This window comes from Nicotiana attenuata, chromosome 9 (assembly GCF_001879085.1).
Source record: "Nicotiana attenuata strain UT chromosome 9, NIATTr2, whole genome shotgun sequence".
Classification (NCBI taxonomy): domain Eukaryota; kingdom Viridiplantae; phylum Streptophyta; class Magnoliopsida; order Solanales; family Solanaceae; genus Nicotiana; species Nicotiana attenuata.
The window spans coordinates 21,395,330-21,465,374 of NC_031997.1; the positions used below are offsets into that span (position 1 = coordinate 21,395,330).

At 40.4% G+C, this 70,045-nt stretch overlaps 1 protein-coding gene across 1 annotated transcript; it reads left to right on the forward strand.

The window, feature by feature from the left end:
• On the forward strand, positions 34,717–43,194 carry LOC109232144 (phytochrome B). The gene is made up of 4 exons (XM_019397818.1): positions 34,717–36,982; positions 38,236–39,043; positions 41,576–41,869; positions 42,339–43,194. The coding sequence occupies exons 1-4, from the start codon at positions 34,903–34,905 to the stop codon at positions 42,556–42,558; spliced, it is 3,402 nt and encodes a 1,133-aa protein (XP_019253363.1). The 5' UTR covers positions 34,717–34,902; the 3' UTR covers positions 42,559–43,194.

The following is a 70,045-nucleotide window of genomic DNA, read 5'->3' on the forward strand; positions in this document are numbered from 1 at the left end:
AAACATGTCTATATCTAACGATAACAAGCTCAAATATTACAACAATGTTAATTTCTAAATTAACTAGTTTGTTACACAAATAAAATGCCGAAATCCAATCATCGTTTGTCTTGAGACTTAAACTTCAAACATTTCAAAATCCACTATTGCTAACTAACTACAGCTAATGAGTTTTGATTCCAGCTATAACTAGTGAACCAAATATGTATGTTATTGCTTCTTACAACTCCCATTCGAACACTAATCCTTATTCAACATGCTCCTGGGATGCGTATTGTCCATTTCTCCAATCAATCCCTATGATTTACAAGGAAAAAAGCCACTGGACTTTCCTTGTGCATCAGATTGGTCGTGAGCAACACCAAATGAGTGAAACAAAAGACCATGACCAGTTATTACTACAGAATCATCGTTTAACATGGATTGTCAAATTTTGAAATATAAATTACTCCTCAATAGATACCATATTAATCCTAGTTTATACTTTTAATCTAAGATGAACAAACAAAATCACTAGTGAACATAGAAGGAAGCTGTAAGCAGATATGGTAATCAAACCACCAAGAACACAGAGAATTTAAGCATGGTCATATATTCAGTGATTCAAACTCTCATTTTTATATTCTAAAAGGAGTTACATGGGAGTTTCACATACCTGATTGCAGAAACAACAATTAAAAGAACCAGCTAAAGGTCAGAAAACAGGAGAATGAATCTCAGCATTGATGAACGAACAAAAGCAGCCCAGGAAAATAGCAGTATATATCAAATAACTTCAGTATCAACCCATAACTTGACTCCAAAAACCCAGAACTCAAAGAAAATTCCTTCCAAATTTTGTAAAGAAAGAAAAATAGGAAAGTTGGGACTGGATTTTTTGTTTCAGAGAATTTTTCAGATCTGTATGCTGATGAGTGTATTTTTAGGGTTCTAAAATCTGATCCGTGTATGAGAGTGAGTGAGTGCTTTTATTTATATAGTGTATATCCAAAATAGCATCTAAGGAATATTCTACCCTAAATTCCTTAGATAGTACATCATATTTGACAGAGAATAATGGACAACTGTCCATTTTTCAGCATCTTTTAAATAATTCTGGACAGCTGTATACTTCTAGAACCTTCCTTTTTCCTAGATATTTTTTCTGAAAATCATCCTAAGTTTTCTTTTAGTTCAAATAAACCCTTACAAGTTTATAATGATGTACAAATCAGACAAATAGGGACTAGGCCAGCAATTAACAAAAATAATGATCAAAACAATAATCAAGCAATAAAGAAAATGCAATTGAATCCTACAACAGAAAACCTAGATTAAACTAATCCCTACATTAATCGGATTACGATGGAATCAACAGGAATTTCATGTAATGCAACTACTAAAACATGCTAATTTGTACTAATATAAGCAAGATGAACAAACACCCAAAACTGGAGCACTGAAAACCCTAAATCATGCAAATTGAACAAAGAAGAGAAGAAAAAGTAACAAAAGAAAGAATAGGAAATACCACAAAGACTCGTCCGAGACAAACACGAACTCGGAACAAATTTGCTGGGGGGTAAAAATGAACCTAAACTAACATCAATCGGTTGCTCTTATCAAAAGCAATCGACTGATGTAAGTCATGGGTCCAAAAGACCAATTACGCATGCTCAAATCAGAAGCCAAAATGAAGCTAGGGTTCCGAAAATAGGATACAAAATTAATAAAGCTAGGGCAGGGCTTTTGGGAAATCGACTGTAGTTTAGGGTTCAGAGGGGTGTGAGGAGTGTGGGGTGTGATTTTGGGTGGTTTTGGAGACTTAGGTTTTTTTGTAGATTTGGATCTCAGATCTGAAATTACGGAATTGGGTAGGGATTTTGGGGAAACTGATAGTGGGATGGTGAAGAGGGGAGGCTAAGGATCATCTGGTATAGGTTTGGGGTGGTTTGGAGCGTCGCCGCCGCCGTGAGGCGATTTCCAGTCGACGGCTGATGGTGGGGTTTTCAGAGATGATAGAGATGAGAGATAGGGGGGAAGTGAGGTCCGTCTCTAGGGTTTGTATGATGACCCAAAAGGTCATCACTTGCTTTAAATTAAAATCTGTGTTTCCGAGGCCTTGAAAATCTCGTTTAGAGTCACCTCAATTTGCATGCATAGTCCGGGCGCGTAGCCGGAAAGCTTAAATATGAAAATCTGTGAAAAATGGTAAAATTTGGCTATAAAATGAGTTAATTTGACTTCGGTCAACGTTTTGGGTAAACGGACCCGGACTCGTGATTTGACGGTCCCGGAGGGTCCGTAGGAAAATATGGGACTTGGGCGTATGCCCGGAATCGAATTCCGAGGTCCCGAGCCCGAGAAATGAATTTTTAAAGAAAATTATTTTCTGAAATTGTTTAAGGAAATTTGAAATGAAATTTGATTAGAACATGATGGTATCGGGCCCGTATTTTGGTTCCGGCGCCCGGTACAGGTCTTATATATGATTTAAGATGTTTCTGTGAAATTTGATGAAAAACGGATATCATTTGACGTGATTCGGACCTTAAATGCAAATTTGATGTTTAAAGAAGTTTTGAGAAATTTCATTGATCTTGAGGTTTAATTCGATGTTCATGATGTTATTTTGGTGATTTGAGTACACGAATAAGTCTGTAGGATATTTTTGAGGTTGTGTGTATATTTGGTTTGGAGCCCCGAGGGCTCGGGTGAGTTTTGGATAGGCCACGGTGAAATTTTGGACTTAAGGAATTGCAGGCCTGCAGACTTCGCATTTCCCAAACTTTCTTCGCAATTCCCAGGTTTGTATTTCCCAAATATTTTTCGCAATTACCAGGCTTGTTCGCATTTCCCAAACTTTCTTCGCAATTCCCATGTTCGCATTTCCCAAACATTTTTTGCAATTGCCAGGCTTGTTCGCATTTCCCAAACTTATTTCGCAATTCCCGGGTTAGGATTTCCCAAACTTTTTTTCGCAATTCCCAAGCCAGCTGAGGTTGGTTCACAATTGCGAACCCCTGTTCGCAATTCCCACATCTGAGACCTACAATTTTATACTTAGCCGATTTTAAACCCCATTTTTCATATTCTCTCAAACACAAACACACTTAGGCGATTTTTCAAGAATTCCTTCTTCTCCAAATCAATTGTAAGTCATTTTTAACTAACTTTCTTCAATTCTTAGCATCTTTTAACATGATTTCAACTTAAAATCAAGGATTTTCATGGGAGAAATTGGGTGTTTGGGTAGAACCTAGGTTTTTCAAAAATTGGGGATTTGGACCTCGATTTGAGGTCTGATTTCAAAATAAATTATATATTTGAGTTCGTGGGGGAATGGGTAATCGGGTTTTGGTTCGAACCTCGGGTTTTGACCATGTGGGCCCGGGGGCGATTTTTGACTTTTTGGGTAAACCTTTGGAAAATTCATTTTCATGCATTCAAATTGATTCATTTAGCGTTTATTAATGTAATTAAGTAACTTGTGACTAGATACGAGCGAATTGGTGGTGGAATCAAGGGGTAAAGCTATAATTGAATCGTGAATTATGTTCGAGGCATCGAGGTAAGTGTTTGGTCTAACCTTAGCTTGAGGGATTAGGAGTTGTGTCCTATTTGCTATTTGTTTCTTGTTGAGTATGACGTATAGGCATGGTGACGAGTATCTATACGTTGGTGTCGAGCATGACCGTGAGTCTTATATTGTGATTTCCATGATTTCGTTGTATTATTCATGCCTTGGTGAAAATTTCTATTTGTTGTGTAAAGTTGTGAAAAGAATTGTGACCTATGAACATTGAGGAGCGTTGGCACCAGTTGTATAACGAATTGTGAAAGTATAAGTGATAATTGAACCTCTAGAGCAGTGGATCGAGTTGTGAAGTGAATTGTGAAGTAAAAGTGAGAAAGGGAAGAGATCATTATGTCGCCCCCTTGCCGGGCTATTGTTGAGTTGTGGTTCCCTTGTATTGTGTTGATATTACGGATACGTAGGTTGATGATTCTTTGTGTTAGGTAAGGATTATGGTTATAGCTGAGGTTGTTAGATGTTGGAACAGGTTTGGGTATAGCTGAGGTAGTTAGGTGTTGTAACAAGTTTGGGGTATAGCTGAGGTAGTTAGGTGTTGTAACAAGTTTGGGTATAGCTGAGGTAGTTAGGTGTTGTAACAAGTTTGGTTATAGCTGTTTTTCCCTTGACGAGATAGTGTAGACCTTTTGATCCCTTGTCGGGACTCTCGTTATGATTGTAAATATTATATATGGATCGGGTTGCACGCCGCAATAATATTATATATGGATCGGGTTGCACGCCGCAACAATATTATATATGGATCGGGTTGCACGCCGCAACAATATTATATATGGATCGGGTTGCACGCCGCAACAATATTATATATGGAATCGGGATGCACGCCGCAACAATATTATATATGGATCGGGTTGCATGCCGCAACAATATTATATGGGAGCGGGTGTTACGCCTACCACAAGATAAAATGAAATGGGAGCGGGTGGTACGCTTACCACAGGATATAATAAAATGGGAGCGGGTGGTACGCCTACCACGAGGTATAATGAAATGGGAGCGGGTGGCACGCCTGCCACGAGATACAGGAAATGGGATCGGGTTGCACGCCTGCAACAAGATGTGAAAAGAATGTGAAATCTGCCTTTGTTTTTCTTATTCTTGTTAGTGGTTGGATTTTGATTCCTTTATAGTTCTCTTGATATTCTGTTGTTACCTGTTATTCCCCGAAGCATGTTTCCCCCTTCCATCTTTACTTGTTTATTCGTGCTTTACTTTCTGCTGTATATTATATAACTGCACAGGTTTATTTGGTGGTCTGGTCCTAGCCTCGTCACTACTTCGCTGAGGTTAGGCTAGGCACTTACCAGCACATGGGGTCGGTTGTGTTGATACTACACTCTGCACTCTTTTGTGCAGACCCCAGTGTTGTAGACTTTGCACCGCAATGGGATTGCTGACTCTTATTCATCAGGCGACCCGAGAAGTCCTACAAGCGTCCGTAGGCCTTGGCGTCTCCTTCCATCTACTATTCCTGTTTCTTTCATGTATTTCCAGAGACAGTATTGTATTTATTTCTTTCAGACCTTTATTTGTAGTATTCTTAGACCGTCTGTGAAACTGCGGACACCAGTTCTGGGTAGTCGAGACTCAAACAGTTGTACTAGATATTCATGTTTAGATAGTTTATTGTTTTCTTCCGCTTATGTTAAATCCCGCTGTTTAAATGTTATTACTTCGAAATTGTTAATGAAGATAAAATGGGTATAAAGGTTAAATTGTGTAATTAATTATCTTTCCTAGCTCATATTAGTAGGAGCCATCATGACTCCCGAGGGTGGGAAATCGGGGTCGTGACAAGTTGGTATCAGAGCTCTAGGTTACATGGGTCTCACAGTTCACAGACAAGCTTAGTGGAGTCTGAGGGATCGGTATGGAGACGTCTGTATTTATCCCCCAGAGGCTACAGAGTTAGGAAAAGTTTCACTTCTATTCTTCCCTGTCGTGCGATTTTGTTCTCTCAATTCTAAATTGAAACCTCTACTCTTGTCCTTTCACAAATGGCGAGGTCATGTACCGCTTCTTCAGCTGAGCAGCAGCACAGACCGATGATAGATCAGCTACGTCTTCGGAGGCCTTGTGGAGGTTGGATAGGTTTCACCAAGCTCTTCACTACTACTTTCAGCGGTGCATCTTCTGAGGATCCCCGACATTATCTAGATAGCTGTCATGAGGTTTTCAGGAACATGGGGATCGTGGAGACCAATGGGGTCGATTTTGCTACTTTTCGCTTTTCTGGATCCACCAAGACCTGTTGGAGAGATTATTGATTGGCTATACTAGTTAGGTCATCAGCTTTGACTTGAGAACAGTTCACGCAGATATTTCTGGAGAAGTTTCTCCCCATCACTCAGAGAGAGGTATTAGAGGGGGAGGTAGAGGTATTCGAGGTGGAGGTAGAGATGCTAGAGGTGGAGGTGAAGGTATTAGAGGTGGAGGTGCAGGTATTGTTCTGGTTTGTGGTAGAGAAGTTTCGATTTTATTTTGTGCCGTATCTGGTCATGCCTAGTGATTATTTGAGTGCCCCTGTTTATGTGTCTACGCCGGCAGGTGATTCTATTGTGGTGGATCGCGTCCATTGTTCATGTATAGTGGTTATTGGAGGTCTTGAGACTCGTGTAGATTTACTTCTTCTGGACATGGATGATTTCAATGTTATATTGGGGATGGACCGGTTATCACTTTACCACGCTATCTTGGACTGTCATGCCAAAACTGTGACCTTAGCGTTGTCGGGTTTACCTCGTTTAGAGTGGAGAGGGACTCCTGGTCATTCTACTCGTAGTGTTATCTCTTGTGTGAAGGCTCGGCATATGGTCGAGAAGGGGTGTTTGGCCTATTTGGCTTATGTTCGCGATTCCAGTGCTGAGGTCCCTTCTATTGATTCTGTGCCTGTTGTTCGGGAGTTACCTGAGGTATTTCCTTCAGACCTGCTGGGTATGCCACCCGATAGGGATATTGATTTCTGCATTGATTTGGCTTCGGGCACTCAGCCCATTTCTATTCCGCTGTATCGTATGGCCCCGCCTGAGATGAAAGAGTTGAAGGAGCAGTTGCAAGAATTGCTTGAGAAGGGTTTCACTAGACCCAGTGTTTGGCCTTGGGGTGCGCCGGTGTTATTTGTTAAGAAGAAGGATGGGTCAATGAGAATGTGTATTGATTACCGGCAATTGAATAAGGTTACAATCAAGAATAAGTATCCGCTGCCGGGGATTAATGATTTGTTCGATCAGCTTCAGGGTGCCAAGGTATTTTCCAAGATTGACTTGAGATCTGGCTACCATCAGTTGAGGATTCGGGCATCCGGTATCCCTAAGACAGCTTTCCGCACTCGGTACGGGCATTATGAGTTCTTGGTGATGTCATTCGGGTTGACAAATGCCCCAGCAGCTCTTATGGATTTGATGAACCGAGTGTTCAGGCCTTATTTGGATTCGTTCGTGATAATCTTCATGATGATATTTTGATATATTCCCGCAGCATGGAGGAGCACGAGTAGCATCTTAGAGTGGTTCTTCAGACTTTGAGGGATAGTCAGTTGTACGCCAAGTTTTTGAAGTGTGAATTCTGGTTGAGTTCAGTTGCATTCCTGGTTCATGTTGTGTCAGCAGAGGGTATTCAGGTTGATCCGAAGGAGATTGAGGCAGTCAAGAACTGGCCTAGACCAGATCAGCTACAGAGATTCGGAGTGTCTTGGGATTGGCAGGCTACTATCGTCGGTTCGTGGAGGGGCTTTCATCTATCGCAGCCCCGATAACCAGGTTGACCCAGAGGTTGTCCAGTTCAGGTGGTCGGGCGAGTGTGAGGCGAGCTTTCAGAAGCTCAAAGACAGCTCTGACTACGGCACCGGTGTTGGTTTTGCCCACAGGTTCCGGGCCTTATACAGTTTACTATGATGCATCTCGTATTGGACTTGGTGCGGTGTTGATGCAGGATGGCAAGGTCATTGCCTACGCTTCGCGGCAGTTGAAAATCCATGAGAAGAACTATCCTGTTCATGATTTGGAGTTAGCAGCCATTGTCCACGCGTTAAAGATCTGGAGGCATTATCTGTATGGCGTGGCATGTGAGATGTTCACGGATCACAAGAGTTTTCAGTATTGGTTCGAGCAAAAGGAGTTGAATTTGAGGCAGAGGAGGTGGTTGGAGTTGTTGAAATATTATGATATCACTATCTTATATCATCCGGGAAAGGCCAATGTGGTGGCCGATGCTTGGAGTAGGAGGTCAGCCGGTATGGGCAGTCTTGCTTATATTCCGGTCGGTGAGAGACCGCTTGCTTTGGATGTTCAGTCTTTGGCCAATCAGTTGTGAGGTTGGATGTTTCTGAGCCCAGCCGTGTGTTAGCTTGCACAGTCGCTCGTTCATCATTGTTGGAGCATATCCGAGATCGGCAGTATGATGATCCTCATTTGTGTGTCCTTAGAGACACGGTGCAGCACAGAGGTGCCAAGCAGATTACCTTGGGTGATGATGGAGTTTTGAGATTGCAGGGTCGAGTTTGTGTGCCTAATGTGGATGGACTCCGAGAGTTGATTTTATCAGGATTTGCGGCAGCATTATTGATAGAGGAGAATGAAGAAGGATATCATTGCGCATGTGGCTCGATGTTTGAATTGTCAGCAGGTTAAGTACGAGCATCAGAGGCCCGGTGGTTCATTTCAGAGGATTGAGCTTCCCGAGTGGAAGTGGGAGCGGATCACTATGGATTTCGTTGTTGGACTCCCACAGACTCGCAGAAAGTTCGACGCAGTATGGGTCATTGTTGATAGGCTGACCAAGTCAGCACATTTCATTCCTGTGGCAGTCTCCTATTCTTCAGAGAGGTTAGCTGAGATCTATATCCGGGAGATTGTTCGCCCTCATGGTGTGCCCATGTCTATCATTTCGGACCGAGGTACACAGTTTACCTCGCGTATCCGGAGAGCAGTTCAGCGAGAGTTGGGCACACGGGTTGAGTTGAGCACAACATTTCATCCCCAGACGGATGGGCAGTCCGAGCGGACTATTCAGATTTTGGAGGATATTCTCCGAGCTTGTGTCATTGACTTTGGAGGCTCGTGGGATCAGTTTTTGCCTTTAGTAGAGTTTGCCTACAACAACAGCTACCAGTCGAGTATCCAGATGGCTCCTTATGAGGCTTTATATGGTAGGCAGTGTCGGTCTCCGGTTGGATGGTTTGACGTGGGAGAGGCACGATTGTTGGGTACGGATCTGGTTCAGGATGCTTTGACAAGGTCGGGATTATTCAGGATAGGCTTCGTGTAGCTCAGTATAGGCAAAAGAGTTATGCAGACCGCAAGGTTCGAGATGTGGCTTTTATGGTCGGTGAGCGGGTATTGCTTCGAGTGTCGCCCATGAAGGGCGTGATGAGATTTGGGAAGAAGGGCAAGCTCAGCCCTAGGTTCATTGGCCCGTTTGAGACTCTTGATCGAGTGGGAGAGGTGGCTCATAGACTTGCATTGCCGCCGAGCTTATCAGCCGTGCATCCAGTATTTCATGTGTCCATGCTTCGGAAATATCACGGAGATCCATCCCACGTGTTAGATTTCAGCACTGTCCAGTTGGACAAGGACTTGTCTTATGAGGAAGAGCGGGTAGCTATTCTAGACCGGCAGATTCGTCAGTTGAGATCGAAGAGTTTTCCATCTGTTCGTGTTCAGTGGAGAGGTCAGCCTTCTGAGGCATCGACCTGAGAGTCCGAGTCTGATATGCGGAGCCGTTATCCCCATCTTTTCCCCGACTCAGGTACTTCCTTCTTTCTTCTGTCCATTCGAGGATGAACGGTTATTCTAGAGGTGGAGAATGTGATGACCCAAAAGGTCATCACTTGCTTTAAATTAAAATCTGTGTTCCCGAGGCCTTGAAAATCTCGTTTAGAGTCACCTCGATTTGCATGCGCAGTCCGAGCGCGTAGCCGGAAAGCTTAAATATGAAAATCTGTGAAAAATGGTAAAATTTTGCTATAAAATGAGTTAATTTGACTTCAGTCAACGTTTTGGGTAGACGGACCCGGACTCGTGATTTGACGGTCCCGGAGGGTCCGTAGGAAAATATGGGACTTCGTCGTATGCCCGGAATCGAATTCCGAGGTCCCGAGCCCGAGAAATGAATTATTAAAGAAAATTGTTTTCTGAAATTATTTAAGGAAATTTGAAATGAAATTTCATTATAACATGATGGTATCGGGCCCGTATTTTGGTTCTGGCGCCCGGTACAGGTCTTATATATGATTTAAGATATTTCTATGAAATTTGATGAAAAACGAATATCATTTGACGTGATTCGGACCTTAAATGCAAATTTGATGTTTAAAGAAGTTTTGAGAAATTTCATTGATCTTGAGTTTTAATTCGATGTTCATGAAGTTATTTTGGTGATTTGAGTACACGAATAAGTCCGTAAGATGTTTTTGAGGTTGTGTGTATATTTGGTTTGGAGCCCCAAGGGCTCGCGTGAGTTTTGGATAGGCCACGGTGAAATTTTGGACTTAAGGAATTGCAGGCCTGCAGACTTCGCATTTCCCAAACTTTCTTCGCAATTCCCAGGTTCGCATTTCCCAAACATTTTTCGCAATTACCAGGCTTGTTCGCATTTCCCAAACTTTCTTCGCAATTCCCATGTTTGCATTTCCCAAATATTTTTCGCAATTGCCAGGCTTGTTCGCATTTCCCAAACTTTTTTCGCAATTCCCGAGTTCGCATTTCCCAAACTTTTTTTCGCAATTCCCAAGCCAGCAGAGGTTGGTTCGCAACTGCGAACCCCTGTTCGCAATTCCCACATCTGAAACCTGCAATTTTATACTTAGCCGATTTTAAACCCCATTTTTCATATTCTCTCAAACACAAACACACTTAGGCGATTTTTCAAGAATTCCTTCTTCTCCAAATCAATTGTAAGTCATTTTTAACTAACTTTCTTCAATTCTTAGCATCTTTTAACATGATTTCAACTTAAAATCAAGGATTTTCATGGGGGAAATTGGGTGTTTTGGGTAGAACCTAGGTTTTTCAAAAATTGGGGATTTGGACCTCGATTTGAGGTCCGATTTCAAAACAAATTATATATTTGGGTTCGTGGGGGAATGGGTAATCAGGTTTTGGTTCGAACCTCGGGTTTTGACCATGTGGGCCCGGGGGCGATTTTTGACTTTTTGGGTAAAACTTTGGAAAATTCATTTTCATGCATTCAAATTGATTCATTTAGCGTTTATTGATGTAATTAAGTAACTTGTGACTGGATACGAGCGAATTGGTGGTAGAATCAAGGGGTAAAGCTATAATTGAATCGTGAATTATGTTCGAGGCATCGAGGTAAGTGTTTGGTCTAACCTTAGCTTGAGGGATTAGGAGTTGTGTCCTATTTGCTATTTGTTTCTTGTTGAGTACGACGTATAGGCATGGTGACGAGTATCTATACGTTGGTGTCGAGCATGACCGTGAGTCTTATATTGTGATTTCCATGATTTCGTTGTATTATTCATGCCTTGGTGAAAATTTCTATTTGTTGTGTAAAGTTGTGAAAAGAATTGTGACCTATGAACATTGAGGAGCGTTGGCTCCAGTTGTATAACGAATTGTGAAAGTATAAGTGATAATTGAACCTCTAGAGCAGTGGCTCGAGTTGTGAAGTGAATTGTGAAGTAAAAGTGAGAAAGGGAAGAGATCATTATGTCGCCCCCTTGCCGGGCTATTGTTGAGTTGTGGTTCCCTTGTATTGTGTTGATATTACGGATACGTAGGTTGATGATTCTTTGTGTTAGGTAAGGATTATGGTTATAGCTGAGGTTGTTAGATGTTGGAACAGGTTTGGGTATAGCTGAGGTAGTTAGGTGTTGTAACAAGTTTGGGGTATAGCTGAGGTAGTTAGGTGTTGTAACAAGTTTGGTTATAGCTGTTTGTCCCTTGATGAGATAGTGTAGACCTTTTGATCCCTTGTCGGGACTCTCGTTATGATTGTAGATATTATATATGGATCGGGTTGCACGCCGCAATAATATCATATATGGATCGGGTTGCACGCCGCAACAATATCATATATGGATCGGGTTGCACGCCGCAACAATATTATATATGGATCGGGTTGCACGCCGCAACAATATTATATATGGATCGGGTTGCACGCCGTAACAATATTATATATAGATCGGGTTGCATGCCGCAACAATATTATATGGGAGCAGGTGGTACGCCTACCACGGGATATAATGAAATGGGAGCGGGTGGTACGCCTACCACGGGATATAATGAAATGGGAGCGGGTGGTATGCCTACCACGAGGTATAATGAAATGGGAGCGGGTGGCACGCCTGCCACGAGATACAGAAAATGGTATCGGGTTGCACGCCTGCAACAAGATGTGAAAAGAAAGTGAAATCTTCCCTTGTTTTTCTTATTCTTGTTATTGGTTGGATTTTGATTCCTTTATAGTTCCCTTGATATTCTGTTGTTACCTGTTATTCCGCGAAGCATGTTCCCCCCTCCCATCTTTACTTGTTTATTCCTGCTTTACTTTCTGCTGTATATTATATAACTGCACAGGTTTATTTGGTGGTCTTGTCCTAGCCTCGTCACTACTTCGCCGAGGTTAGGCTATACCAGCACATGGGGTCGGTTGTGCTGATACTACACTCTGCACTCTTTTGTGCAGACCCCAGTGTTGTAGACTTTGCACCGCAATGGGATTGCTGACTCTTATTCATTAGGCGACCCGAGATAGTCCTACAGGCGTCCGTAGGCCTTGCCGTCTCCTTCCATCTACTATTCCTGTTTCTTTCATGTATTTCCAGAGACAGTATTGTATTTATTTCTTTCAGACCTTTATTTGTAGTATTCTTAGACCGTCTGTGAAACTGCGGACACCAGTTCTGGGTAGTCGAGACTCAAACAGTTGTACTAGATATTCATGTTCAGATAGTTTGTTGTTTTTCTTCCGCTTATGTTAAATTCCGCTATTTAAATGTTATTACTTCGAAATTGTTAATGAAGATAAAATGGGTATAAAAGGTAAATTGTGCAATTAATTGGCTTCCCTAGCTCCTATTAGTAGGCGCCATCACTACTCCTGAGGGTGGGAAATCCGGGTCGTGACAGTTTGGGGGTCTGGTTAGGATAGTTTTAACGGGATGGGGTAATCAGTTCCGAGCTGTTGGATCAAATTAATCCAACGCCTGTGATGAAAGGGCGTGAAACAGGGTCGTTTTTGGACCTGGGGCATTGAACCGGATTTTGAAGGGTTTTGGGCTTGGGTCTGGGCTGATTTGGGTATAAAGTTTGGACTGATTTGGGTATAAGGTTTAGCCCAATTTCAAATTAAACCCCCTTTTCTTTTCCAAATTCTTTTCTTATATCTTTTCTTTGTTTTCTTTTTCTTTTTCTTTAATTAAAATCCTAAGTTAACCTAATTTGCAAAAGTTAAGCTAATTATCTAATTATAACATTTACAAAAGTTAGTTGATCCTAAATTAAAAGAGAAAATTACTAATTAAAAATTAAAAGCTAAAAAATATAAAAAATGAGAAATATTTTTTTATTTTTATTTTTTCATTTTGATAAAGTAATTAATCCTAAAATATGAACACAAAATCTAATATGCAATGCATGATGTTTTTGATATTTTTGACAAAATTAAACGTGCACAAAAATGCAACAATTAATAAAAATCCTACAAAAATCCTATAAAATTGTAAATAATTGGAAAAAATATATTTTCTTTAATTTTGTAGGAGTATTTCTAATAGGGCAAAAATCGCGTTCTCACAAGGAGCCGGAGGGAGGTGCCTCTAGCCAGCCACTGGACCCCTTGCCAGATGATCCAGGCACCCAGCCACAGGACCCCATGCAGACGCAATAGGGAGTTTTCTTTACTCTCTACCTTTCTTTTTGAGCTTATTTTTGGTTAGTTAGCATTGAGGGCAATGCTAGCTTTCATTTGAGGGAGTGGCCCTACTTTGATGATTTGGTAGTTAGTAGTTGGTTTGTAATTATGATACTATTTCCTTTCTTTATGCTTATTTTGCACTTTTGGTCTGTACATAACTTTGTTTCACTTTTCGCTACTTTCTAATTTTGGTATGTATATAAGTTACTTTCTCATGTATATATTCATCCCTCTTATGTATATTCGGCTAAATCCCCTATTGTACATATTTAGTTTACTTTCCACATTTTACTTCATAGCTTCTTTTGCAATTTTCCTTAATAGCATAGCTTCTTATTTCATTTAGTAGCTTCTTTTTCGGTTCGTAGCTTCATATTTTACGAGTTTTTGTGTTCAATAAGCCTTTGGTTTTCTTAATGCCACGGTTCTTTCCAAAGGTGGAGTTTGTGTGAAACGGGTGGCTCTTCCCGATGATGGATGGCATGACAACCTTCTTAAGGGTTTGAGTCTGTTTCTTTTCACTTTTTGGTGTAAATAGTAGCTAGTAAGTAATAGTGCCTCAGGCAAAGCTTCACTTGGGCCTATCACATTCGCCATTGACCTAATGGTTAGAAACAAATGGGTGTGTATAGGATGGTGATAGTTGTGACCTTGAGACTCTTGTGTTGACTAAAAAATCATCAAGTGGTTTTTTGGAACCACTTGCTTTGCTCAAATCTTAGCTAAGGTTGTTGTGGGCCCCCGAATCTGTCTCTTTAGCAATCTTATAGCTTGTGTGGTGAGGTATTGATTTGCAAGTCCAAGTCCCGTGCCAATGAGTCTAGAACTTACCCTGAATGTTTGTTGAGGCGAAATCCTAAGTGTAGCTCGACTTGGGAAGTGATTATAGGCTCTCCTTGATCCTAATTGAGACTTGAGAACATCCATAGCCCACCAATGATGATATCCCTAGTTAACCCCATTGAGCCATAGACCTTATTCTTTCAAAAACCATGATACAAACCTTTATCCGTTCTAAAATGATCCTCTCTTGGTACCCGATCTTTCCTTAGCACAAGGCAAAAGCATAAGTTTGGGGGGAGAGACGAGGAATGAAAAAGTGATAAAAGGTACAAAATGAAGAAAAGGAAAGGCAAAAAAAAAAAGCCAAAAAAGTCAAAAAGAAAGTGAACAATGAAGAAAAATGAAGGGAGTCAATAAAAGCAAAAATGAAAAGCTTGGAAAGACTAGAAAGGAGAAAAAGAATTGAAACAAGAAAGAGTGAGAGTGTGTCTCTCTAGCCCCTAAAGAGTAGTAAATGACTCAAAGAGTCAAGAAAATGTGTGCCAAAATGAAGCAAATGAAGTGCTTAAGGGAAGATGAAACCTTCTTAGACCAATATATATATATATATATATATATATATATATATATATATATATATATATATATACCCACCCTGAACCAAAAGCCTTCATTACATCCCCATAAACGTCCTACATGATCTTGAGTTGAGTGAGCTTACATTAGTGGTGACTCACATGAGGGGCAAGCTTATGGTACTTAGAGCCGGACTTGTGACCTTCCTTTGAGAGAGATGAGTGTGTTTTCCACAATCCTCGTTCTAAGTTCTACAATCTAAAAGTTAGGTTTTGCTTAAAGAGAGTTGAGGAGTATGAGTTTGGGTTCCACAATGACCAAAGTAGTAGAAAGAGTTTCCTTGATGAGTTGAGTCAACTCTTGATGCTTTTGTGTCACACTAAATCCATGGTGCTTAAAACAGGTTGAGTGTTGTTAATGATGCATTTGAGTTGAGGAAAATTGTTAGTCCCAATTGATGCTAGATGAGGTCACTTTAGGACAGCTGAATTTTCTGTTCTCTTATCTTAAGGAGGTAGGATTTGCTTTGTTTGCTTGAGGACAAGCAAAAGCTTAAATTTGGGGGAGTTGATAACTAGGGATTCTAGTCTATTTTACACTCCTTTTTGCTTAAGTTTTGGATTAAAAGTGTATACAAGTAATCCCGAAAGCGAACATGTTATGCTTGTTTCCAGTGTTTGGTCAAAAAGGGACAAAGAAGTCAAAAACCAGCTCAAAAAGGAGCGAAACCTGCACAAGTGCAAAGCTGAGTCAACTGAGCACTGCAGCAGAAAATCAACCGCTGACGCGGAGGGTCCACCGCTGAGGCGGTCTTGATCTCGCGGTTCGCGGTGGCAAAGTGCAGAGAGATGCACTTTTGAGATTGCAAGTCACCGCTGACCGCGGTGCTTTTATGCGGCAGCGGTTCCTTTACAGCGACAGCGGAGAATTTACCGCGGTCCGCGGTAACAAGATTCAGAGAGATGCAAATTTGGGCTTTACAAGTCACCGCTGACCGCGGTGATTTTCTGGGGCAGCAGCGGATCCATTGCGGCTGCGGTGCATTTACCGCCCTCAGCGGATGAGAGATTCAGAGATCCAAAATTGAAGCTAAAATTAGAAGACCGCGGTCCGCGGTGGATTTTATGCGGCCGTGGTAGCCTCACCGCTGCAGCGGTCCATTTTCCGCTGTCAGCGGTACCTCCGTAGGGGCATTTTTGTCCGGAAAATTTAGCTGTGTATAGATACTTCTTTTTCAGATTATTAGGTCATCTGTTGTTTAGCTGAGCACGTGAACCGCCTACTTTTGCCTTTTTGAGTAATTTTATAGCTAGTTTAGCGATTAATCTTAGACTTTTATCTTGTAATTAATTTTTATGGGCTATTATTCATCTCAATATTTGATTTCTTCAGTTATTATGAGTAGCTAGACCCATTAGCTAGGGTTGTGGCTCAACCCTAGTGTGGGTATTTAATGGGTCTTCTATTTTAGGGCTTTAAGGTTTATGGGTGAATGATATTTGGCCTGATTTGTGCTTTTAATGTTGAATTGGTGGTTGCAAACACTAATTTGTGCCTTTTTAACTTAGGCTGTTCTTGAAGAAGAGAGCCCAAGTTTAGGAAATACAGGCTAACAAGGAATTGGGGTGCATTCAATCTCATTCAAGAGATTGATAGCCCCAATTAAAGGGTTAAACCTAGAGATAGTAATACCCGACTTGAGCCAACTTTGCTTGCACAAATTTGAACACCCAATTGGACTTGAGAAAGCCAATTAGGGCAAAGTCACTCGAACTACCGAGAGGCATAGAGTGAGTAGTTTCGTGCATTGGCTATATCACGATCCCATCTATAACAATTTTGCCCTAAGTTTTAGATCCTGTTAGGTACTCACCTAGGAGTAAGTCACTTCCCTAGTGCCTTTCCATCAATTAAGAAAACCTTACTAAATATTATACTTAGTCTAATTACTTGCATCATTAGTATAAAAATTAGAATAGTGAACAAACAAGAATGATTGGAAGTGCAATTGAAAACATAGCACATTGCTAGATTAGATAGGAATCCAATTCCAAACCTTTCTTAGCTCTCCGTGGATTCGATCCCGACTTACCGAGTAAAATCTACAACGACTGCTCTTGCCACTCTATAGTGGTGTAGGGTTGGCCTCGATCACTCGAACTCAACTGTCATCGGCCGAACGTTAGCTCCAAAGCATGAAGAAGGAAAACTCGGCCCGAACCAAGAAAATTGGGGAGCTCGAGGCTCGATTAGCCGTCGAGCTTGTAAAGGCCACATCTGAGTAGTGGCCGTCTACCGAGCTGATGCTGAAGCTGCTTACGCTCAAGCAAAGGAAATTTCTGATGCTGCTCAGGAGCATTTTGTATAGCCGAGCATGCCAAATGCCAATTTCAGAGAGAGACTCTCGAGGAGATACATGCTCGTGGCTTTGACCTTGCCGTCGAGATCGAAAGTGCGAAAGTGCTTGATACTGAAGCTAAAAGTTGCTCTCTTCCGACGATGATGATTCTGGGAGCGTGAGTGGTTCTGAGGCCGGTGAAGATGAAGATGAAGATGAGGCTCCCGGGGAGGATTAGGCACTTAGAACTTTTCTTTTTTGACCTTTTTGTGTAAGACCCTGAGTGGTCCTTGTAAATATTTTTGCATATATGAAAGAGCCCTTTTCTTTCCGACTCGTCTCCAATTTCTGTTTTGTGAAAACTCTATTTTGATTTTCTCCTTATGATAATTTTGATATACTTTATATCTTGTGAGAATTTTGACTTACTTCGTTGCCTTGCGAAAATTTTGTCGAAGTCAGATTAGTATAGTCTCTATAATCGAGTGAGTACTTGCTCGAACTTGGAGTAAAAAGAAACCCTTAGGTTTCCATTGAGCGAGGGCGGATTCTCGAACTCAACAATATAATGGCCCTTAGGCTCTTGAATTGGGCCGATATGGCCTTAAAATAGTGGCTTTTCCCTTTTCGGCTTAAAAAGTTTAATCATATAAGAATTTGTTATGCCTTAGCACGAGATAAATCTGTATCCATTAGGATTCAGTGTAATCGAAAACCTTTTACTTTGTTATTCCTTAGCATAAGTTTGTTCGATAGTTCGAACAATTTGGTACCCATAAGGTTTTTGAGGGTTGACGTTATCGAAACCCTTTGCAACTTTGTCGAGGGTAGCCTTTTTTTAACCGATTTTATAAAAATATTTGAAGGCCTGTTTCATTACGGAATTCGAACGTCTCCGAACCATGTTAGTTTGGCCGTAGCCTTTAACTCGAGATTTTCCCTTTGGGCTTGTTTCTTGATTATACTTCGAATTTGTTCGAAGTGTCAATCCCCGAGTTGGGTGGCCGTGACCTATAAAACCGAGGATTGCCTTTTCAAGGTCTTATGGTCTCGAAGTTTAATAATTCGAATATGTCGATTTTTGGACGGCAGTCCCCGAGTATGGGGTTGGCAGCTCGATCCTTAGTTGCGATCGGCACTTGAGCCAGCTTCCGCAATAGATCATAAGTAAAGTAAAAATTGTAAAGTAGAAATTTCACTAAGGCATGGAACATCTGGTAAGGAAAAATACTTTTTTCCATAAATCATTCATGCCTACATGTTTTGCCATCGGGGCTCGAGTAATCTACAAAGATACGGTTAATTTGACCATTTGGCCCTTTACAAAATTTTACCTATCGAGACTTGTTGATACGGAGTATTTTCCTTGAGAACATAACATCCGAGAGTGATTACATCCGAGGGTGATGCCCCCAGTATTCGAGGTAGATTGTAAAGAAGCCTCGGATATTGTTGAATTGTCCCCAGGTAGCACAAATAATTGTTTCCTCGTTAAAAACCTCACCGAAAAAATCCATTTGGGACAAAAACCGATCTAAGGGAAAAAGAGTGCAACGCATGCTTTAAAACCTGAGGTCTTTGTGTTGAAGAATTTCTCGATGACTTCGATCGAACACCTACAATAAGTTAGTATCAAATACAAATGAAAAAAAGAGAGAGTCATACCTTAGCAATAATATCATTTGAGGAATGATATGTTCCAATTATTTGGCAACTGTTCGCCATTCACCGTGCCAAGTTTGTAAGATCCATTTCCAATGACACCGAGGACCTGATACGGTCCTTCCCAATTTGGGCTGAGTTTCTCCTCGTTTAGGTCTTGAGTGTTGAGGGTGACTTTTCTCAGAACTAAGTCCCCGATTCAAAAGTGGCGAAGATTGGCTCTTCGGTTGTAGTATCTTTCGATGCACTGCTTCTGTGCTGCCATTCTGACGAGGGCGGCTTCTCATTTTTCATCTAGCAATTCGAGGCTTGTGTTCATAGCCTCGTGATTCGATTCTTCCGTTGTGTATCGAAACTTGATGCTGGGTTTTCCGACCTCGACCGGGATCAGGGCTTCGGTGCCATATACTAAGGAGAACGGTGTTGCCCCCGTACTAGATTTTGACATTGTTCGATACGCCCAAAGGACTTCGGGCAAAATTTCTCTCCATTTTCCCTTAGCATCGTTCAATCTTTTCTTTAGATTCTGAATGATGGTCTTGTTTGTTAATTCGGCCTGTCCGTTCCCACTAGGATGATACGGCGTCAATAATATCCTTTTTATGTTGTGATCCTCGAGGAACTTCGTTATTTTGCTGCAAATAAATTATTTTCCATTGTCGCATACTATCTCGGCAGGTATCCCGAATCGGCATATGATGCGATCCCAGATGAAGTCTTCTTTTTCTTTGACTTTCTCAAAAGCCTGTGCTTCAACCCACTTAGAGAAATAGTCAGTCATAAATAAAATGAATTTAGCTTTACCTGGAGCCGATGGTAGAGGGCCGACGATATCCATTCCTCATTTCATGAACGTCCATGGGGATATGACTGAATAAAGTCGTTCCCCGGGCTGGTGGATCATTGGTGCATGTCTTTGGCATTTGTCGCATTTTCGAACGAACTCCTTAGTATCTTTTTCCATATTGACCCAATAGTACCCTGCTCTGATGACTTTGTGAACCAGTGATTCGGCACCGAAATGGTTCCCGCAAGTACCCTCATGAAGTTCTCGTAAGACGTAGTCTGTGTCTCCCGGACCCAAACATATTGCCAACGGTCCATCGAACATCCTTCTGTACAATATTCCATCTTCGGCCAATGTGAATCGTGCAGCTTTCGTTCGCAGAGTCCTCGATTCCGTAGGGTCTGACGGAAGCTTCCCTTTCTTTAGATAATCGATATATTTGTTCCTCCAATCCCAAGTTAGGCTTGTGGAGTTTATTTCGGTGTGGCCATCTTCGACTACCGACTTTGAAAGTTGTACGACAGTCCCCGAGCTAATTTTGTCGTCTTCGACTGACGACCCAAATTTGCAAGGGCATCAGCCTCATTGTTTAACTCTCGAGGTACATGTTATAGGGTCCATTCTTTAAACCAGTGTAGGGTTACCTGTAGTTTGTCCAAGTACCTCTGCATTCGATCTTCTCGAACCTCGAAGGTCTTGTTGACTTGGTTAACCACAAGTAGGGAATCGCACTTGGCCTCGATGACCTCTGCTCCCAAACTTTTAGCCAGCTTGAGACCTGCAATCATGGCCTCATACTCGGCCTCATTTTTTTTCAAAGCCACTAAGCATTGTGCCTAGGGTTGATTTTCATATAAATAACAAAAAATTACAACAATGGAGGGGGGCATGGACCTGACCTCTAGAAATGTGATGTTAGAGCATTTAGTTGTCCAAACATGACAACTAAATGAGCCCTGAATGCTGTGATGATTAAGACCTATAGAGATGTACCAATTATCTATCCAATGATGGTAGATAACTGAATGTACAAAATCAGAGTGATGTAAACCTAGGTCAACTTTACTGAAATGCACAAGTGATCCTAACTCTACTCAAGTAGTGAGATGGAAGATCATCTTCCCTATGTTACAAATCCTACACATAGAAAAAATGTAGAAAGGCCCGTGGAGGGGTGACAAAAAACATGTGGTAGTGGAATGTGCTATCTTCAATCCTGCTTTGGCATTTGAGACAAAGAAAGAGCAAGATTGGAGATAAATTTCTAAAGGATCCAATAAATTGGACTGGATAGCTGCTGCTTGCTATTGTTGAAAGAAGAGAGTGAACACTGTCTTTCTTCAAATGTCCACCAAGGCTTATGGTTGGCGACTAGCTGCTGACTGCTAGGTAAGAGGTTTCCATGGGTAGACTCTTGTTGTTGAGAGCTGCTGACTGAACAATGCATGGTAGCTAAAGCTGGTGACTGAAAAGTAGAATTGGTGGAAGGTTTCTGTAAATGGACCTGTTGCATAGAGACAGTATAATGAGAAGTCTCCTGTTGGTGTTTTCTTTGTGGAAGCATAAGGCAGCAAAGTTTGACAGGTTGTTGTGATTGTTGCTGCTTCATGCGATCAGTAGAAACAGGGATCTCCTGGAAGTGTTTGCTTTGGAGCTACTGTTGACATAGTGATGAAGGTAAGCAATGGTAGGTGTGTGTGGAGATGAGTTGCGAGTTGGATTGGCTGACTTGGTGGAATTGATGCACTTTTAGCAGAATGAGCATCTGAGATACTGATACCACTGACTGAAAGTGCAGCAACTGACCAAGCCAGTTCCATGTACCTGCAAAAAATAGCAAACATGTTAGTGAAAGAAGACCTTGTTTCCAGGTTCTTGTGGGGTCTGGAAAAAGGGATGGTATCTCTGCTTTTGAGTGAGCAACTGTTTACAGGTTCTTGTGTTGGCTGCATACAGTTTGATGGATGTTTCTGTGGTTGAGAAGGTGAACAATAGGTGGGAAGGTACAGGTCTTATGAAGGACTGAAGTTGGAGCTGTTGCTTTTTGGCATTGGTGGTGTGCTTCAGCCAGTTGATATATTTCCATAGGAATGAACATCATGGTTGTTTCTACCACACTCTGAAGATATATCAACTGGTTGAGCTTGAGGAAGAGGATGGAAACTGCAGAACGGAGAGCAGTATTAGGTATAAATTGAGCATTTTTGCCCAGAATTCTGGATTTGATGTTTTCTGCAATCAGGTTCTTGTGTAAACTAATGCAGCATGGATGAGGGTGGGTGATTCTTGACTGATGTCTGTAGGTGTTTGGTTGGTTATGTGAGTGTTTCTATGGGTTGAGGTAAAGAAAGAGGGTGTTGTTGTGTTCTTGTATGGATAATGAAAAGAGCATGTATCTAAGGGATCCAATTCTATGTCTTTTAGGGTGAACCTCCTTCTCTCTATAACCTATATCCTTCCTTTGTTGAGATTCCAGGAGAATGAGCACAAAGGCTAATACCACACCCTGAAATAACAACAAAAAGTTGGATAGGTCATAGAATAGTAAAACCTGCAAAAGAGCAAGCATAATTAGTAAAAAACTCATAACTGTACAGTTCCACAGGAGGGAGGAACTGTTGTTATTGGTGCTGCCATAGTAAGTGGTACTTTGGAATATTGTGACCGCCCCACTATGTTGATCATGGTCGACCATAAGCATTAGAATTGTCAAGAGGCATCTGTGGTAGCAATACCAATCTGCTTCAGGTGTAGTAGCCTGTTGTGATAGAAACCTGATTTTGCTTATCTTCTTAAGCCTGAATGCTGGGGTACCTGAGTCCTGCAGGATCTGACCTCTTATTGGATTTGGCAATGAGGAGAGTAAGGTATAATTGGTAAGAGCTGAAAATTGATGGCTGAGCTTTGACAGAGAGTCAGCAGGATAGTTGGCTTCGCTATATGTGTGTGAGCATGTGAACTCCTCACACTGATGACAGAGGTTTGAGAGCTGTTGAAGTTTCATCTTCATGGTCCATGGAAACCCTTTGCCATTGTTTAACCATTGAACTAGGAGAGCAAAATCTAATTCCAGGTGAATCTTAGAGTATCCATTACTCAAACACCATTGGATACCTAAGAAAGCTGCTTCAATTTTTGCAAGGTTATTGGTACCTTCCCCTAATGGTGAAGCAATGGCGTGTATGAAGTCACAGTTATGATCCCTAATAATCACCCCTGCACCAATCTTTCCTGGGTTTGTGAGTGCACTCCCATCACTGTTGATCTTTACAAAGCCATGGCTTGGTTTCTTCCAAATTACTTGGGTGGAGATGGTTTGATGATGGAGGTTCTCAATGGAGTATAAATCCTGCCATCTAATGGGCCATTTTATTTCTGGATAGTTGGCTCGAAGCAAGAGGTTGATGTCAGAGTTAATGGAAAATAAAACTTTGGTCAAAGAGGATGGTTTGGCTCCATTTTGGCACTGCACCTATTCTTCCATAGATTCCAACATATTATGATAGGAAATGTGTTTAAGATGAGTCTTTGTACTTCATTGTGACTGCTGAGAAGCCACCACTTTATCAAAGTATTCTGAGTGGCATGTCTTCAGTTTGAATTCCGACTGGCCCTCCAAATTTCCTCCACACAATTTTGGCAAAGTTACCCATGCTAAAAGGTGGTCAACTGTTTCACTGGAGTGAACAGAGCAACAAACACACCTAGAAATAGTAGGATTGCTAAAAACTAGCACCTTGTCATTAGAGGGGAGTTTATTTTTGAGAGCTCTCCACAAGCAAAAGGACCATTTGAATGTAATCTTTTTGTGCCATGTCATCTTATTGGACAGGTTGGGTTGCTTCTTTTTTCTAATTAATTCCCATGCAGAAGCACAGGTGAACCTACCATCAGTAGTAGGGGTCCAGATGATTTCATCTTGCAAGTTGCTGTTGAAAAAGATTGGGATTTGAGTTATCAAATGGATCATGTGAGGTGGGGCACTCTAATTGAGTCTTTAAAGATTACACTGGCCATTGTTCCAAAAATAGGAGACTGAAACATTCCCAGGTCTGCCTCCTTCATTTCTATGAGCTGCTAAGGGGCTTGACCCCAACCAGTTATCCCACCAAAAACTGCAGGTTCCAGAATGGATTCTCCATTGGATGTTCTTTTCAACTTCTTTCTTGTTGGCCGTCAATATTTTCCATGCTTTTGATTGTCCTGTATCCCATTTCTTGGAGATGGGATTGGATCTTTTACAATACTTGGCTTTAAGGAAGCTACTCCATAAGGATTGAGTAGATCTGAAGTGCCACCATTGTTTGTATTCCATTTATTTGCAAATGTCTTCTATGGTTCTGAATCCCAGACCCCCTTCATTCACAGGGAAGCATAATTTGTGCCATGAAGCCCAGTGATATTTCTTTTTGTTATCTTTCATGCCCCAGAAGAAGTTTGCTGCTAGCTTCTCAATTTGTTTCATGACTGTCTTAGGAGGAGAGACTGCTAATAGTAGATAGATTGGCATAGATTGGAGAACATGCTTTATCAGAGTAGCTCTTCCTCCATGTGATAGCATTTTGCCATGCCAACCCCTGATTCTTCCCACAATTTTGGAGATTAGATTGTTGAAGTGGATGATTTTCAACCTGCCAGTGTACAGTGGACATCCCAGGTAAGTGAGAGGAGATAGATTTCCGGAGAAACCTGTGACTGCCTGGATTCTTCTAACTATTGACTGAAATGCACAGGGGGGGTCATGAAATGACTTTTTTGCCTATTGATCTGTTGGCCGGAAGTATCCTTATACTTGTTCAATATCCACATGATTTTCTGAAGAGATGACCTTTTCCTAGAGGAGAATATGATGATATCATCTGCAAAGCTGAGGTGATTAACTTGAGGGCCCCTTCTTTCATATAAAAGCCATTGAAACACTGATTATGATTGAGGGTGTTAAGCATTCTAGACGGAAGCTCGGCCCCAATGATGAACAGGGAAGGGGCAAGGGGGTCTCTTTGCTTTATTCTCCTTGTAGAGTGAAAGAAACCATGCCTAGTTCCATTTACAATGACCGAATACCAATTGTTGGACATGGTTCTCCATATCATATCAATGACCATCTCACAAAAACCCATTCTCCTCAACATTATGCAAGTGAAACTCCAGGACACCCTATCATATGCTTTAGCCATAATTAACTTTATGACTATATTGGATCCTTAGTTTCTTGATGCCATGGACAATTTCCTGAGCAAGCATGATATTCTCATAAATGTTCCTTCCTTTTACAAAACCTGATTGGTTAGCAGAAATAATTCTTGGAAGTATAGGCCCAAGTCTAGCACCTATGACTTTGAAGATGATCTTGCTTATAAAATTGCTGAGGCTGATAAGTCTGAATTCAGATAAGTAATTTGGAAATTCCACCTTGGGTAGGAGAACCAAGCATGCACTGGTCATGTATTTTGGCATATTGCAGCCGCCGAAGAAAGCTAGTATAACGTTTAGCAGATCATCCTTAATGATGTCCCAGCAAGATTGGTAAAATTTGCCATTGAAACCATCTGGCCCTGCAGCACTGGTGGGATTCATAGAGAACACAACTTCTTTGAGCTCCTGTAAGGTTGGGTCTGCTGATAGAATAGCATTATCCTCAGGAGTGATCGTGGAGGGGATGCATGACAACAGATCTTCCCTGATGGATCCTCCTTGATTGGTGAAAAAGTCTAGGTAAAACTCACATGTTTCTTTACCAATAGCCTCATCACCTTGGATCTATGTCCATTCTCGTCTTTGATTTTGTGGATATAGAGTTTCCTTCTTCTGCCTCTAATAAGACTGTGGAAGTATTTAGAGTTGGCTTCACCTTATTTGAACCACTGAAGTTGTGTTTTTTGTTTCAGGAATTTCTCCTCTAACTTCAAGTATCTGATGTATTGAGCTTTGAGATCATGTAGTGTTGTTCTATCAGATTCTTCATTGGTCTGAGCCAGAACCATTTCTGCAGCCTTCACTTGTTCTTCAAATTCTTTTGCTTTTTGGAAGATGTCACCATATTCTTGTCTTGACCATCTACCCACATAGCACTCCCATTCATTTGTTTGTCCCAGATGTCTTTAAAAAATGGTTTGAAGTTAACATTATCAACCCAGAAGTTAAGAAATCTAAAATACTTGTTGCCAGTGTCCTGTCTAACATTGATTTCCATGAGAAGGGGATTGTGGTCAGACCCTGTTGAGGCTAAATGGGAGATAGAAGTAGAGGGGAATGCAGATAACCATTGATCATTCACAAGACCTCTATCTAATCTTTTCCAAACAATAGAGCTTGCCCTCTACCATTGGACCAGGTGTATTTAGGACCATAAAAGCCCAGGTCGACCAGTCCACAGTCTTCAATAATGCACAGAAAGTCCATACTCTTGCTCATTTGGTATGGGATGCCCCCTATTTTCTCTTCAACAGAGGCAATAACATTGAAGTCTCCAATTACACCCCATGTAGAGTCATAGATGGCAGATTTGTGCCTCAACACCTCCCAGAGGGGTCTTCTCAAAATTGGGGTACATTTGGCATAGATTACTGTGAGGAAGAAGGGGGTATTATTTTCAACATGTCTCATCTCTAAGGTGAGTTGTTGTTCATCATGATCAATCACTGAGGCCGTGAACTCTTTGTCCTAAAAAAACCAGATTTTGTTATTAATATTGAAGGCCGCTTGGTGCATGGAAAGTTGGATTTGAAGTGGTTGATGTGGAGAGATGGAGTTTGAAGGAATGGTTCTAAGACTGAAATAAAGGATAATTTATGGATGTGTTTCAGAATTCTGAGCCTTTCAATAGCTCCAAAGGTTCTGATGCCTCTTGCATTCCAAATGATTGTACTAATCATTAGAATGAGGAGGAGGTTTTATGGGTTGGTGGGACACTGCTACTCTTAGTAGCTTTGCTTCTGGTGATCCTTGGTGAAGGTCTCTTTCTGGATGGAATTCTTGTAAGTGCAACATTGTCCTCCTTTGGATATCAATTTACTACAGCAATCAGAAGGTCACGGTGAAGTTCATCTTCAGGACCTCCCTTACTAGATCCTTTTTCATCATATTGATCCCGCATTATGTAATCCTCTGATTGTATTGGCCTGTATTCATCTTCCTGTGGAGGATATCTGCTGAGTGGCCACTCCTCTTGAACCTTTTCCACCGGATGCAGGTGTTGGCTTTCTTTGAGAGGAACGGGAGTGATTTTGTGTGTTCTGGATGAGTGGCTATCATTATTGGTTGGTCCACCTGGTGTTGTTTTTTTCTTGGACAGGAGAGATTGGGAAAGGGAAGGATTGGCTATTACAACATGTTTGTAGGTGGGGGCTTCCTCTGATTCGTTGGGAACAAGGCTACATCTTTTCTGGGCAGCAGGGCTCAAAAAAGGAGTGTCACCAGGAGGCTCAGTGGGTTCATTAATACAGATTCCTGCATTCTGTTTTCTCATTGCTTTTCTTCTTTTCTGACTGGGTTTGTTCCTTGATTTTTGTGGCTGAATTTAAAAATCAACTACGGCATGAGCTTTTCCTTTAAGCAAGGCTCTCACTTGATCAGAGTGGTCTTCTTCAGAGCTGAAGTTCTCAGAACCCTCCTCATAATTCACATTTTCTGACTACTGTGCCATTTGTTTGTCTGAATTTGAAGCTGTGGTGGCAAGGGTTGATTGGTCAATCCTATGGTCAGTCAATTGTGCAATAGCACACTCATGCAAAACATGAGGAATCCCAACCCCTGATGGTACCCCTTCCTGTTTATCTATTAGTTTCTCCTGATAATACTCCACTCCTCCCTGAGCATCCTTTTCAGACATATTAACATTAGAAGCATTGGATTGATCATGCCGGGCCTGGACATCTGGAGTCACCAATTGAGAACTGGAAGCCATATCAGGTTCCTTGTTCTGCATGGTGGATGCATTACTGAACTTCTGTGTGCTGGTTGTTTTGGTATGTATGCCTGCTGTTGTTTCTTACTTTGATTAGTTCCTTTGAAGTTCTTCTTATTTTGAGTTTGCCATTCAACTTTTGATATTTCAGTAACTGCATTCTGTTGATCTGTTTGCTTTTGGTGTTCTGTTGCATTTTGCTTATTTTGGTCTTGTGAAATTGCCTTTGGTTTTTCTCCTTGTGTCTTTTTTTGTTCTTGCTAGTATCTGCATCATCTTTGGCCTTGTTTTGGTTACTGATCTGGGATTCAGTAACTTTAATAGCTCCTTCTTCCTTTCTTTTTTTCATTTCCTCATCTCTACTTCTGATTTGGCATGCATGTAGAAAGTGTCCCTGATGTCTATAGTAGGTGCAATATGAAGGAACATTGTCATATTGCACTTCAAGCCACTGACCATCTCCATTAACATCTTGGTCTTCATCATAACCTAGCCAAAGATGACTAGGTCTTTCCTTTGTGAGGTCAATTTACATTTTGACTTTGGCCACACTACCTCTTGTTTTTTGAAAAGTTGCCAAGTCTAGAAAAAGAGCCTTACCAATAGAGATAACAAAGGGGTGAGTATCTCCATATAGTAAAGGTGCCAGGGGAGTTCAGGGATTACAATCCATACTGGGAGAATAAGGGAGTCCTCTGTAGGTGTTTGCCCAGCTTGGACAGTTGGGACATTAGTGTTGACCCTTTGTGTGACTGGTGAAGAAGACAACATATGAGCATCACTTTTTTGAATTGGTTCTTGTAAATTGACTTGGCGACTATCTTTTGGAGGACTTTTGGAGGCATGAACAAAGGATTGCCCCTCAGTTTGGACCTTAGAAATGTCTGTGGCATTTTGTCGAGCACCTGGCTTGCTTAACTCTGAAGAGGAAGATTTTTGCGAAATTGGGACATTTGGGTTATTGATGTTATGGTCCAAGATGTTAGAATCAATCTCTAAAGCAGCAGAAATCGATTCGCATTGGTTTCTAACATTTTGGATCTCCAGAACTCCATTTCCATCGACCTGGAACATAGCGGGAAGTTGTGGCACATCTGGGATGACGCTTGGTGCATTGGGGGAGGGGGGTTGAAATTAGATGAGAAGTTGATATTTGACTTGGAGAACACTCTCCAGTACTTTGAATCATGCAGTTTGTCCCCGAATTGGGGTGGGTATTTTTTGAACTGACCTGGCTAAGATTTGTTAGGATGAGCCATGATGTATTATGGATATTTGGGGTAGCTGGGTTCGAATTAGGATGTGAAACCATTTGGGGGTTATGCAAAGTAGAGGGATGGGTATTTTGTGATTTGTCTGGTGGTTTTCCACCGCCGGACGGCGGCGTCGTGACCATATCGCCGCTTCTGACTACTGTTCAATTATGTCGCTTTGTACATGCTCGGCCTCATTGTTAGTCAACTTAGGGGTTTTGATGGATTATCTAATTGTACTACCTGTGGGTGGCTTCAAAACGATGCCTAGACCGGACCCCTTCACATTTGAAGCGCCATCTGTGAAGAGGGTCCACACCCCCGAAGATGTTCCCGATTTTAGCAATAGTTCCTTTTCGACCTCGGGTACGAGGGCAGGCGTGAAGTCGGCCACGAAATCTGCTATGATTTGAGACTTGATGGCCGTTTGGGGTTGATACTCGATATCATACCCACTGATTTTGACGACCCACTTGGCCAGTCGGCCCGAGAGTTCGGGCTTGTGCAAAATGTTGCGAAGGGGGTAAGTGGCTATAACACAAATTGGGTGAAAATGAAAATACGGTTTTAATTTCCTAGAGGCGCTTATTAGAGCAAGCGATAATTTTTCGAAGTGTGGGTACGAGCCTCGGCTTAACCTAAAGCTCGACTAACGTAGTAAACAGGAAATTGTGTACCTTGCTCCTCTCGAACTAGGACACCACTTACCGCAATTTCCGATACTACCAAATATATGTAGAGTTGCTCGTCCGCTTTCGGAGTATGAAGCAATGGTCGGCTCGATAGATACCGCTTGAATTCTTCCAACGCCTGTTGGCATTCCGGGGTCCAAGTGAAATTGTTCTTCTTTTTGAGCAGTGAGAAGAACCTGTGACTTCAATCCGAAGACCTCGAGATGAACCGGCCTAAGGCGGCTATCTGCCCTATTAATCTTTGTACGGCCTTAACACTGTCCACGATTTTGATGTCTTCAATTGCCTTGATTTTATCGGGGTTGATCTCGATTTCCCGATTTGACACCATAACGCCGAGGAACGTGCCCTAACCGACCCCGAATGCACATTTTTCGGGGTTAAGTTCCATGTTGTATTTTCTCAATATGTTGAAGGTTTCCTGCAAATGTGTCAAATGGTCCTCTGCGCACAAGGACTTAACTGGCATGTAATCAATATAAACCTCCATTGATTTACCTATTTGTTCTTCAAACATTCGATTTACTAGGCGTTGATAGGTAACACCAGCATTTTTTAGTCCAAACGACATTACATTATAGCAATAAGTATCATACTTAGTAATAAATGAAGTCTTTTCCTGATCCTCCGGGCTCATTTGTATTTGGTTGTACCCGGAGTAGGCATCGAGAAAGTTGAGAATCTCGTGGCCAGCCGTGGCATCGATCATGCGATCGATATTCGGCAAAGGAAAGGAGTCTTTAGGGCGTGCTTTGTTTAAGTCTTTGTAGTCTACGCACATTCTAAGCTTATTTCCCTTCTTGGGGACTACAACTACGTTTGCTAACCATTCGGGATATTTTACTTCCCGGATGGATCCTATTTTGAGAACTTTGGTTACCTCATCCTTGATGAATGCATGCTTTACATCGGATTGTGGCCTTCTCTTTTGCTTTACCAGTCTGAACTTTGGGTCCAAGCTCAATCGATGAGTGGTAATCTCCGGTGGGATCCCTGTGATGTCAAGGTGGGACCAAAACAATCCATATTTTTTAATAAGGAATTTAATGAGTTTTTTCCTGAGCTCGGGAGTTAACCCCGTGCCCAGGTATACCTTTCGATCGGACAGATGCTCGATTAGTATGACTTGTTCCTGCTCTTCGACTGTTGACTTCATGACATCGGAATCATCAGGGATTATGAAGGTTCGGGTATCATATAATGATCATCCTCGAAAGTTTCATGCTGTTCCGATCTAGTCGAGGCCGGCGATTGTAGTTGCTATTTGACTTCCTGCTTTTCCTTTGATTCTGGTCCCTTTGTTGATGTTAGTGCCGATACTGGTATTACCTCATCAATTGCAAACATCTCTTTGGCTGCTGGTTGTTCGCTGTACACCGTTTTGATTCCTTCCGGTGTTGGGAATTTCAAGACTTGATGAAGCGTTGAAGGTACAACCCTCATATTATGGATCCAAGGTCTTCCGAGCAGCGCGTTATACCTCATATCAGCTTCGATTACATGGAACTTCGTTTCCTGGATAGTTCTAGCCACGTTTACTCGCAAAATGATTTCCCCTTTGGTGGTTTCACTCGCCATGTTGAAGCCGTTGAGTACTCGAGATGCAGGCACAATTTGATCCTGGAGGCCGAGTTGCTCTACCCCTCGATCGAATACTATTTGCCAAGCTACCTGGATCAACCAACGCACGTTTAACTTGAATTTTATTCATAAGGACAGATATTACCGGTGCGTCATTGTGAGGTTGTTCGATCCCTTCTGCATCCTCATCATTGAAAGATAAGGTATCTTTTGGTAAGTAGTCCCAGACACGCTTCTCCCTTGTGATTGTAACTTTGGTGCGTTTAAATATCAGGCCCTGAGGAATATTGACCCCACCAACGATCATATGAATCACGTGCTGCGGTTCCTCCTGCTTGTCATTCCTGTTTGCATCCCTGTCTCTAAAATGATTTTTAGCTCGGTCACTCAAGAACTATCGAAGATGACCTTCATTGAATAAACGAGTTACCTTCTCCCTTAATTGCATGCAGTCTTCGGTTTTATGACCATGGGTTCCATGGTATTTGCATATTTGATTAGGGTTTCTTTGAGCCGGGTCGGACTGTAGGGGTCTGGTATCTTTCATCCGTCCAATGGCTGATTCAATACCTGATGCATCGATGTTGAAGTTGTATTCTGATAACCGTGGCGCTTCCTTGGGCTTGACATGTTTATCGAAGCCACTCTTACTTCATGAGCCCTCGGGAGTTTTGTCCTCGATAATTCCTTCGATCATTCCGAACGAGATTACGTCCTCGTCCATTGTTTCTACGATTTGCACTGTATGGTTGGTACCAGTCTCTGTTTGATCGGGATTCTCTATCGAGTCTCTTTGAATCCTGCCTTCGGATCTATTTGGATAAACGGAACCGGAAGGGGCTCCTAACTGATCATCCTCGACTCTGATCTTTGACTAGCATCGGTTATTTACATCGGCCCAGGTCACAGCTGGATATTCAATCAAATTCTGTTTATGTTGTCGTGATGCTACCGAACTTCGCTCGTTCAAACCTTGAGTGAAGGCTTAGACAACCTAATCATCGGTGACCGGGGGTAGGTCCATGCGTTCCATCTAGAACCGAGATACGTATTCCCTTAGTATTTCGTTGTCCTTTTGTTTCACTTTGAAGAGGTCTGATTTCCTAGTCGCCACCTTTATTGCTCCGGCGTGTGCCTTTACGAACGGATCAGCAAGCATGGCAAAGGAATCGATGGAAATTGTGCGGCAAATTGTGGTACATATCATTGCCCCCTTCGATAAAGTTTCTCCAATTTTTTTTAACAGAACAGATTCAATTTCATCATCTTCTAAGTCATTTCCTTTTATTGCGCATGTATAAGAAGTGACATGTTCATTAGGATCAGTGGTTCCATTGTACTTGGGAATTTCTGGCATGCGGAATTTCTTCGGAATGTGCTTCGGAGCCGCACTTGGTGGGAAAGTCTTTCGTACGAACTTCTTCGAATCCAAACCCTTTAAAATCGAGGGTGCCCTCGGTATTTGATCAACCCGTGAGTTGTATGTTTCTACCTTTATCGTTAGTCTCAATTTTCTTTTCTCCTGATTCGATCCGTTTAGTTAGCTCCTCGAGCATTTTCATGATGGCGGGGTCAGTTCTCGATTCGTTATCGTTCAATTTTTTCGGTATAGGCTCAACCCTGTGAATAACTTCCTGTGATGCATCGAGTTCAATTATGCTTGTTGCTCGATTCTGATTTTGGAGCAAGCTGCGAAGTCTGCAACATTTCAAATATCATTCGATCCCGCCTTCTTAACCACTCTGTGCGTTCTGGCTGCTCGGGCGTCTCTGTGGATGCTATTTTCAAGGTCGGCGCCTAAATTTCCATGAATCGCAACATGAGAATCGACATCGACTGGATCTACGGCATGTGGTCCATCGGGATTGATTGGAGGTACTCTATTTCCCGGGGCGACTATGTGCTCGTTCTCGCCATGAAGACCAAGGCCAGTGTCTGTGTGGGCACTGCTTGAGAGTTTGACATGTTTATTCCTGAAATCAAAGACACTTACGAGAACAAGTGTAAAAGCAGTTGTGTTATGAGGATTAATACTAGGCAATCACTATTATCCTTAGCCCCATGGTGTGCGTCAAACTGTTTACCCTAAAAAATAGATAACAATTAAACTTATAATGTGGTTTGAAGGATACGTGATCTCACCTAATACCAATTGATAAACGTAAAGATAAGTGATGGAAATTGATAATAATTTAAAGCTAACCAGCGTTTGGACAGAGCCCTCGAGCTTGAATACCCTCGAGCTAGTTATGCAAGAACGATTAAAATTCAACAAGATGATAAACAAGAGAAAGTAAATTAAAGAGAGAATATTGTATTGCTTTTATCTGTGTCCATGTAAGCTGATTACAAAGTGATCAGAATCCTCTTTATATAGTAGAGGAATCCTATCTATGGTACAATTCTAATTACGGAAGTAAATCCCATGATTGGCATAAATAACCGCCCTTGATTTGATCTGTTCCGGGATTTTCGCCGTGATCTTCGACCGGTTACGGATACCTCGCCTTTCCGTTATTGCGCTTCGTCCGAAGTCATATTTGGTCTCGATCGCTGTTGGCCTCGACCTCGGCGAGCACCTCGATCTCGAGCCTAATACCTTATCTTCGTGCCCTGGCCTGATCCATTTACGAGGCGGACCCACGACGTGATTCCCTGGTCTCGATTAAATGGCAAAATCGGGCAAGCCCTATTTTAACCGTACACAATATGTGTTAACAAAATAAATACAAATTTCGAGTTCAAATTTTGAATCATAGACTAATAAACCCATTAAGGTTTCAGTTATATGAGAAACCTTCAATGATCCTTTGTATAACTTAAAATAAACGAAGCTGAGGTTTGCTCTTTGAAGCACGGAGAGACGAAATTGAAGGGGAGTGGAGAGTGGACAAGAGGGGAGTCAATAATAGTACGAACTTCACGTGGGAGGGCAATGTGATTTGAAAGAGAATAGACATCACTTTGCCCCCACCAATACCACTATAATCGTAATCGTAGAGCTCCACGTTTTATCTTCTTTTGTTCCCCCCCCCCCCCCCACGAGATAAAATTACAACACATCACGTTCCAATCCAATTAATATTGCTTATCCCATACCGGTGATTCGAATTTCTAAATACTACTCTCTCCTATCCACGATAAGTGTAGTCTCTCCTATCCACGATAAGTGATTAATTTGACTTTTTATTTTAATCCAAAATAAGTATTCATTTGTATAATCAAGAAAAAATTTAATTTATATTTTTAAAATTATCCTTATGTATGTATCTCTAAAAAGTATTTTATTACTCACATTAAATTATGCTGTAATATTTAATTAAGGATATTTAGTCACACTAACTATTTTTATCTAGAATTTAATATTTTCTTAATAGGTGTGGCCAAAGTAAATTAGTAACATATAGTGGACCGGAAGGAGTAGTACAATAGTCCAAACATGAATGCACCACAACAGTAGCATTTAATTTATTAATTTCTAATCTTACATTTCCCACGTGGCCAAGTTTCATACATGAACTCTCAGCCACTGCTTTTCTTGACGCCATTTCCCCATATCCACACATATTTCCACCTCAGAATATTAATCTAATAAAATACCCAAATATTAACATAAAAAATTAACTGCAGAATAAGAAAATTTATTTTGCCCAATCAAAGCATTGGGTTGGGTCAAACTGAAAATTTAAAATCCACCATATTACCCTGGTACTATAAAATTGTCACAACCCCATTTCTGAATTCAACCCAAAGTTCAATATCTTTTCAGCTTACTACTCTGGTAGGACTTCTTTCTCTCTTTCAACTTAATCTCTTTTAGGGTTTTAAATCCGCTTCTTTTTCCATGTTAAACCAAGAAAAGTTGTGAGAAAAAATGGCTTCTGGAAGTAGAACAAAGCATTCTCATCAGTCAGGTCAAGGTCAAGTTCAAGCTCAATCTTCAGGCACAAGTAATGTTAATTACAAAGATTCAATAAGCAAAGCCATAGCACAGTACACAGCTGATGCTAGGCTTCATGCTGTGTTTGAACAGTCTGGTGTGTCTGGCAAGTCTTTTGATTATTCACAGTCTGTTAAAACTACTACACAATCTCTTGTTCCTGAACAGCAAATTACTGCTTATTTGACTAAAATCCAAAGAGGGGGTCATATTCAGCCTTTTGGTTGTATGATAGCTGTAGATGAGGCTAGTTTTCGTGTTATTGCTTATAGCGAAAATGCGTGCGAAATGCTTAGTCTAACTCCACAATCAGTTCCAAGCCTTGAGCGGCCTGAGATCCTCACTATTGGAACTGATGTTAGGACCCTTTTTACTCCTTCTAGCTCTGTTTTGCTTGAAAGAGCATTTGGGGCGCGCGAGATCACTTTGCTGAATCCTATTTGGATTCATTCCAAGAATTCTGGCAAGCCATTTTACGCAATTTTGCACAGGGTTGATGTCGGGATTGTAATTGATTTGGAGCCTGCTAGAACAGAGGACCCTGCTTTATCCATTGCTGGCGCAGTGCAGTCGCAAAAACTTGCAGTGAGGGCTATTTCTCATTTGCAATCACTTCCTGGTGGGGATGTTAAGCTTTTGTGTGATACTGTGGTTGAGAGTGTGAGGGAGTTAACCGGGTATGATCGGGTTATGGTATATAAATTTCATGAGGATGAGCATGGGGAGGTAGTGGCTGAGAGCAAAAGACCAGATTTAGAGCCCTATATTGGTTTGCATTATCCTGCTACCGACATTCCTCAAGCTTCACGGTTTTTGTTTAAGCAGAACAGGGTAAGAATGATTGTGGACTGCCATGCCACCCCTGTGCGGGTTGTTCAGGATGAATCACTGATGCAGCCTTTATGTTTAGTTGGTTCCACACTTAGAGCCCCTCATGGTTGCCACGCGCAGTACATGGCAAATATGGGGTCTATTGCGTCATTAACGCTAGCAGTTATTATCAATGGAAACGATGAGGAAGCTGTTGGGGGCCGAAGTTCAATGAGGCTATGGGGCTTGGTTGTTGGACACCATACTTCTGCTAGGTGCATTCCATTCCCTCTTCGGTATGCCTGTGAATTCCTTATGCAGGCCTTTGGACTCCAATTGAACATGGAGTTGCAACTGGCATCACAGTTGTCTGAGAAACATGTTTTGAGGACACAAACACTGTTATGTGACATGATCCTTCGAGACTCGCCTACGGGGATTGTTACCCAGAGCCCCAGTATTATGGACCTTGTGAAGTGCGATGGCGCTGCTCTGTACTGCCAGGGGAAGTACTATCCATTAGGCGTTACACCAACTGAAGCTCAGATAAAGGACATTGTGGAGTGGTTATTGACTTACCATGGGGACTCAACAGGTTTAAGTACTGACAGTTTGGCTGATGCAGGATATCCTGGGGCAGCTTCGCTTGGTGATGCAGTTTGTGGTATGGCTGTTGCTTATATAACTTCTAAAGATTTCTTGTTTTGGTTTCGCTCCCATACAGCGAAAGAGATAAAGTGGGGTGGTGCAAAGCATCATCCTGAAGACAAGGATGACGGGCAGAGAATGCATCCACGTTCTTCCTTCAAGGCATTTCTGGAAGTTGTTAAAAGCCGGAGCTTACCATGGGAAAATGCAGAAATGGATGCAATTCACTCTCTACAGCTTATTCTGCGAGATTCATTTAAGGATGCCGAGGCAAGTAATTCTAAGGCTGTTGTGCATGCTCAGCTTGGGGAAATGGAGTTGCAAGGGATAGATGAACTGAGTTCTGTTGCCAGAGAAATGGTTAGATTGATAGAGACTGCAACTGCTCCCATATTTGCTGTTGATGTCGAAGGTCGCATAAATGGGTGGAATGCAAAGGTCGCTGAATTGACAGATTTATCTGTTGAAGAAGCAATGGGGAAGTCCTTGGTTCATGATCTTGTGCATAAAGAGTCACAGGAGACTGCTGAAAAGCTTCTCTTCAATGCTCTGAGAGGTCATAATTGTCTATTTATTACTTCTTCATTTCCAAATGATATCACAGTTTTGTTAGTTGTGGAGTTCCTTTGCGTTACATGAGTGGTACAATCTTACCTTTGCTCTTCTTTGTATTTAAAAATTGGAAGCGAAGAAATCATGGGCTTTTAGTTATTTTCTTTACTCTGAATCCTGAAATCATGCAAAAAAAATTGGTTGACATATGTTCACTTTGTTGAATTTGTCCACTTGAACATGAAGTCTTGTTTTTTGTGTGTTGGGGGTGGAGGGTCAGGGCATTGGGTGTGGGTAAATGGAGAGGTATTATGCACAAAACCAAGTGAATCAATCAACTAGCTCTCAGTCCCAAACTAGTTGGAATTGACTTATATGAATCCTTCATATTTATTCCACTCTACTTGTGCCATTTTGTAGAAGTTTATTCTGATCCTTACTTTTCTTTGGTAAAGTTTGTCTAGAACAAGTACACTTTAACTGAATGTGCCCTTAGGCGTAATCTGGCATTTTGGATGCGTTCAAATTTTAATGATTTCCATAGTCCCGCTTTTACTGCAAAACAATTAGTACATATGTGGTTATGAGGACTGACTTGCGGATAACATTCAGGATCACATGTTCACCTTTGGCACCCGAGAATTTTAGCCTGTCGCCGAGCTGTTAACTTCTTTCCTGCATCACGTTGCTTCTGTTTTTCAAATTTGATACTTTATTTTCTATTATTATTAGACAACAATGATGGTTTGTGTTATTAGACAACAATAACGATTTAATACCAAACATTTAGAAGATCAGCATAGTTTTGATTAGACTATGCATCATGGAACAGTGCCATGTCTTAAGCTACCCAACATGGATACTTGAGAAATAATCTAGATTTTGATTACAAAATTTTTATGAACTTCTGTACAAGCTTTCTATGATTATCAGGTTATAGCTTTCTGTTTCTTTGCAGGTCAGTTTCAATTTTTAGTTTTCATTTTTCGTAAATATTAGGTGATTTGGTATTACCTTAATCCCATCATCATGGCAGTAAATATGCCTATCTGAATTCTGAAGTGAAAACGTACATGTACAAATTTAGGTTAATTCCTGATTGTAGAGAACCTTCTCTCTGTATTCTGTGTGTAGGTTGACTCTTGCATAGTTTGTTACTGAAATAATTGGTAGCAACCCGGCTTCTTTCCTACTCAATTTTGCTGCAACAGACAACTAAAAGGAAATGAAACTAATATTGTAGCCCTACTACTGCAGGCGAAGAAGATAAAAATGTAGAAATAAAGTTAAGGACATTTGGATCCGAGCAACTGAAGAAGGCTGTTTTTGTGGTGGTTAATGCTTGCTCTAGCAAAGATTACACAAACAACATTGTTGGTGTTTGTTTTGTTGGCCAGGATGTTACTGGGCAAAAAGTTGTAATGGACAAGTTTATTCACATCCAAGGTGATTACAAGGCCATTGTGCACAGTCCCAATCCTCTGATCCCACCCATATTTGCATCAGATGAGAACACTTGTTGCTCTGAGTGGAACACTGCCATGGAAAAGCTCACTGGTTGGTCCAGAGGGGAGATCATTGGAAAAATGTTAGTTGGTGAGACTTTTGGAAGTTGTTGTCGGCTCAAGGGTCCAGATGCCATGACAAAGTTCATGATCGTGTTGCATAATGCGATCGGAGGCCAGGAAACGGACAAGTTTCCATTTTCCTTTTTTGACCGAAATGGGAAATATGTGCAAGCTCTTTTGACTGCGAACAAGAGAGTCAATATGGAGGGCCAGATTATCGGGGCTTTCTGTTTCATACAGATAGCCAGTCCTGAATTGCAGCAAGCTCTAAGAGTTCAAAGGCAACAGGAAAAGAAGTGTTATTCTCAGATGAAAGAGTTGGCATACCTTTGTCAGGAAATAAAGAGTCCTTTGAATGGTATACGCTTTACAAATTCATTGTTGGAGGCGACGGATTTGACAGAAAACCAGAAGCAGTATCTGGAGACAAGTGCTGCTTGTGAGAGGCAGATGTCTAAGATCATAAGGGATGTTGACCTGGAAAACATTGAGGATGGGTAAGTCTGTTTTGTTCGATTATGCTTGTTAATATGCTTTTTTGAAATTAGTACTTCCTCCGTTTCATTTTATGTGGCGCTATTTGACTGGGAACGGAATTTAAGAAAGAAAAAAAAAGACTTTTCGGAACATGTGGACCTGTGGTCTTAAACATGCCATGACATATCTGTGGCTATAAAAGCATGTCATTAAGGGTAGAATGAGAATTTTAAAGTTAAATCGTTTCCAAATGTAGAAAGGATCTTTAGTTAAGAGTGCAACGATGGAATACAGGGAGTATCTCTTTATCCATGATATAATATATATTCTAGTGTACCTCTGGAGCCAAAATAAACACGGGAGCTTCTTTTAGATGAACGATAGGCTGAAATTGACTTTATAGTATGAGCTATGGTGCAGATGTTTTACTATGATTTCAGATGATAGTTCACCCGGAAAGATGCATATCATATCTCATTTGTGATCTGGCAGTTGAGGTCCTAATGATGAAAGTATCGAAGCTACTCTCCTATGATCCCATTCTTATAGCATGTGTTACATTATATTTTGATGTCTAGAATTTTGGAACGAAGACTAGCTTGGCTGCAATGTTGACTCAGATTTAACTTGAACAAACTGAAGTTAATCAATCTGGACTAGCTGAATGAGCAATGGTTTCTGTCTAATAGTAGATTTTCTTTTGAATATCTTGGGTAGATACATAAGATATTCACTTCTTATTGCAAGCTAGTTTCTCACAGACACAAACACACTTCTTATTTGCAAGTTAGTTTCTCAGTACAAACACACAGTGGTTTTTGAGAGCTATTTCCTGCATATTGTCGACCATGTGAATTTTAAAAAATTTGGATTTTTTTTATATTGTTGTTCTGTGGGTGCGGGAGGGAATTATGGCATGTATTTCAATTTGTTAGAGTGGGTTAGGGTCCCACATTGGTTGGAGAATGGGCTGGTGGTCTCCTTATATGGACTTGGGCAATCCTTTCCTTTGGAACTAGCTTTCGGGGTGAAGTTAGGCCCAAGATCTATATTTTCACATGGTATCAGAGTCAGGTCCGTTCCAGTTTGGCCCCCGTGTTATTGTCCATGCTCCAGTTGGTGGTCTGGGTATGCGAGGGGGTGTTAGAGTGGGTTAGAGTCCCACATTGGTTAGAGAATGGGCTGATGGTCTCCTTAGTGCCGGCTCAATGCACAAGCCACTAAGATAAGTGCTTTAGGCCCCCACAAGCTTAGAGGCCCCATTTCCTGATAGTTTGACTAGTTGTATAGTTACTTTTTTTTATAAAAAATATTTAATTAAGATAAAAAGTACAGAATTTTGACCAGAAAAGGAAAAAAATTCTGGGTTTATTAATAATGTGACTTGACTGAGGAAAATAGGTAATCAAGATCGTTTCCTTAAGTAGGCGTTTGGACATAAGAATTGTAAAATTCGAAAAAATGGTGAAAAAATTTTTCAAGTAAAAATGGTATTTGAAATTTAGAGTTGTGTTTGGACATAAATTTCAGTTTGGGTTGTTTTTGAAGTTTTGTGAGTGATTTGAGTGAAAATTTTGAAAAACAGCTTTTTGCAGGTTTTTGCAGTTTTTCAAATTTTGGAAAATTTCCAAAATACATCTTCAAGTGAAAATTGAAAATTTTATGAACAAACGCTGATTGTAAAATTTTTTTGGAAAAATCTTTCATCAAATTTTATTTCCAAACGGGCACTAAGTGTGAATGTTAGCCTTTTTTTTTTGGGGTCATTTACATTTAACATTCGTGGGGTATATATATCCTAAATATGCTTCCCTTTACTTTTTTGTTCACACAAGAACCATTCATTTACTCTTTTTTTTCATTCTTTTACAAAATCTGTTATTCTGTAAGAAATCAAGGATTGAAGTGCATTGGAAAAAGTTTGCATATCTTCTTCGTTCAATCTCGGACTCAAGCAGTGCAACAAGATTTGAAAGCAGTGAATTACCAACATCTACAATCATGTTCTATTGCTACTTTTATATCCTTTTTATTTATTGTAATTAAGTATTTAAACTAGAAAATGTGAATCAGATTACTCAAAACGCCAAAAAATAGAAGAATTGCAAAACTTAATACAATCTCAAAGAGGAGTTTTAGATTAATATTTAGCATTCGATCAAAAAACTAAGTCAAATATAGTTAAAATTGTTAAATCAACAATGTCTCAAGAAAGATCAAATGAATTGGCTTTATTATCAATTAAAAAAGAATTATTAGAAGAAATCGATTATAAGAAAATAATTAATGATTTTGCATCTAAAAGAGCTAGAAAAAATAGATCTCAAACAAAATTGTATATGAAGATTTTTTTTGTTAAAATTTAAGGCCCTATATTGAAGTTTGGCTTTATGTCACCAAATCTCTTGAGCCGCTTCTGGGTCTCTTTCTATGTACTTGGACAATAGTTTTGGGGTTGAGTAAGTCCCAAGGTTCATATCATCATACAATCCTATGTAGAATTAGCAACCTTTTTCCTCGCATAATTTCACTTATCTTTGATCTTCTAACAGTTCTCTGACCCTTGAGAAAGAAGAATTTTTTCTTGGGAGTGTAATAGATGCTGTTGTTAGCCAAGTGATGTTATTGCTGAGGGAAAGAAGTGTGCAATTAATCAGGGATATTCCAGAGGAAATTAAGACATTAACAGTACATGGTGATCAAGTGAGAATTCAACAGGTCTTGGCAGATTTCTTGCTTAACATGGTACGATATGCACCATCACCTGATGGGTGGGTAGAGATCCAACTTCAGCCCAATATGAAGCAAATATCTGATGAAGTAACTGTTGTGCATATTGAATTCAGGTACATTCTATAATTTACTCTTCCTTTATTTTATTTAATTGTTCCACTGGCAGATGCGCTGTATTGATTGATAACTCTCGTCTTTATCATGGAACCTTGGTGTATGTGGTACTTTTTCTTGGTGTTTGTGTGGTACTTAATAGCCAAACATTTTTCATTAGAGATGTAAAATATATCCCCAATCAAGTACTTCTGCAGGGTTTGTGTTTATTAGCATCCTAGGTATCACTTTATTAGCTTTCTTGGGGGTTGACTTGGGCCAAAATGGACCCCCAAACATATTCGTCATGCCAGTGTTTTACTGCATTCTAGGTTGCACTTTGTTTTTTCTAGAGTTTAACTCTGGCCTCAGATCAGAAAATTGAGTTGTAGTGGTTTTAAAGTTTCAGCAGTTCCGCGCTCTTTGATGTGCTATACTACTTTAATTAGTATATATTCACTCTTTTTTTCTTTCGTGTTTTTGGTATAGGATTGTATGCCCTGGTGAAGGGCTTCCTCCTGAATTGGTTCAAGACATGTTCCACAGCAGTCGGTGGGTAACCAAGGAAGGCCTAGGGCTGAGCATGTGCAGAAAAATCTTAAAGCTTATGAATGGAGAAATCCAGTATATCAGAGAATCAGAAAGATGTTATTTCCTGATCATCCTTGACCTACCAATGACCGGCAGAGGTTCAAAGAGTGTTGGCTAGGCTAACAGGAGTAAGAGATGAACCTGTAATATCTCGTAAAATTGGAATAAGTGCAAGCTGTTGAAATTCTGGTAATGCCTCTGATGACACAGGGTTACACAAGAGAGCAAGTAAGGGGGACTAATAGGCATCATGCTAATAGTTTTGAACGAGCTGTTTCATACATTTTCTGACTTCTGTTTGCTGGCGTCTTTTACGACTCCTACCTAGTATTCACATAAAGATGCTGGTTTGAAGCTTAAGCAATGGACTAAGTTGCACGAGAGCTGTTGCACCTTAGCGCATGCTTTTTTGCCAAGGTTAATTCTTGACAGAGTAAATGGCTAATTGCCAAATAATTAGAATATAGTTAGCATTATTAAAGAAATTTCCATGATTAATTGATCCCAAAGCTGTTCTGGGTAGCATCTATTCTGAAGAATTGTAACAAGTATATTGCTGTATAATATGTATTACAAGGTCCCTGCGAAATAAATATCATCGTTTCCAGTTGTCAGGCAGAATTAGTGTCCTCCACTTTGTATATAGGATTTCTGCACTTTTATGTAACATGAATATGCTGACAATCTTATATGAGTAAATTCCTCTTGCCAGGAATGGGCATCCTTTTAGTAAAATAGCCAATGATTTCCCCTACAATCAAGAGTGGGTTTGTTCAGCTTCCGCCATTTATTTTGTTGTTTGTTTGTATTTCTCTTAAAATCGATGGCTTGTACACATGGGGATTTGGCATCTTGTACTTTAGCGAGTTCCCTACTGGCTACTGCACAAATTCATTCTTTTCACTTTCTTATCTAGGTCGGTGGTTGGTAAATTCAGCAGATCTTCTTTCCATTTCTGGAAATAAGTTAATGAATTTGGAAATGGTCTTGGCTATCCTACCCTCCAATATAGCATTCTTCATTCTGAACATTGTATTGTATGCATGTGTAAACGCGTGTAGGGATGGCAAGGGGGGCGATGCGGGTTTAGACACATGCTGGTGCTGGGCGGGGCGGGGTGGGGTGGGTCGAAATAAGAAAATTTAAATCTATGCAGGTGTGTGCAGGTTTAAAAACTTGATCAAAGAAGGAAACACAATTTTTTGCCTTTCTGAAGATGAAATGTAATGATTCGGCCGGTCGTTTTGAGTATTTTAGCCTCGATCCCCTAATTTATGCTTTCCCTATATTATATTGTGGTTACGTGACTTGCCGGGGTGTTTGGTTTTGGTTTCGGGTGAGTTCCGAGGTGAAATGGGACACATATTTCGTAAGTTGGAAGTTTAAGTCGTAGGAGTTGACCGTAGTTTTACTTGTGTGAAGACGACTTCGGAATGGAATTTTGATGGTTCCAATAGCTCCGTATGGTGATTTTGGTCTTAGGAGCGCGTCCGGATGTTGATGTGGAGGTCCGTAGGCTGTTTCAGCGTGAATTGCCGAAAGTTGAAAAGTTGGAGGATTTTGGAAAGTTTGACCGGGAGTTGACTTTATTGATATCAGGGTCGGATCCCGATTCCGATAGTTGAAATAAGTCTGTAATGTCATTTATGACTTGTGTGCAAAACTTGGTATCGATCGGAGTTGTTTTGGTATGAATCGGCATTAGTTTTGGAAATTCGGAAGTTCATAAGATTTTAGGCTTGAATCGATGAGCGGTTCATGATTCTAGTGGTGTTTGATGTGATTTGATGCTTCGAGCGTGTTCGTATGATGTTTTAGGATTTGTTGGTATGCTTGGTTGAGGTCCCGGGAGCCTCGAGTGTAATTTGGACCATGTTCGGCGCATTTCAGATCAATTATGAGTTACTGAATGTGGTGCTTCTGGTGTCCCTCTATGCGATCGCGAATGGATTAACGCGATTGCGAAGGGTAATTTGGCACTGGGGAGAATTTGTTCTATGTGATCGCTAGAAATGGTCTGCGATCGCGGAAGGCTGGGTTCCAGTGAATCGCGAACGCGTGAAGTTAGTCGCGTTCGCGAAGAAGAAATGGCGTAGCTGGGGCTGAGGCAGTCGTGCTACGCGATCGCGTAGCCTGTGATGCGAATGCGATGTTGAGGCAGTGTATGTATCCGCGTTCATAAGTGCTTTTACGCGATCGCGGAGGGTAAATTTGAGCTGGGCAAAAATTGTCTTACCCGATCGCGAAAGGATTTCCGCGATTGCCATGTGTAAATAACTAGGCAGCAAAACTTAAGTTTCAAAATCGAGGGTATCAGGACTCAATCGGAGGGTCGCGACGGGCACCCGGTGCCTTACTCAACCGAGTACTAACGTAACATATCTTTCTTATCGCACTATCATAGGTAAATGGGCATAAGGGCCATCATGAGATAACTGGAATAAAACATAAGGGAATACTAAACATAGGACGACCCAACATGATATAGAAACTTATACACGTGATATACGGGCCTATACGGCCGACATGATCATTTGTACACTCAAAACATATTTCGATAAAGCCATACAAGTATCCATATACATGACATCTGTCTACAAGCCTCTAAGAGTACATAAACGTCACAAAGGTCGGGACAGGGCCCCGCAATACCAAGCAATACATGTCCAAATCATACTGACCAAATAGGCAACTCCGAAGCAAGTGGAGTGCTCAAACACCTTTCGCTGAGCTGATAGCCTACTAGGAGGACTCTCAACCTATCTGTCGGGACCTGCGGGCATGAAACGCAGCATCCTCAGGCAAAAGGGACGTCAGTACAAATAAAGTACCAAGTATGTAAAGCAGGAAAAGCCGTATACAATAGACATGAAGGGAACATGGAGTAAAGGACTCAACTTGTAAGTCTGAGTAGCTCTGTGAATAATGAAACATTTATAATGTCATGCATATGTATATAAATGTCATACCATGCATAGGTATATGTGTACATAACATCATCAAGCCTCTGAGGACATCCCATCATATCATCTCGGCCACTGTGTGCAAAATCATCAACGTATACCAGCTGATCAGGTGGTGGTGCGTATATAACACCGTAACCTTTTTCCCATATCCCATAGATACAATATATATACGCGTATATAACGCCATCTGGTCATGGGTCAATATACATGTATAAATGAATAAAATGCATAAGAAGTAAGTTTATAACATTTCTCAGAATATCATAAGATCAATATGCTTTTCTGATAAAATTTATCAACTACGTATTTTTCTGAGACCCATGAACAGAAGATATAATAACAAGACACATGGAGAATCAAGAACATAGGCACCCCTAGCACTTCTATGAATAGAGTCATTTATGAAAGTTGTGTATTTGCTCGTTTTGTTTGTATCATATGGATCATGCCAAAAGAAAAGAAGGAATAGCCTTAGCATGCCTTTAATGTCAACTTCCTACTTGTATTTGTGAACAATCTCCTCAATCTTGTAAGCCAAAACTAGTCTTCTTCCACCTTACTTTATTACGAAGAAATCTCCAAATTCCTATCATCCGGAGGAAACCATTGTGGGTATAACATCTATGTTGTTCTTCACGTTTTGGTTCAGTGCAAGGATATATATCTACCACCACACGTTGTAGCTAAAATTCTCAAGGGGACATGTTTCTAATATATGTTGAGAAGAAGCAAAATATGTATTTTCTCCATACTTGCTAAAATGCTGCTTGTGATAGCTATACATATATATTTCAAGACATATGTGTATCCACCAAAAGTGAATGTAATAGTTGTAGTTAGTGGATAGCGGGATCCACCCTCATTTTCTAGATGTCACTCTCTAATACATATTAGTCACAGTGTTTTATGTACCATTTCCACGTTAGGAACTTGACACATTATGAATCATGTCCCACGTGAATATAAGACTAATCTCTATTTGTAATTAGACACACTCCCTACCGTGCAAGTATTGATAATTAATTCCTTGTCCCTACATTACTTGAATATTAATAATATTTAACACATCTCCTACACAAATTATCGCCATCATCTGGTATAACACTAGTCCGAAATACGGAGTATTATAACTTGGACCGTATTTTATCCAAAAATGTCAAACTTCGACCAACCTCATTTTTTTCAGCCCGTTCACTCTCTCATCTTCACGAGTTTACTTATCACTTGTTATAAATAGCATAAATACTTATACGCTAAAAAATAATCTTGTTTTTGAACTTATGTCAATTATCTTACGACAAATCCAACGTATAATACTACGGGGTGTAACATCATTTCCCCCTTTGGAATATTCGTCCTCGAATGTTGACTGATGCGCTTATCATTCTAATAACCTATAGCTCTTACTAATACTTTAATTCTACCCTTGCCATATAGGCAACTGTTCTGTGAATAAATCCAAAGGCTAGGGCATTCCCCCCTTTAGGCCTCTTTCTCACACCATGACTTGTGGTTGGAATTCTTTCAATATCGTAACTGTTGCTACCTTCTATCATGCAGTCTGTACAATTTTGTCCTTGTATGTGCGCTTATGCGACTCTTTTCTCCTTTTTCCTCCATCTTGTAGCCATTCTCTAGGCCTTATTTGTGAACATATACAGAATTATAACAAACTGTCCCTCTGGGCGTCTATGGCTGTATTGAATTTCTCTGCTCGGTACTTTGTCGAAATTACGACTATTGCTATATCTTGTTTCATAGCCTTGGTTATCTATCCTTATAGCTTTACTATATCTAGGTAGGTCATACTATATCCTAACTCTTACTTCCATTTATTATTACCGAGGTCTGTTACCCAACTCCAGGTTACTCTCTTGCTACCTATCATATATGTATAAATCTAAGGGTGTGTTTGCTAGAAAATATTTTCTTGGAAAATTAGTAGTAATCTTATTTATTTTCCGGTGTTTGGTACGCAAATTAAGGAAAATAACTTCAAAAGAGTATTTATAAATAATTTAGATACAATAAATATAACGCCATAAACTTTCGAACCAACAACCTTCCGAACCCACAAATTTCATAAACTTTCGAAACCGCGAACTTTTGAACCTGTACACTTTATAATTTCTAAACCCGTAAACTTCCAAACACATAAACCTCTGAACTCATAACTTTGGAACTTGTAAAATTTTCAACCTGTAGCCGAAAGAAGAAAAAACTAAAACTGAAAATATATAAAAGAATATTGGGGGGGGGGGTGGTGGATGGTGCAGAAAAACGAAAAAATAGAAATTTGAAAATTACAAAAAAAGTAAAAACAAAAATTTTTTGTCGGGGGGGGGGGGGGGTAAGGGTTTGCGGCATGGGGGAGTGGGTGGTGCATAAAAACAAAAAAATTGAAATTTTGAAATTACAAAAAAAAATTGAAAAAAAACTGAAATTTGAAAAAATAAAAGCCTTTTTGGAGTGAGGGGGTGGAGTGAGGTAGGCGTGGGGTGGGGTGGGGTGGGGTGGGGTGGGGTGGGTGGGGTGTGAGGTGAGTTGGTGAGGGACGGGGAAGGTTGAGAAAGAGTTTTGGAGAATATTTTCCCTTCTCTTGATAAGGAAAATATTTTCCTCCAATTGGAGTAAAATGAGTTCGTAAGGAAAATATTTTCCAAAATATTTAAGCCAACCAAACATGGAAAAATTGAAAAATATTTTCGGGAAAATGTTTTCCTTCATACCAAACACACCCTAAGTCTTTTAATGCTTCCTCATTATTGTTCATCTTAAGAATGACAGCCTAATCTCATCTCATATTGTTGAACATTTATCCATCTATTATTGATTCACCTTAATGTTGATCTATAGTCTACCACTGATAACTCGACCTCTTATGTAGTACTACCGCTAGGGCTCACGTCTTATTGGAGAACAACTAAAGTGATTAGACTGATCCACCTAGGGCCGATACTATACTTCAATAACCGTATTTCATAGCATCCCAACGTGATTCATCTTATGGGGGGGGGGGGGTATTCTAATCCCGTGCCGTCCATGAAATCCCTTTTTTTTCTTCAAATCATTACTCAATCAAAGGCCTAAACGTCATCCTCTTATCTATCACCGTTACATCCTTATTCTACTACCAGGGCAGCATTCCATCTCTTCTAAAAGTTACTAGTCTTAGATTCCTCTGAGTTCATTCGTGCTATACTGAGCTTTCTATAACTTAGAGAAACCATCAGCTTTCTTGTTTTCATGGGCTTAATCCCGAGGACTTATCCATTCTCGTCACCTTCTCACTCGCCTTTCCTTATCCTTACTCATCTGTTCCGAAGACCTTGTCGCTCTACCATACTTTAGCATACGACCTACACATATCTATTTATACTACTCGCAACCTTCCTCCAACTTGCTTGCATCATAGATTTCCCAATGTTATTCTGGAACATCAAGCGAGACATCACGTCGTCTCTAACTCTTCTTTGCTCTCTTAATTGGACTTCTCGGTACCTAGAAACTATAGGCTGGAAGATATGACCACTAATGACACCGCTATCATTCCTGGATACTGAATCCCAGCGCTTCTAGCCCTCTATCTGAAGTATGGATTATTCACAACCTTCTGCACCTGAGTATCTCATACGGTGTTCACTTGCTTACTGTAAAATCTCGCATCGTATCTTCTATCTCTTTATAACCTCCCTTCCACATAGGTATAATTCACATCCATAACTTGAAACTCTACTATAATATTTGCACCTCTGGTGCATACACAATCCGTTGGGAGCTTCATACTGACCTCTTATGGGGCTGGTACTATTTTAACTAGCTTTATCTTAGTTCCCACGCATGCCGGATTTTTTGTGCAACTCATATGATCTCGAATATTAACTTTTGATTATTTTCTTCTTCCCGTTCATTAGCCATGATAGGTGCCACTTCCTTATGGAGTGCATACAATGTTATTGTGAGACCGTTGTTACAAGACCATTTCTTCTTCAAGTTACTATGCTTAGGTTGAAGCCTTCTTCCTTATTTCCTTAGCTAATCTTTTGTTGTAGTACTTGGGGAAGGACCTCCGACTCTTGTAAAGCTGCGAGCTTAACACATCGTATACTCGATGGAATCTTTTTTTGATGTTCTTCCTCGCCTATAATTGTCCGTAGTTACTTACCTCCACGCCCTTGTTCTTGTAGGGTTGCTTCTGAGCTGATATTTTTATTGTCTTTCCAGTGGCACTCTCTTTTATTTCCGTAACACTCATACAGCACCTTTAACTACCACAACTCCTATCTGAATATATGTTAAGGATTACAATGTCATAACTGCGAGGGTGAATTCACTATGTTGGGGTTCACTATGTTTATCTTGCACGATCTGTTGATTTGTCTATAACCTCTTGTATAGCCATAACTAGACTCTTCCTGAATCAACTCCTAACTACTCGTTGGTCCATTTTCATATCTATAGTCCGCGTAATCTCTCTTGGGTTATTTTCCTTGTCTTAACTTACCTTTCGCACTAGCTCCTTATGTATCAAGTGTTCATTCACAATTATTTATCAATAATATCCTGGGGGAAACCCTTACTTCCTCTCCCCAGCGTTGTACTTGCATAATGCTCTAGAGTCGTAACATATCTGTAGGATTTGAATAAGTGCAATCTCATCCCTTTCTCATTTTTATCGCATTCTTCCTTTCCCATTTCATAGTTACTAGAACCACTTAACTCTGACTTAATGCCACATCACTCCATATTCCCCCCTTTAGGGAAGTACTAAGATTTAGTGCTACGACGTTCTACCTATAGATGTTTTACCTCTTCATCTTTGGCGTCTTTTCACATCATCGATAACCCTTACTCACCTTGCGGTAATCCTTCTGTACCAAGGATACCGAAATTCCTTACTCATGAGAGTGATACCTAGTGTAACTGGCACACACAGTCCCTTAAGCTTAACTTTGCTTACATTGCTTGCTTTAGGGAAGCGTCTTCCTGAATGACCTTTAAAGGTTATTCTTCCATTATCCATTCTATTATCGCCGGAACGCAATCTTTAAAATTCTCATGATGCTAACTATTATCAAATCATTCAGTCCCTAATTCATGTTCTGTTTATCTTTTCCACTAGCCCATAGTGATTTCTATTACTTCGGGGTCTAATTTTTCCTTTTGGTAATCACATTGGAGTCACCAACTTACTTCTCGAAATGAGGATATGACTTATGGATTATACTCTTTTATTGCCTCAAGGCCTGTCACCTCTTGTCTTTTCCTTCACCTGACAATAGACTCTGTCACCGTGTCATATTTTGATTTACCGTTATCACCCATTTATCATATCTTACTCATAATGCTTTATTATCTCTCTTCTTATTTCCCTGCTAATATTTCTATCTATCACTTTATTTTTAAAACTTCAACAAGGCATTCCTTTGCTTTTAGCTTCCCTTGCTCCATTCACTGGCTCTTCGGGACGCCTAACATTCTCTATTTTCTGTAATTAGGGGCGGGATACATACTAAGGTAAATATTCATCCCTTCTAGGGTTCCAGTGCCTATCTTCTAAACTTTATGAACATTCTAGTATTCATATCTGACTGTACTATTCTAGAGTGCACCATCTGGGAGTCTCACAAAGAGAACTATTACCATGCTTTGCATTATCATTCGGAAATGATAGCTAATGATAACAATCCATCCACAATTTAGGGTTACTCTAACCGCAGCTGGATCCTAATATCTCATCCTTCTCTTAAACTATATTTGTTAGCTCCCATATGGCATAATTAAGATGGGTGTGGCCAATTGAATATATCTCTATTACTGTTGAACGTAACTCAAAATGCTTATATTTCTTTGTCATAATTGTAAATACTGATAATCTTCGCTAGCTGGGTACCTCGTACCCTTCTTCACCTTGCTTCTTTTACTTGTTGAAACTTGTATCTACCTTCAGATTCTCTCATTGCTTTAAACCATAAGGGTGGATACATATTCATGCCTTAGGGCTCCTTATCAAGAAGCTTACACGTCTTAGTACACACATGATCCACTGAAGACCTCACATTTACTCATCATAAGCTTGACGCAAAAATCGAGTTCCTCTGACTCAACTCTTCCACAACCACATTCAATCTCTTACCAACTATTTTTTTGGATGTAGGTATCGTTGTATTACAAATAGAATAGAATTTAGGAATTTGAATTTCTACAATTGAGCTCTACCACACGATCTAGAGTAAGAAGAAAGAGTGACAGTCCTAAATAACCTGTAGCCTCCTGCTTATAAGTGTGGTGCACAACACACCCATAAACAAGACTCTACCAGACACGGCTTGTAGATTTCCTAGGACAGAACTGCTCTGATACCACTTCTGTCAGGACCCAAATCGGAGGGTCACGATGGGCACCCGATGCATTACTCAACTGAGTACCAACCTAACATATCTTTCTTATCCCCACTATCATAGGTAAATGGGCCAGAAGGGCCATCATGAGATATCTGGAATAAAACATAAGGGAATATTAAATATAGGACGATCCAATATGATATAGAAACTTATACACGTGACATACGGGTCTATAAGGCCGACATGATCATTTGTACACTAAAAACATATTCCGATAAAACCATACAAGTATCCAAATACATGACATCAGTATACAAGCCTCTAAGAGTACATAAACGTCACAAAGGTCGAGACAGGGTCCCGCTATACCAAGCAATACATGTCCAAATCATACTGACCAAATAGGCAACTCCGGAGCAAGTGGAGTGCACAAATACCTTCCGTTGAGCTGATAACCTAGTAAGAGGACTCTCCACCTATTTTTCAGGACCTGCAGGCATGAAACGCAGCATCCCCAGGCAAAAGGGACGTCAGTACAAATAAAGTACCGAGTATGTAAGGCAGAAAAAGCCGTATATTATAGACATGAAGAAAACATGGAGTAAAGGACTCAACCTGTAAGTCTGAGTAGCTCGGTGAATCATGAAACATTTATAATGTCATGCATATGTGTATAAATGCCATACCATTCATAGGTATATGTGTACATAACATCATCAAGCCTCTGAGGGCATCCCATCATATCATCTCGGCCACTGTGGGCAAAATCATCAACGTATACCAGTTGATCAGGTGGTGGTGCGTATATAATGCCGTAACCTTTTCTCATATCCCATATATATATAATATACACGTATATAACGCCATCTGGTCATGGGTCAATGTACATGTATAAATGAATGAATGCATAAGAAGTCAGTTTATAATATTTCTCGGAATATCATAAGATCAATATGACTTTCGGATAAACTTTATCGACTACGTATTTTTCTGAGACCCATGAACATAAGATATAATAATAAGACACATGGGGAATCAAGATCAGAGGCACCCTTAGCACTTCTCTGAATATAGTCATTTATGAAAGTTGTGTATTTGCTCGTTTTGTTTGTATCATATGGATCATGCCAAAAGGAAAGAAGGGATAGCCTTAGCATACCTTTAATGTCAACTTCCTAATTGTATTTGTGAACAATCTCCTCAATCTTTTATGACAAAACTAGTCTTCTTTCACCTTACTTAATTTTGAATAAATCTCCAAATTTCTATCATCCGGAGGAAACCATTGTGGGTATAACATCTATGTTGTTCTTCACATTTTGGTTCAGTGCAAGGAGATATATCTACCACCACACGTTGTAGCTCAAATTCTCAAGGGGACATGTTTTAATCTATGTTGAGAAGAAGCAAAATATGTATTTTCTCCATACTTACTATAATGTTGCTTGTGATAGCTATACATATATATTTCAAGACATAAGTGTTTCCACCAAAAGTGAATGTAATAGTTGTAGTTAGTGGATAGTGGGGTCCACCCTCATTTGCTAGATGTCACTCTCTAATACATATTAGTCACATAATGTTTATGTACCATCTCCATGTTAGGATTTAGGAACTTGACACATTATGAACCATCATCTATTCCTTTAAGTAGGTCCCACATGAACATAAGACTAATCTCTATTTGTAATTAGACACACTCCCTACCATGCAAGTATTGATAATTAATGCCTTGTCCCTACATTACTTGAATATTAATAATATTTAACACATCTCCTACGTAAATTATCGACATCATCTTGTATAACACTAGTCCAAAAATACGGGGTATTATAGCTCGTACCGTGTTTCATCCCAAAATGTCAAACTTCGACCAACCTCATTTTCTTCAACCCGTTTACCCTCTCACCTTCACGACTTTACTTATCACTTGTTATAAATAGCATAAATACTTATAAGCTCAAAAATAATCTTGTTCTTGAACTTGTCAATTATCATACGACAAATCCAACGTACGATACTTCGGGGTGTAACTGTTGCTCCCAAACGCACATGCAAGTATACGTGGTCGACAAGTAATATAGGATTGTAAGTCCAGATATCGTACCCACAGGGATTTGTGATTAACTATCAACTAAATTAAACCAAACAATTAATCTATTCAAGCAAATCCTAAACTATGAATATTTAACTAAATATAATTTAGAGTAGTAAACTAAGAAACAGAGGAAACAAGTTGGCGAATTATAGAGACGAATTCAATATGTGTGAATATTCTAGAGCTATGGGTTAGCTAACAATCCCGTTGAATTTTCTACTTAAATCGTCTAATTAATTTATCTAGTTTATTGATTGACGGGGTTAATATTGCTCGTAGCCTTCTCCCGAAGTACAACTCGCCTATTCAAGCTAACCTAACGCCTATATTCCAATGGAATTAGGATTAACAAGAACGCGTTAATAATTCCCGTATAATAACCAAGCAAGGTGATTAGGTATATTCCTATCCTAACCGCAAATCCGCTCCCCCTAAGAGTTAAGATCTTGCTCTACTCAATCTTATATGCAATCTAGAATTCCCTCTCCCGAGTTCAATCCTAAATTCGTAGATAGTATTCAATTGGTGATCAAGCAATCAAATAATTAAGCGCAAGATTGAATAAATAAACCAATATGATAAAATAATAAGAACAATTCAAGCTTCAAACTACAACGTTCATGTAGCACCCAAAACTCTAGAACTAATAAACTATGAAATTAAAGGAAGAGAAGAGAAGAAAAACTAGTTGGAAGCCTCATCCAAGCGTAGTGTGTGTTCCCCCCACGTGAATTCTCCTCCAAAGTATGTTATATATCACCAAAGTGGCGTCCCCCCTCCAAAAAATATGTTTAGTCTTGCTTTTATACGTGTTGGATAGGTCTAGGGCCGAATAAACCGTGTCCCGGGCAAAATAGGACAAAATCCGCGTAACCGGCACCCATCCAGGCGCCAGGCGCCCTCCACGGCGCCCCACAATTTTGAGCTACTGTTTTTGGCGCCACAGGTAGGGCCGGGCGCCACATGTGGCGCCCAAATTCGCACATTGCCCGGTTTCGTTCGTTTTGGCTCAAATCTCGCGCGTTTCGCCCCCAATTGCTCCCGAATCATTCCTACACATAAAAACACATCAAATTAACATAAATCAACACATTTAACATCCCAAATTCACGAAACAAAAGTAAAATATGAGGCGATATACATAGAAATATATATACTTTAAGCTAAACATCAACACCCCACACTTAGACTCTTGCTCGTCCTCGAGCAATGGGACTATCTAATAGACCCCCAACCACATACAAGGTTCAATCATAGAGGAGCACCTTAACTTTTAACCACACACTATACCCTTGACTACGATCAATACCGGCACACAAGCATGAACACACAAAAATTCACATTCTTCCCGTTTAAGCAAGCCCAAGTATAACCCTTCAATTCAATCAATTCCGACAACCTATTTGTCACTGCGCAACCTCAAGAGCCGACTTGCAACCATTAAGCACCCTCAACTCATGCACTTACCCAATAAGAAAGTTTACAACATCACCAATCATTCATGAGATCATGTGCTCTTACCAACAAACAAAAGAGTGAATATAGATAGTCCACACATTCAAATATACTTTTGAATATAATTTGAGGACATCACACAATTGAACAAAATTTACTCACTCTCACAAAGAATTCATATGCATCCCGTGGTCGTACCATAAGCTTGCCCGTAGTGTATATCTCCACTAATTTAAGCTAGCCAAATCTAGGATCAATTAGGACTTTTAGGTTGTAATGTAGGCTAAGGGACGGGTAGGATATATTTAAAAATAGTGACTCACCCTCCTAAGCACTTTAATACACTACATTTATAATTCAAGCTCATATTCTTCTCAACCAACCCACTTGCCACATACAACATAGCCCTCTTTTCAATTAAGCACTTCTCTATTTTTCACTAGCACAAATCAATAAGAATTGGAGGTGTTTATTTTTCTATATACTTTCACTAAGATTTTTCTTTTCTTTTCTCCACACACTCCATACAATAAAGTTCATCGGCTAATGGCCTTTAATTTCAACTTTAGTGCACCAATGGGCTCTTCCATAGTTCCACTCAAAAGCTACTCCCCCATATCTAACCTTACTTCTTTTAGCGACTAAGTGTCTTAGGAGGTACAGGTTCAATCAATATCAAATTAAGAACAAAATGGGGGGTATGGCTTGTAATGTGGGTGCCAAAAGAAAGGTCTATAGGCTCAAAGGGGCTAGCAACGGAAAATTTTATTTTTATGTGACAAGCACATCCATGATCAACCAAGAAACTACGTCATCTCCTAGATTAGCACAACTTGCAATTTCGCTTCAATTAACACACGGGGCAAGTTCTAGACTACACAGGATAGCATAGAAGACCACAAATCCTCACACACACGTTGCACATGACTCAATCAAGACGGTTCTGTTCAACTCTCAAGTCAAGCAAGCACACATAATTGAGGAATTTAAGCAATATTGCACTATGTAGCATACAAGTCAAACAACTGAGAGAGAGTGTCACAAAATAGGCTATTTACTTTACTTAGGCTTCACAATTCACCAAATATACAGGAAAACAGAATGTATGGCATAGCCTAATGTGCCAGCATCAACCATGTCAATGAGTATCTCAGAGCGACTCAGTTTCTTCCTAAACTACTCCCAAAAAAAAAATAAAGTACCCGGTTCAAGCTACACCCTTGGAAAAGAACCGGCGCCCAAAGAAAAACCAAGGGATACTACCTAACTATCCTAAAAACAAAAAATCTTTTTGGTGTTTTTAAATCGGACTTTATCCCTCAAGAAAATTGTCCAAAAGATCCATCGTCGGGAAAAATTCGAACTTTTTCTAAAAATTTTTTCAATTTTTTTTATTTTTTACCTAGACTATTTCCACTACGAGTTCTAAAAGAAAAACTAACTTAAAAAATAGTTTTATACAATTACACTTCAGAAAGTAGTTTCCCCACCCCACACTTATATTATGCATAGTCCTCGATGCATGATCATAGAAAAAATAATAAAAAGGTGAGAAATACTCCCTGAGACCCTCTCGGGCCAAGCTCGGACATGATCCTCAATATTAAGGGTCGGGACGATCCCACACTTAAGCTCAAACATGCTCCTCAGCTTCAGCTTCGGATACTCAGACTTCCCCTACTCTGCAAAACAAAAACAACACGAAACATGACACTATATAACAAAATTAAAAAATTAAAATACAGGCTGGGTTGCCTCCTAACAAGCGCCTTATTTATAGTCGTGGCATGACTCCATCACTTTTACCACTTTTCCTTCCACTTTGAAGATATGAATTGCGCCCCCAATTTTGCATCAATTTTTCTATCACGTTCCTGGGGCGGTGGTATAAAAATAAATGAACCACGAAATAGGTATCGCATCTTGCACTTCTTGGCCTTTAAGTGAGGAATGTCGTTTTGTCTCCTTGACATCACAAATTTCAGAATATAAGCACTTTGTTCCTCATCCATTGACTCCTTCATATGCTCGACTGGATCAATTCCCATGTCACCAACCAAACACAATGTTGAAAAGTGTTTAGAATGAGGTCTAATACGCTCTAACTCCAAAATTGCATTATTTTTGACATCCTCAATTTTGAGCTCTTCGTCAACCTTGGCATCATTAATAATATTTTGGTCAAATTGTTGGAATTCCTCTTTCCGCTCCATAAGTTGGCCAGTATCTATGACAATTGGTTGTAGGGCATCAGACGCCTCAACCTTTTTATTCAATTGATCGTGCAGGTCATGGATATCTTAGCCAAATTGGTCTATCTCTTGCCTGAACTCAGTTCTTGCTTCTATTAGTTGTTCTGTCATATTTGAAAGACCATCACGTAGAAAGTCATGAAATTTTATCAGTTGAGCTTGCTCCTCAAGCCAAGATTGGCTCACTATATCTGCTTCTTCAAAATAATCTTCTTGTGGGAACTCGCTCTCTTCATCGAATTGAGGTTCTTCTTGGAAATTGGCCATTAATTCGTCCATTCTAGTCTGGAGTCTTTTGATCGTTAGGGCATCAAGACTTTGTTGCTCGACTATTTGCCTCATCATGTTCTGTTGCTCGGCTATTTGCCTTATCATGTCCATAATACGAGCCATGCTTTCTATATCCTCCACTTCATTGCTCCTATCAAACTTATAAACATTATTAGAAACATTATAATAAGAACTCTGAGAAGGATAATAAGAATTAGGACAACCATCCCAATGGCCACCTTGACAACCACACACATTACAAAAATTCCACACATCAGATTGAGATGCACAATTTTGCCCAAAGTGTGGTCCTCCACAATATGGACATGGATCACCAAAATAAGAATAACCAATATTCGACCAATTATCATTCCAAGATGCCATGTCAACAAAGATAATAAAATATTAAACTAAGTTAAAAATAAAAAATAAAAAAATAAAAACTTGAATAGGCAAAAAGTAAAAATCCATTCTAGTAGAATAGTTAATTTCTAAGTCCCCGGCAACGGCGCCAAAAACTTGGTGCTCCCATACGCACACGCAAGTATACGTGGTCGACAAGTAATATAGGATTGTAAGTCCAGATATCGTACCCACAGGGACTTGTGATTAACTATCAACTAAATTAAACCAAACAATTAATCTATTCAAGCAAATCCTAAACTATGAATATTTAACTAAATATAATTTAGAGTAGTAAACTAAGAAACAAAGGAAACAAGTTGGCGAATTATAGAGACGAATTCAATATGTGTGAATATTCTAGAGTTATGGGTTAGCTAACAATCCCGTTGAGTTTTCTACTTAAATCGTCTAATTAATTTATCTAGTTTATTGATTAACGGGGTTAATATTGCTCGTAGCCTTCTTCCGAAGTACAACTCGCATATTCAAGCTAACCTAACGCCTATATTCCTATGGAATTAGAATTAACAAGAACGCATTAATAATTCCCGTATAATAACCAAGCAAGGCGATTAGGTATATTCCTATCCTAACCGCAAATCCGCTCCCCCTAAGAGTTAGGATCTTGCTCTACTCAATCTTATATGCAATCTAGAATTCCCTCTCCCGAGTTCAATCCTAAATTCGTAGATAGTATTCAATTGGTGATCAAGCAATCAAATAATTAAGCGCAAGATTGAATAAATAAACCAATATGATAAAATAATAAGAACAATTCAAGCTTCAAACTACAACGTTCATGTAGCACCCAAAACTCTAGAACTAATAAACTATGAAATTAAAGGAAGAGAAGAGAAGAAAAATTAGTTGGAAGCCTCCTCCAAGCGTGGTGTGTGTTCCCCCCATGTGAATTCTCCTCCAAAGTATGTTATATATCACCAAAGTGGCGTCCCCCCTTCAAAAAATATGTTTAGTCTTGCTTTTATACGTGTTGGATAGGTCTAGGGCCGAATAAACCGTGTCCCGGGCAAAATAGGACAAAATCCGCGTAACCGGCACCCATCCCGGCGCCCCACAATTTTGAGCTACTGTTTTTGGCGCCACAGGTAGGGCCGGGCGCCACAGGTGGCGCCCAAATTTGCACATTCCCCGGTTTTGTTCGTTTTGGCTCAAATCTCGCGCGTTTCGCCCCCAATTTCTCCCGAATCATTCCTACACATAAAAACACATCAAATTAACATAAATCAAAGCATTTAACATCCCAAATTCACGAAACAAAAGTAAAATATGAGGCGATATACATAGAAATATATATATTTTAAGCTAAACATCAGTAACAGAGGTTTTTTTCTTCATATTTTACAATTTGATTTTTGGGAGATCGGTTGGAGGGGGTTCTTGGAGAGATTTTCAAATGAGTTATTGGGGTAAGTGATTCTTACTTAGTTTCATTAAATTTCATGATTATATCTTTGATTTGATCATTTAATTAGGAATTTGGGTTGAAAAATTGGGGAAAAATGGAGTAAACTTCTTAGGCCGAATTTTGGGGTTTTGAGCAAGATTTTGGTATCGAATTTGTGTAATTCTTGTATGGTTGGACTCGATATCGAATGGGTGTTTGGTTTTTATAATTTTGATCAGGTTTCGAGATGCGGGCCCGGGTTGACTTTTTGGGGCCTTTTCAATTCTTTTCTAAGATCGTAATTTCATTAATTAAATTAGTTTTCTATAGTTATATTTATAGTATGTAATTATTTTGGCTAGATTCGAGCCGCTCGGAGTTGGAAAATTGAGGAAAAGGCCATCTAGTTGATTGATTTAGCGTGGTTTGAGGTACGTGACTTGTTTAACCTTGTATGGGGGAAATTTTCCGTAGGATTTGGTAGTGTTGTGATAATTTGTGATATGTGAAGGCCGTATAAGCAAGGTGACGAGTGCGTACATGGGCTAAATGTTGAAATTCCGATTTTAGCTACATAGTTTCCTTTCCATGCTTTAATTGAGTTACTTTAGCATGTTATAGTCACCATGTTTAGTCTAATTTCATATGTCTACTTGTCTTATCTTTTATTTGCAATTTGTACTACATGTTTAGTTGAATTACTTGCTTTCTTAATTTTGTATTCATTATTTAATTGTGGAATTCTTTACTTGAAATTATTATCCTTGAATATCTTGCCTTGAGTTTGATGTTGAGTTGCAAAGGGCGTGGTTTCTATTGAAGCAAGGTGTAAGTTGTGAAATATCATTTTATTTAGTTGTTATGTTTTGGCATTTGTGTTATTTTTTAGATGATTGTTTGGTTGTTTGCACGAGGTTTCTGCCGTTTTGTTGTTATTATTGATATTTATGCGGTGGTATAAGGTCTGGGTGTTGAAACGCATGCGGTGAGATAAGGTGGGCTTGATACACACGGCTAGTAGGGGACTACTAGAAGCCATGTGGTGTGATAAGGTGGGCTAAAATGCGGGGTGATATTTCGGGAAAAATGATTTTCAAAACTTAATGTAAAGGCTCTCGCGGTAATATAAGGAAAGACTGTGGGTTACTTTTATGATTTGGGACTACGAGGTGGTACCTCGGTAGGGCCCCCTGTTGATCTTTCTTTATTTGTTGTACTTGTCTTGGTTGCTTGTTTCCTTATATGTATATCCTTGTTTCCTTCTGTGTTAGTATTAATTGTCCTGATTCTGTGTTGTTAACCTTCCGTAAATGCCTTATTGTTTCATTCCCTTTGTCATTATCATTATATCGTTACATCTTCTATCTTGTTTCTTATTATCTATAGTAGGGCCTTGACCTGACCTCGTCACTACTTTACCGAGGTTAAGCTTGGCACTTATTGGGTACCGTTGTGGTGTACTCGTACTACGCTTCTGCACATATTTTTCTGCAGATCCAGGTACATCTTATTAGTCCCGGTACTAGCGCATTGAGCTTGCTTTTGGAGACTTCAACGTACACATGTCCGCGTCCGCAAGCCTTAGAGTCCCCTTCTATCCTGTTTTTCCTTATTTCTTTTCACTTATATAGACAGTGATGTATAAGATTGTTCAGAACTATATCTAGAGCTTGTGACTTATACCTCACTAGGTTTTGGGGAGTTGTACGAATTTGGTTTATAGTTTCGATTTATGATATTTTGGATTGAAATTCTAGGTTTTATTTAAATGTTTCTGCATGTTGTTAGGCTTACCTAGTCTTAGAATCTAGGTGTCTTCACGACATTCTACAGAGGGAATTTGGGGTCGTGACAAGTTGATCAGAGCTCTAGGTTCATAGGTGTTGTAAGTCACAAGCAGGTTTAGAGTCTCACGGATCGGTACGGATACGTCTGTACTTATCTTCGGGAGGCTATAGAATTGTTAGGAAAAGCTTCAGTTCGTTGATTCCTTATCGTGCGCAATTTTGGGCTTTGGATTCTAAATTTCTGTCGTTATTTTCTCTCACAGATGGTGAGGACATATACAGCTGGATCGGACGACCAGACACTCGCGCCCCCTACTAGAGCCGCGAGAGGTCGGGACCGGGGTCGGGGCCGGGGTAGAGGCTGAGGACGTCCATGTGGTGCAGCCATAGCACCTGCACGAGCTGCTACAGAGGAACCACCAGTAGCTCCATTTGGAGAGCAAGCACTTGAGACGCCTGTTACTGCACCAGCTCTCCAGGAGACTCTCGCCCAGTTTTTGAGCATATTCGGCACCTTAGCTCAGGCAGGGTTGATCCCGCTTGCTCCTGCCACATCTCAGGCCGGGGAAGGAGCATAGACTCCCGCCGTCCATATCCCAGAGCAGCAGGTCCATGTTGACCAGGTCCTAGAGGTCATATCAGTACAGTCGGTCGCCCAGTTCAGCCTGAGGATAGGGCAGCAGTTTTTGAATGGGAGCAGCTCAGGCTCGAGAGGTACAAGATGTAGCACCCTCCTACTTTCAGAGGTTTGGCGTCAGAGGATGCCCGGGGTTTTCTTGAGGAGTGCCAGCGTATCCTCCGCACTATGGGTATTGTGGAGTCTAGTAGGGTTGCTTTCACTACGTTCCAGCTTAAAGGAGAGGCTTATCAGTGCTGGCGAGCATATGAGTTGGGTAGTCCGACCAAGGCAACTTCACTCACTTGGACTCGGTTCTCAGATATGTTCTTGAGAGAGTTTGTTCCTTAGAGTCTTAGAGATGCATGGCGCATAGAGTTTGAGTAGTTGCGCCAGGGTTCTATGACCGTGTCGGAGTATGCGGTCCAGTTCGGCAATTTGGCTAGGCATGCACCAGCCTTGGTTACTACTGTTGGAGAGCAAATCCGTCGATTTATCGAGGGGCTCAACCCCGGTATCAGATTTAGCATGGCCCAAGAGTTAGAGATGGACATCGCATACCAGCAGGTAGTGGGGATTGCTAGGAGATTGGAGGGTATGTGGACTCGAGAGAGAGAAAGAGGAGAGAAAGGCCAAGAGGCCTCGAGATTCTGGCACATATAGTGGTACCTATGCCCTAGTTGCAGCTCGTCATGGTAGGGGCTATGTGAGTCGCCCTGTTCATTCAGCACTTCTAGCTTCTAGCGGTATTCGAGCCACTCCTAGGCCTCGGGCTCCCAATTATGCATCATCATTGTCTAGTGCACCTCCTGCACGGGCTGCTTTCAGCGGTCAGTCCAGCCGATCAGGCTCGAGCCAGCCACAACAGCCACGTCCTCTGAGAGCTTGTTTTAAGTGTGGTAACACTCGTCATATGGTGAGGGATTTCCCAGACTGAGGAGGGGTGCACCTCCGCAGACTACTCTGGCTCTGCGTGTTTCTCCGGGTCCTCAAGCCATGGTTACCGCACTAGTTGCTACTCCACCTGCACAACTAGCTCGAGGTGGAGGTCGAGCAAGTAGAGGTCGCCCTAGAAGGGGATGCCATGCCAGATATTATGCTCTTCCTGCTAGGACAGAGGCAGTTGCATCCAACTCAGTTATCACAGGTGTTGTTCCGGTCTGTCATAGAGATGCATTAGTCTTATTTGATCCAGGATCCACTTATTCATATGTGTCATCTTATTTTGCTTTGTATTTAGGTGTATCCAGCGATTCTTTGAGTTCTCCTGTCTATGTGTCCACACCTGTGGGAGATTCTATTATTGTTGATTGTGTGTATCGGTCGTGTTAAGTTGTTCTTGGTGGTTTTGAGACCAGAGTCGATCTATTGTTGCTCAGCATAGTCGACTTTGATATTACTTTGGGCATGGATTGGTTGTCGCCCTATCATGCTATTATTGATTGTCACGCCAACACCGTGACTCTGGCTATGCCAGGATTACCACGGTTAGAGCGGAGAGGTGCTTTAGATTATGTTCCTAGCAGGGTTATCTCATTTCTAAAGGCTCAGCGTATGGTTGAGAAGGGTTGTAATGCTTATCTAGCCTTCGTGAGGGACGTCAGTGTTGATGTTCTGTCACGACCCAAATCGGAGGGCCACGAGGGGCACCCGGTGCCTTACCCAACCGAGTACCAACATAACGTATTCTTTCTTATCATACCATCATGGGTAAATGGGACGGAAGGGCCGTCATTATATAACAAGAATGAAACATAAGGTAATACTTGACATAGGATGACCCAACATGTAATACAAACTTATACATTTGACATGCAATCCTATAAGACCAAAATGAACACTCGTACACTGAACATAGGCCGACAAGGCCGTACAATCTTTCATATGCATAACATTCGTCTACAAGCCTCTAAGAGTACATACACATCATAAAGGTCGGGACAGGGACCCGCTATACCAATAAATACATGTCCAAATCATACTGACCAAATAGGCAACTCCGGAGCAAGTGGAGTGCACCAACACCTTCCGCTGAGCTGATAGCCTAGTAGGAGGAATGTCAACCTGTCTATCGGGACCTGCGGGCATGAAACGCAGCGTCCCCAGGCAAAAGGGACGTCAGTACGAATAAAGTACCGAGTATGTAAGGCAGGAAAGCATAAACAAGAACAGTAATGTAAAGAGAGATAGAGGAGATACAACCTGTAACATCTAAGTGCCTCTAGGGGCAACTGATATGAAATGCATAATACATATATATATATACATAAATTTTTAAAAACATTCGCCTCTGTGGGCATCATCATCATTATATCGTACCCGGCCTCAAAGAGGACTCGGTAAAAACGTACCCGGCCATCATAAGGCTCGGTAGAATCATACCCGGCCACGTGGAGCTCGGTAAACCCAACTGATCAGTGGTTGCACAATAGGTGCCGTACCCGGCCGACTATAGCGCGGCTCGGTAGAGTAAAATAGATACATATATATAATGCATGCTCGACTCATGGAATCACATTCTAAACCTTTCGGAGTGACGTAAGGCCGTTGCACCTTTGATTAACATTATGGACATCATACCATCAATATGGACTTCACTAGGACTCAAGGATCATACATACTTTCTTAGAATAACTTTGTACGGAAAGAACAACATGGACAACCTTAGTTGCTAGGAGTAGATTCATTATGAAATAGCGTATTCATTTCACATTAGATCATGCCAAAAGAAAGAAGGAAGTGCCTTGACATACCTGTAAGTACCATGGTCTTCTTCAGGTTTAAACCGGAGTTTGTTTTCATGTCCCTTTTACTAATAATATACCGTAGGGATAAATTTCTAAAGTAGCTTGATATCTCCACTACACTTTGCTCGCCCAATTATAGCCCGTTGTCTCATATTTCCTTTCTTCAGTTCTTACAGAAGTACATAAAGTAACTTGATATGTGTTGTACACAAATGAATATAAGAATCCTCCACAAGGTAAACCTGCAGCAACATGGTCGGCATCTATATTTGTGTCACCAAATGCTTTAGCTTGATCATAGGGGAAATCCCATAGTAAGAACTTGCCTCCGCAATTTGATCATCGTCACCTTTGCAAGAAGCCTCATTTGTTCTGTTAGAGACGACTTCGAGCAGGTTTGCAAGTTACAAATTGATGCTTAATAAACGTGTAAGCATGGGTTTATGTAGATGATAAAAAGCCGTTGTTGAGAGCTAAATATGGAGGTGGGATGTTGCTATAATTATCTTCTAAAAAGGGTTGGACTCTATCGAGAAGGAAAATTTGTAAAAGTATCGTTCATACTTCTAGTAGAATAAGGAAACGTTCTTGTTAATTAGCATGGAGGAAATCAACTCCTTCTCTGACTTAAAGTCCTTTGACTATTGAATTACATGAAACACATCCTTATTTTCATAAACTATCTCAAATCCTTTGTATTTTTGAAGGTTATATGTGATAAAGCTTAAAATGGAGGACAACCAAGAAAAAGACATAATGTGATACGTGGAAGCAAATTAACCAAGTAGGTCAAAAGAACTTAACTAGTCCTGCTGATAATTGATTGTTGTCCAATTCCACGTGCTACTCAAAGAAAATTTAGTTGAAGTTTGAAATAGAATTTGGAAAAATGGATTTCTTGGAAAATGTCATACAGAAGGAATGGACGTTGGAAGTATAATTGACTTTGGATACCAACCCATTCAGCATTATAAGAATCAAAATTCAGTCACACTGTGAAGGGAGTGTGCACAGAAAGTCTCGAGGAAATATCCCGCTACAGTAATTAATCAATTACTCGCATAATTAAAAATCATTTTAAATTACTTAAAATTCTACTTATTTTTAAAATACTTCATATATATTTTATATATTATAATACTATCGTGGTCATATGGTACCTTGCATGGTACTAGTTCATAATTATCGCGTATTATCGCTCGACCCGTATTTTATTCCAAATTGACCGCTTTCAATGAAACTCGTTTTCTTTAATCCGTGTATCCCCTTATTCTTCATAAAACTTATTTATCGCTTGCTATAAATAGCGTAAGTACGTTAACGTCAAGATGATCTCATCCCCGAGTCTACATCGATTAACTAAAAACGAAATTTTAACGTATAATACTTCAGGGTGCAACATCGTCGTAACTTAATACTGCGAAACGTAACATCACCGTAATGTAATACTGCTGGGTGCAACACTGGCGTAACTTAATACTACAAAGCGTAACATCGACGTAATACTGTGGGGCGTAACATTATTCCCCCTTTTGGAACATTCGTCCTCGAATGTTGATTGATGCACTTATCACTTTAGAACTTCCCTTTCGACCTAAGTGTAATTCCTGTCCATAACTTGAAGCTCTATTATAATACTCGCACCTCTGCTACATATACAATCCGATGGGAGCTTCGTACTGACTTCTTATGAGGCTGGTACTTCTTCTAACTGGCTTTCTTGTAGAGCCATTATAGATTATGGTTGTTACATTATTTTTCTTGAACATCTGATATTAAGAGTGATTCTGTCATGTTTTCAAGCACAACTTCTATAATTTTTCTAGGTCCAATAATCAGACTCTTGATTTACTTTGGTGATGTGATTCTTTAGCTTCCTCTTCCTTTCGATCAGCCTTTATGTACGCTTAAGCTACCTTCCGATTTGTGGCTCATGGTATCAGTTATTACCTTAGCCTTTCACGGGCGTTATGGAATATCCATGATACAATCTTCTAACAATTCAATAATTTGTCTATGCATTGGGCTCAATTCTTCTTTTTAACTTTTATTGGAGTCTTCTATGGTTGTATGATTGCCAACAAATATAATGCTCCAAAATCTTGAGTGTGTCTCTCGATCATTGATCAAATAATTCTTTTGTTCCATCTTAGCTTTCTTTTAACGTAAGCTATTACTTTTCCTGGTCTTTCTGCCCCCTCGTTGCGTCCATACTTAGCTTATCTTAGTGCCCACACTTGCCAGAGTTCTTATACAACTCATATGATCTCGAATATTACTTTTAACTCTTACTTCCCATTCATTAGCCACGATAGGTGCCACTTCCCTTTGGAATGCTTACAATGTTGTTGCGAGATTGTTGTTACACGACCATTTCCTCTTTAAGTCGTTGTGCTTAGGTTGATGCCTTCTTTCTTATCTCCTCAGCTAGTCTTTTGTTGTAGTACTTAGGGAGAACCCTTGACTCTCGTAAAGCTGTGAACTTATTACGGACCTTTTTTTTTATGTCCTTACTTGCCTATAATCATCTGTAGTTGCTTACTTCCATGTCCTTGTGCTTGTATGGTTGCTTCTGAACTGATATTTTGACCGCCTTCCCAGTGACACTTTCTTTTATCCCTGTAACACTCATACGGTACCTTTAACTAGCCCGACTCTTGTTTGATATATCTCAAGTATTATAATGATATTCTCCGAGGCTGAATTCTCCATGTTGGGTTCTACTATGTTTTTCTTACACGATCTGATGACTCGTCTGTAACCTTTTGTTTATCCATAACTGAGATCTTCCTGACCAATTACTAACTACTACTTGGCCCATTCTCATATCAATATTCCTCGTAATCTTTCTTGGGTTATTTACTTTGTTCTAACTTACGTTTCGCACTGACTCCTTATTTATTAATAACAGCTCGGGCAGGAACCTTTACTTCCTCTTCTTGACGTCGCGCTTGCACAATATTCTTAAAATCATAGCGTATCTGTAAGATTTGGATAAGTGCCATCTGATTCCTCTTTCATTTATCGCATTATTCCTTTACCATTCCATAGTCAGTAGAACCACATAATTCTGACTTAATGCCACATTACTCTATATCCCCCCTTTGGAGGTGTACTAAAAGTTGAAGCCACGGGGATCTACCTATAGATGTTTTACCTCTTCATCTTTGGCGTTGTTTCTCAACATCAATGATCCTTACTCGCCTTGCGGCAATCCTTCTGTACCAAGGATGACAAATCGCGAGGGTGACACTTAATGTAACAGATACATACAGTCCCTTAAGTTTAACTTTGCTAACATTGCTTGCTTTAGGGAAGCGTCTTCCTGAACGACCATTCTCTGAATTTCTCATGAATCTTCTTCTGTTGTCCGTCCTATCATCGCCGGAACGCAACGTGAAATTCTGATGATGTCGACCATTATCAAATCACTCAGTCCCTAATTCATATTTAGTTTATCTTGTTCACCAGTCCATATTAATTTCTATTAATCTGGTGCCTAATTTTTCCTTCTGTTAATCACGTTAGAGTTACGAAATTATTTCTCTAAATGAGGATATGACTTTATGGCCTATATCCTTTTATTGTCTCAAGACCTGTCATCTTTTGTCTTTTTCCTTCACTTGACTGTAATCTCTATAATACTGTCATCATCGTTTTTTTTTTCCTACCGTTGTCATCGGTATATCACATCTTACTCATAATGCTTTATTAACTCTCTTCTCATCATTCTACTAATATTTCTGCATATCCCTTTTCTTGTGAAAACTTTAATACGACATTTTTTTCGCTTTTAGCTCCCCTTTGCCCCATTCACTGGCTATTTCAATTGTCTAACATTCTTTCTTTACTGTGTGCGGGAGCCACGCTAAAGAAATATTTATTCCTTCAAGGCTTCCAGTGCTCATATCTAGCTTTAATATTTTAGGGTGCAACATCTAGGTGTCTCACAAGGAGATCTATTAGCGCATTTGCAATATCCTTCAGAAATGTCAATAACACAAACAATCCACTCACCATTTTGGTTTCCTCTAACCCCAGCCAGGTCTTCCGTCCTTTTCTTAAACTATACCTGTTAGCCCCCTTAGGGCATAACTGAGATGGGTACGGCCAATTGTACATACCTCTGTTACTGTTGAGGGTAACTCTTAATGCTTATATTTTTCTGCCGGAGCTGTAATACTGATGATCTTCATTAGCTGGGCGCTTCGTACCTTTCTTCACCTTGGTTCTTTTACTTCTTGAAAGCATTGTCTTTCACCATAAAGGTGGATAAATATTCTTGCCTTAAGGTTCCTTATCAAGAGGCTTACACCTTTCAGTACGCACATAATCTGTCGAGACCGCATATTTACTTATCATAAGCATGATACAAAGTCGAGTTCCTCTAATTCAGCACTTCCACAGCTATATCTCTTATCGTTCATCTTTTTGAACGTAGGCATCGTCTTATTACGAATAAAAATAGAAGCTCGGGACTTGAATTCTTATAAGTGAGCTCTACCACACGATCTAGAGTAAGAAGAAAGAGTGACAGTCTTAAATGCCCGGTAGACTCTTTCTTATAAGTGTGGTGCACGACACACCCATAAACAAGACTCTACTAGACACGGCTTGTAGACTCCCTAGGACAGAACTGCTCTGATACCACTTTTGTCACGACCCAAATCGGAGGGCCACGACGGGCACCCGGTGCCTTACCCAACCGAGTACCAACGTAACGTACTCTTTCTTATCATACCATCATGGGTAAATGGGACGGAAGGGCCGTCATTATATAACAAGAATGAAACATAAGGTAATACTTGACATAGGATGACCCAACATGTAATACAAACTTATACATTTGACATGCAATCCTATAAGACCAAAATGAACACTCGTACACTGAACATAGGCCGACAAGGCCGTACAATCTTTCATATGCATAACATTCGTCTACAAGCCTCTAAGAGTACATACACATCATAAAGGTCGGGACAGGGACCCGCTATACCAATAAATACATGTCCAAATCATACTGACCAAATAGGCAACTCCGGAGCAAGTGGAGTGCACCAACACCTTCCGCTGAGCTGATAGCCTAGTAGGAGGAATGTTAACCTGTCTATCGGGACCTGCGGGCATGAAACGCAGCGTCCCCAGGCAAAAGGGACGTCAGTACGAATAAAGTACCGAGTATGTAAGGCAGGAAAGCATAAACAAGAACAGTAATGTAAAGAGAGATAGAGGAGATACAACCTGTAACATCTAAGTGCCT

Excerpts from the sequence above, each read along its gene's own strand:
- LOC109232144 (XM_019397818.1), top strand. The coding sequence starts at position 34,903 with ATGGCTTCTGGAAGTAGAACAAAGCATTCTCATCAGTCAGGTCAAGGT. Across the intron at positions 36,983-38,235 it reads TCTCTTCAATGCTCTGAGAG|GCGAAGAAGATAAAAATGTA; the intron begins GTCATAATTGTC and ends CTACTACTGCAG. Across the intron at positions 41,870-42,338 it reads GTTGTGCATATTGAATTCAG|GATTGTATGCCCTGGTGAAG; the intron begins GTACATTCTATA and ends TTTTTGGTATAG.